This window comes from Lathyrus oleraceus, chromosome 7 (assembly GCF_024323335.1).
Source record: "Lathyrus oleraceus cultivar Zhongwan6 chromosome 7, CAAS_Psat_ZW6_1.0, whole genome shotgun sequence".
Lineage (NCBI taxonomy): Eukaryota > Viridiplantae > Streptophyta > Magnoliopsida > Fabales > Fabaceae > Lathyrus > Lathyrus oleraceus.
The window spans coordinates 541,445,422-541,505,972 of NC_066585.1; the positions used below are offsets into that span (position 1 = coordinate 541,445,422).

At 34.1% G+C, this 60,551-nt stretch overlaps 2 protein-coding genes and 1 non-coding gene across 3 annotated transcripts; 2 read left to right on the top strand and 1 right to left on the bottom strand.

Moving 5' to 3' along the window:
- Positions 1-10,940: 10,940 nt before the first annotated feature.
- LOC127107195 (protein MANNAN SYNTHESIS-RELATED 1) lies at positions 10,941-13,898 on the top strand. The gene is made up of 6 exons (XM_051044485.1): positions 10,941-11,165; positions 11,772-11,910; positions 12,029-12,099; positions 12,315-12,400; positions 12,507-13,089; positions 13,394-13,898. Exons 1-6 carry the CDS (start codon positions 11,064-11,066, stop codon positions 13,670-13,672), a joined length of 1,260 nt encoding a protein of 419 aa, XP_050900442.1. The 5' UTR covers positions 10,941-11,063; the 3' UTR covers positions 13,673-13,898.
- Positions 13,899-30,143: 16,245 nt separating this feature from the next.
- TRNAK-UUU (transfer RNA lysine (anticodon UUU)) lies at positions 30,144-30,216 on the top strand. Its single transcript has one exon. It is a non-coding gene; the product is annotated as a tRNA-Lys (tRNA).
- A 1,169-nt stretch (positions 30,217-31,385) lies between these two features.
- Positions 31,386-49,773, bottom strand: LOC127107196 (calcium-transporting ATPase 9, plasma membrane-type). The gene is made up of 35 exons (XM_051044486.1): positions 49,551-49,773; positions 49,350-49,441; positions 45,773-46,012; positions 44,461-44,577; positions 44,330-44,369; positions 43,011-43,132; positions 42,793-42,924; positions 42,615-42,704; positions 42,242-42,311; positions 41,950-42,020; positions 41,778-41,861; positions 41,618-41,695; positions 41,467-41,538; positions 40,966-41,049; positions 40,775-40,857; positions 40,573-40,681; positions 40,434-40,489; positions 40,280-40,322; positions 40,102-40,185; positions 39,389-39,526; positions 37,932-37,997; positions 37,742-37,840; positions 37,362-37,472; positions 36,861-37,028; positions 36,485-36,544; positions 36,117-36,281; positions 35,813-35,929; positions 34,766-34,864; positions 34,093-34,230; positions 33,388-33,488; positions 32,893-32,938; positions 32,657-32,788; positions 32,040-32,147; positions 31,861-31,952; positions 31,386-31,656 (listed from the first exon to the last, which is right to left on the bottom strand). The coding sequence occupies exons 3-35, from the start codon at positions 45,983-45,985 to the stop codon at positions 31,548-31,550; spliced, it is 3,297 nt and encodes a 1,098-aa protein (XP_050900443.1). The 5' UTR covers positions 45,986-46,012; positions 49,350-49,441; positions 49,551-49,773; the 3' UTR covers positions 31,386-31,547.
- Positions 49,774-60,551: the final 10,778 nt, after the last annotated feature.

A 60,551-nucleotide genomic window follows, 5' to 3' on the forward strand; every position in this document is an offset into this window, starting at 1 on the left:
AGATACATGAAACACATCATGCAGATTAGAAAGCGACGGCGGTAAAGCTATCCGATACGCCACTTCCCCAACCCTCTTCAAAATCTGATACGGACCCACAAACCTCGGAGTAAGCTTTTTAGACTTTAAAGCTCTACCAACACCCGTCGTCGGAGTAACTCTCAAGAACACATGATCTCCCTCTTGGAACTCAAGTGCCTTTCTCCTGTTATCATGATAACTCTTCTGACGACTCTGAGAAATCTTCATTTTCTCCTGAATCATCTTAACCCTTTCAGTCGTCTGCTGCACAATCTCAGGTCCGAGTACAACACTCTCACCTGATTCATACCAACACAATGAAGTTCTACACCTCCTACCATACAATGCTTCATATGGAGCCATACCGATACTAGCATGAAAACTATTATTATAAGTAAACTCCACCAACGGCAAATAACTATCCCAAGAACCACTCTGCTCCAACACACAAGCTCTCAACAAATCCTCCAAGGATTGGATAGTTCTTTCGGTCTGACCATCAGTCTGAGGATGATAAGCTGAACTCAACCTCAACTTAGTTCCCAACGCCTTCTGCAAACTTTCCCAAAATCTAGAAGTAAATCTGGGATCTCTATCAGACACAATACTGGATGGAATACCATGCAGCCTCACTATCTCCTCAATATACAACTCTGCCAACTTCTCTAAAGAGTGATTAATCTTCATCGGCAAGAAATGCGCCGACTTAGTCAATCGATCCACAATCACCCAAATAGAATCATTACCTTTCACCGTCCTCGGTAATCCCGTCACAAAATCCATGGAAATGCTATCCCACTTCCATTCAGGAATCTTCAAAGGTTGCATCATACCTGCCGGTTTCTGATGTTCAATCTTTGACTTCTGACAAGTCAAACAGGCATACACAAACTTAGCGACATCTCTTTTCATACCAGCCCACCAAAACAACTTCTTCAAATCTTGATACATTTTAGTTGCACCTGGATGGATGCTCAATCCACTCCTATGGCCCTCTTCAAGAATACTCTTTTTCAATTCAGACACCTCAGGAACACAAACTCTACCTTTAAATCGCAGGATGCCATTCTCATCAATCTCAAAATTACCACCATTACCCTGGTTAACCATAGTAATATGATCAACTAGAGCGACATCAACTTGCTGACCATTCCGAATATCTTCCAGAATTCCACTAGTCAACTTCAGCATACCCAACTTTACACTATCGGTGGAAACTTCACAACCCAAACTCATATCACGGAACTGTTCAATTAACTCAAGCTCCCGAACCATCATCATAGACATATGTAGAGACTTCCTACTCAGCGCATCTGCAACTACATTAGCCTTACCGGGGTGATAACTCAATTCAAAGTCAAAATCCTTCAGTAATTCTAACCACCTTCTCTGCCTCATATTTAACTCTTTCTGATCAAACAGATACTTCAGACTCTTGTGATCACTGAACACTTCGAATCTGGAACCATACAGATAATGCCTCCACAGTTTCAACACAAATGCAACAACTGCAAGTTCTAGATCATGCGTAGGATAATTCCTCTCATGAACTTTCAACTGTCTAGAAGCATAAGCTACAACTTTACCGTTCTGCATCAAAACACCACCAAGACCCATCAAAGAAGCATCACAATAAACAACGAAGGACTCACCAGGATTAGGCAAGATCAACACTGGAGCACTGGTCAACCGCCTCTTCAACTCCACAAAACTCGCTTCACAAGCTGCATCCCACACATACACTTGACCCTTCTTAGTCAACTGCGTCAACGGCAATGCCAACTTAGAGAAGCCCTCAATAAATCTGCGATAATAACCAGCTAACCCCAGAAAACTGCGTATCTTAGTAGCAGACTTCGGAGTCTCCCACTGTAATACAGCAACAACTTTAGCAGGATCAACAGAAATCCCACCACTCGAAATCACATGGCCAAGGAAACTCACTTCCTTCAACCAGAACTCACATTTAGATAACTTTGCATATAATTTCTTTTCTCTTAACACCTGCAAAACAATTCTCAGATGTCCTGCATGCTCTTCTTCCGTCTTAGAATATATCAATATATCATCTATGAACACCACAACAAAATTATCAAGGTACGGATGAAATATACGATTCATATATTCCATAAACACACCTGGAGCATTAGACACACCGAACGGCATCACAGTGTATTCATAATGACCATACCTCGTACGGAAAGCAGTCTTCGCAATATCCTCTGACTTCACTCGGATCTGATGATAACCCGACCGTAAATCAATCTTACTGAAAACATGAGCTCCAACCAACTGATCCATCAAATCATCAATCCTCGGCAATGGATACCGATTCTTGATAGTCACCTTATTCAACTGCCGATAATCGACACACAACCTCATCGTACCTTCCTTCTTCTTCACTAACAATACTGGTGCACCCCAAGGAGAAACACTTGGACGCACAAACTTCTTCTTAAGCAATTCTTCAAGTTGCTTCTTCAATTCAACTAATTCAGTTGCCGACATTCTATAAGGAGACATCGACACCGGACTCGTACCTGGTACTAAGCCAATGGCAAATTCGACTTCACGTTCTAGAGGTAATTCACTTACATCCTTCGGAAACACATCCTGAAATTCACAGACAACAGGCAAATCTACACTCACCACTTTCTTATCCGCTTGCAGAGACGCAAATAAAGCGAATATCTGAGCTTCATCTTTCACAAATTCCCCCACCTGCCTAGCAGATAGAAATCTTGCCTCATCATTCTCACCAACTTCAGAAAACCGCACCGTCTTCCTATAGCAGTTGATAAACACGCCATAGAATTCTAGCCAATTCATTCCCAGAATAATATCAATTTGGTGCAAGGGCAAGCACACCAAATCAACCACGAACTCTCTCTCAAAGATCGTCAAATGACAACCTCGACAGACAACAAAAGTTTTCACAGAACCATTAGCAGGAGTATCTATCACCATACTTCCGCCTAGGGACGACATAATCACACCAATCCTGGTCGCACACTCATACGAAATAAACGAATGAGTAGCACCAGTGTCAACAATGGCAAGCAATTCAACATTATTAATCAAGCAAGTACCTTTAATCAGATTATCTTCTTTAGGAGTTTCAGTCCCACTCAGAGCAAACACCCTACCAGTAGTATGAGCTGCAGTAGTCGCCTTCTTCGGTTTCGAGCACTGCGAACTGATATGGCCTTTCTCGCCACAATTAAAACATGTCGGACCAGCATCCTTACATTCCGTAACTCTATGACCAGCCTGACCGCATCGGAAACATCTCAGCACTTTCTTGGTACAGCTATTAGCACGGTGGCCTGGCTCGCCACACTTGAAACATTTACCAGCTATGGGAGATCCTCCCCCACTTGGCTTCTTCTCATCTACCACTTTCTGCTTACCTTTACCATTCGGAGATGCATAAGGACTACCACGATCCTTATTCTTCTTCTCACTAAGACTCTTGTAATGAGCAGTTCTAGCCTTGCTATCTTCATCAAATATCCTACACTTATTAACCAGTGTAGGAAATCTACGAATCTCCTGGTAACCAATGCCTTGTTTGATCTCGGGACGCAACCCGTTCTCAAACTTGACACACTTGGATTCCTCAGCATCAGCACCATTATAATGAGGACAATACTGCACCAGCTCCTCAAACTTCGAAGCGTAATCAGCAACAGACATGTTACCCTGCTTCAGTTCTAGAAATTCCATCTCCTTCTTACATCGCACATCAGCAGGAAAATATTTCTCCAGAAAGACCGTCTTGAACATTTCCCAAGTCATCTCAGCACCTGGTACTTCAATTCTCTGGCGAGTGTTATCCCACCAGTTTTCAGCCTCTTCAGATAACATATGCGTACCAAACTGCACCTTCTGTGCTTCAGTACACGTCATCACCCGGAAAATCTTCTCAATTTCCTTCAGCCAAATCTGAGCACCATCTGGATCATAGCGCCCTTTGAATGTAGGAGGGTTATTCTTCAGAAACCTTCCCAAATTCCTAAACTCGTCGACCAGCGGATTCTGCTGCGCCTGCATAGCCTGCGCCATAGCAGCCAAAGCCTCAGCAATCACACGGTCATTTTCTCCAGCCATACTCTGCACAACCCAACCACAACCGTTAAATATCGACAGTGTCATTTACACTAATCGACCAACAGGGAAAACATCACATTATGACTCGACTGGACTGAAAATGCTCTGATACCACTAATGTAACACCCTTCTACCCAAACGACATATTTAAATAGATTATCAGAGTACAACATGTAGAAGAGTTTACATTTCTTACAACATAATACTTATCGCATCACAACATAAAACATATTATTTATTTTATTAAAACTTCGCAGCGGACAACAGCACAATATTATCATTCATCACATAACAATTCATAAAAATGTTTCATCATTATCTCAACAAAGCATCTCAACATATTAGTCATCATAAACAACGTAAATAGTAACCAATTATCTATCGAATCCCATAACCCCGGTGTCACATGACCAGAGCATTTGACTCGACTCTGTAGAATAACTCTACACTTATTCTTCAAACCTCAACAATAGCTACTCCTCTTTATCTGCACATTGCTCATCATAGATGAACATAAACACATGCAGAAGGGGTGAGAATTACATTATTAAATAATAATATAACGACAGAAATATAAACATAAATATATTTCACATATACCAACACAGCTCATCATAATCATCATAATCAACATACTCATGAACATCAACAAAACAACCTATCAAATGCAATGCACACACCCATGCATGACTCAACATGACTCGGTATACCCATTTTGTGACCAACTACAGGATCACCACTCCCAGATTCATCACCATAGAATCCGAGTTCCCCGTAAGGAACCAAGCCTCTCAACAAGCCCGGAGTCAACAACATCATTAGAACTCAGTCCGTTCATCACTAGGCATCGGCCTTTCATGAATGCATGCACACCAAACATGCATCATAATCAACATATCAACAACATCATCATATAGTCATGTTATCATCATCATTAATACATTTTATCGCAAGAGCACATCACATCATGCCACATAATCAAACACAGTATTAGCACACTCTACTAATATCTATACCACTCAAAGCAGCGGGAAATGATCCCTCGTATACCATGCATCAGCTAAGTTACCTCGCTCAGCCTAAACAACCAAAAACTGCACAACAACAGTCCAGGAAAGACCACAAGTCTGCCCATACGCGTATTGCCTATGCTCATACGCGTATTGCCCACGCCTGACCAAATCCATACGCGTATTGCCCATGTCCATACGCGTATGCTACGCGTATCACATTCCCATACGCGTACCAACAGAGACCAAAACACGTTCAAAACATCATCTTCCTCATCCATACGCGTATTGCCTAGTGCCATACGCGTACCAGCAATCTCATACGCGTATTGCCTAGTGCCATACGCGTATGACCAGAAACCAGATTTCTAGATCTGCAATGGCTTTCTCTGCTACGAGATCTATCCAAATTCATCCTTCCACAGTCCAAATTTCGCACAAAATCACTCATATCATCTAATACAATTAGTCTCCTATTCGATTTCACAAATCCTAACATCATTGCATATAATTTCTACGAATTCCCTCGATTAAAATCCCAATTTCGTTCATCCAATATTTCACCATTTTCAGCATATTATTGTTTAATAAGGTTCAGACCCCTTACCTCTTTGGATTGAAGGAAGTTCTGAGCAGACTTTTGCCTTTTCCTCTTCCTTCTCTTTCTCTTCAGCGTTTCTCCCCTTTCTCTGACTCTGAGGCAACAACACGTGAAAACTCTGAGTTCTCCCTTTGGCCTCTTTTATCCAATTCCACTTTTACCCTTCCACTCTTCATATTCCATTTATTTTATTTATTTAATTATTATTAAAATAAATAACATCTCTAATAATGATAATAATTCCCAATATTATTTAATAATTCACTTTATCTTCAAATAATCATATTAAAATAATATTTAAATTATTCTAACGATAATCGGGGTGTTACAGTTTCGATAGAGACAATTGTCAAAATATATTTGTTTTGTAATCTAACGATCTAAGGCTCAGGTCGGAACATAAAGATTGCTTATTTATTGTTGAATTTTTTTATTTAGGGTTTCACATGAAACTACTTCCCATTTTCCATTTGAGGTTGTGTATGATTTTAACCCATCACCTCCACCGACTTACTGCCTATACATAATTATTTTGCAATAATACATATTGATGGTAACACTAAGAAGGATTTTATTAAAAGAAAAACTTATTTAAGGAGATTTGAAGATAGTCTAACTATTTTTGATTTAAAAAAATTTGATATCTTTTTTCATATTTTTTACACTTAAAATTGACAATATTATGTTTTAAATGGCTTATCATTTGTATAACGTAACAAATTATCATATATGAACTTTCATAGAACTTTAAAGATAAAAAGGAATATGTTATATGTCATTAAAAAATAAAAACATCAACAATTTTCAATACAAAAATGTGATAATTGATCAAAACGATTTGAATTTATAGTAATAGAACTAATTTCGTGAACGAGATCAAATAGATTATTACAAATGTATACATATTTTATTTTTTATTTAATTTATTTGAGTGTTAGAGAATTTATTCACAAATTTACTTTTTCTATATTTTTTTAACCTGAAAGAGAGCAATAACTCGATAAAATTAAAAGGAAGAATATGTACAAAAATGAGGGGGACATTTAGCGGAAACCTCAAACCTATCTAATTCTAAAATTAGAAATACCAAGTTTGTTTCTATTGAAATCAAGCATTACATTAATGTGTATATGATACCATCACGTAAAATCAAAAACTAAAAACTAAGTTATTTAACTTATTTGCACAATGATTTCATTCCTTATAAATGTGAGTTGCTAAAAAATTGAAATATCTAATCTTGATCATACATTTGTCCCATTTGTTCCTTAATTTCCAAGGTACAACATATGGTTTAGTGTAGGCAATGACGAGCAACATTAAATTCGTCTCCAACCACAAATTGGACAAGTTACGGCTAACCGGATATTCCATTTGCAAGAATGGCTCTCATGGTCCCAGCAAACATGCATTGTTTGAAGGCAAATTACAAGAAAAACTACCAAGATGCTCACCGAGGTGATTTCTAAACATCCACCACAAGTAGCTCTAACGTGATCTCTTATTGAGGAAGACACCACAAAACTCCCTTCAAACACTTAGGAATAGGAGGATGAATAGTTATAGAAAAATTCTTCATGATCACAAACTCAGACGTGGAAGCGGTAGCAGAAAGCTTGCACAAATTACCTGCCATAAGAATCATCGAAACGATGAAAGAGCAACAAGACTTCCAATGGATTGAGACATTTTGAAATCTGGCCTAGTTATGCGCGTGCCATATAGCCTGAATAGTACTAACAACTGAAGCAATATCAACCAACCTACATTTTGCATAAGAAGTTTTGTTAATGACCAAGAAGCAGTCATCCAAACAGGCAATCAACGAATTGTAACCAAGCATTTGTCGCAACCAATTCCAAACATCATAAGCATAAGCACAAGAGAAAAACAAATGATTAAGAGTCTCCTCTTCTTTGAGACAAAAGATGCACCTGGAAGGAAAATGAAGGCCCCTAACAGTCATCTTCCCATCAGTAGGAAGTTTAGCAAGGCTAAGCCTCCAAAAAACCAAAGAATGGGAAGGAGGTATCCAAAATTTTACTCAAGCAGGTTTTGACACTAGTCCAAATGGAAGAAAAAACATGATAACGGACCTATCGTCCTTGTTTGAAAATTCTGGCTTTCAGAATCGCATCTCAAGAGTCAAAATCATTGAGAATGGCCCAACACTGCACAAGATTGAAAGCCTCATTGATATTCCTCAAAGGTCCCAGGCCCAAACCCCCACTTTTATAGTCATTACAACAAATCTTCCAAACACAGTCAATAATTTCTTCCTTTCAATGTCAGCGTTCCAAATGAAATTCCTGCACTACTTTTGATCAAATGAATGAGACTAACAAACCAAGAATATATTCTAATATAATACATTAACATACTATGAATGACCGATTCCAGGAGTTAAAATCTCCCCGCGATAGACAAAAGACTAGCCTTCCAAGTTGTTAGCTTACATATAACTTTGTCTACAATTGGCAGAAAATGAACAACTTTAGACCTTCCTTTGAATATAGGAACCCCAAAATAGGTGAAAGGAAGCTGACCAACCAAAAAACTAATTTTATAGGGTAGCATAGAATGCCTAGAAGGAGACATAGACTCATCAAACATAATGGACTTAGTAGGATTACACACCTGCCAAGAACACTCTGCATGTGAATAACATGATATCATCACCGTATAAAACATGCAAAGGAACCAATACACCCCTGCAAGCTTGCATAAGCTTAATCTTTCCGTTAGAAACCAAAATTGCGATAAACCTCCGCTAAGCATGTCCTCAGCTATGCAAAACAGTAACGGAGACAACATGTCTCCTTGCCTAACTCCACTATGACAATTGAAGAAACCATGAAGCTCTCCATTGATAGAAATAGACACCATATCTGAATGTAAAATTCATGAAATTCAAAAATAAAATGTATTATTGAACCCAAACTTTACCAACACCTTCGAAAGAAAATTCCAATCAAGAGTATCAAATGCCTTAGAAAAATTAACATTGAATTTACATTTTTTTAATGTATTTTTAAAAATCAATTATGTAAAATATTGGACCCACTTTATGAATAACATAGATGGGGTAAGAGAAGGAATTTGTTGTATTCAACTTGTGATAATATAGTAAAGTACTGTATTTTTCTTCTGTGGCTATTGCTTTCGGATCTCGTGCTTACAGATCAACAACAACAATATAGAATTGACCCCATTTGGTGTCTTCTTCTCAACATGCTCTCCAAATATCTAATTCATTTCCTTTTGTCTTAACTAAAGCTCTTTAAAGCACATGAAATTTGGATCATTGGTTAAATTCTCAAGGAACTATATAATTGAATGAAAAAATAATTTTAGTAATCTATGGATTTAATTAATAAAAATAGTTTAGATGTGTTTAATCAATTTTATACAAAAGTTACTATTAAAAAAAACAGGGGAGTAAAAAAAATCCTGCCAATCAACTACTTTTTGGTACAGTGCTAATCAACATTTTAATATACTTTTTTTTAAGAAATGACAAAATTACTAAAAATAAATAAAAATAAAAGTAAACCTTTGATTATTTTTTCCATAAATAATTGATCAGAATAACCATTATTTTAAAGACATTTATTGAGAAAAGTGTCAAATAAACTTTTTTAGTACTATGGAGCAGTAACCTAAAACATTTAACACTGTTGTAATAGGAAGTTCAGACTTTTGAAAGAAAAAAAAAGTCAATTAGGAAAGCCCTTAAAATACCTCTTATTAACATTTTAGCAATCTTGGTAGAAATAAATTTTATGACGAGCTATTTTAATAAAAGATTATTTTTAGATTCAAATCCAACTCTAAATATTTAAAAATTTAAATTTTTTTACATTGCATTATGATGTTCTCAAATTAAGAGGTTATTCTTTATATCTATTTTAAAGTCATTTAATATCCATATTATTGTGTGAAAATGTTTAGTATCCAAATTACTTTTATAATATAAAAAAAACATATTTGAAAAGTTGCCTTTGACATATATATATATATATATATATATATATATATATATATATATATATATATATATATATATATAATGATAAAATTTGTTTGAGATAATTATTTAATTATAAATATTATCGCTGATATTTTTTAAAATTTAATTATTTTTATAAGATAAAAAAAGTAATTTAACTTAATTAAACTTCTTTTTTTTTGAATTTTTATAAGATCAAAAAAGTAATTTAACTTAATTTAACTTCCTTTTTTAAAATAATTTTTATAAGATCAAAAAAAGTAATTTAACTTTTTTTTTGAATTTTTATAAGAACAAAAAAGTAATTTAACTTCTTAAAATATAGATGCCTTGAACAATAGTTTATTTCAACATCAATATACATATAGCATTACCTATTCTTTTTGTTAATAATATATAAGGTGAAAGATAGTGCACTGTGTAAAAAAATATTACATTCATATCCAATTAAAATATTTTATATTATCAAATCATAATAGTATTTTAAAAATAAAAATATGATGTGGTAGGATACACGGATTTCTTAATTGACAGTATAAAAATATTGTACACTTGCATATTCCTTTTTCGTATAATATATTTTTAAAAAATATTCAAGTAAAAAATTAGTTTATATAATTTTTTTTCATAAAACGTAATTTTAGATATTTTATATTTCTTCATAATTTTTTTTTGTTAATATCATATCTAAAAAACACTTTAATTTAAAGTTAAGACCATCTTTGAAACATATATTTTTTTAATTATATATTTTTGATTATAATTTAATTTTATTAATTTATATTTATCTTAATAAATATAAAAATATATTTTTTAATTTATAAAAAATGAATTTAAAAATCATTATTATTTTTATTTTTTTTATAAAAATCATTAAAAAAATAAAAGAAGACAAACATATTCATAAGTAACCAAAAATCTCAGTTAAATTTTTTAAATGTCTGTCTCTAATAAAGTCAAGAAGTCTTGAATGTTTGACATCAAAATTTTGTTATTTGTAAATTAAAATAAAAATCATTCATCATATTTCAAGATTAAAATTCGGAATTAACTCAATTTTTTTTGTCCTTAAATTTGTTGTAGTAAAATGTAGAGTTGAAAAAAAAAGAAAAAAAAGTCCAGGTAGGATATTAGGAAGCGCATCATTGTCAGTGAAAGTGTCGGTGCTCCTCAACTGTCTCACTATAATACATTGCTTTGTCTCTCATCTTTCGTTTCATTCACATATAATCTTTCAAATCTCTTCCTTTTTCTTTTTTCTTTTTCACTTCTTTTCTGTTTAATTTCTTCTTTCTTCTCTTAGTTTCAAGATATGGGTTTTGATTTGAGACAAGTAGTTGCTGGTATCCTCACACTCACAATGTTTGTCATGCTTATTCATATGATTAAAAGGGATCATTTTGATTCTGTTCAAGTAAGACCCTTTTCTCATTCTAATCTTAAGTTTTCGTTTTTACTTTTTTTTTTTTTTTTGTGTTTTATCAATGATTTTGATGTTCTGTATGTGAATCTCTCAAAGGGTCTTTTTATTGTAGTTTTGTTTTTGTTATGAATAAAACTCACTCACTAATTGTTCATTTAAGGGATCTGAATTTCTATAGAAAAGAAAATAATTTCAATTTTCAAGGGTCAACAAAAAAACCCATTTTTTGTGTATGCATCTTGAAGCTTGTAGGGATGCTAGATCCTTAGGTTATAAGCTAGGAGACATTAATTGTTTGTGGTGGATGTTGAGTTTTCATCAAAATTTTAATTTGGATAGTGATTAGCTATGCTTTCTACACTCTATAGTTGTTGTGATATTATTGATTGATTTGTGTAAAAAGATGAACTAACTATTAAGCAACCAGGAATAATGCTTCTATGTCTGATTTGGTGACAAAATCTAATGTATTATGTGTTTAGCAGTCAATTGTTGTTGCTGTGTCCCCAAAGTGTTTTCTGATGCAAATTTGTTTTTATTAGTCTTTTTTTTATGTAAGTTTCAATTTATTAATTTCACTTGTTTTTGCTTTACAAGGATAAAACATTTCCAGGATCAACCGAGGATGCAACCTATGAAACTGTAAAGATGGATGCTACACATGTAAGAAAGAATATAGGACTTTGGAAGGGAGATACTGACGAGTTAAAACCCTGTTGGGTTAAGCCATCTGGAGGTAGAATTCAATTTTAAGTTTTGTAAATTGTCAAGAAACTTAAGTCGTGTACTCGACATAGGCGCGTAGATTCAATCTTCCTGTCAATGTTTATTCATATTTTGTCAATGGCTTGCAGATGAAGTGGAGCAGACGGAGGGATTTGTTACCTTTTCATTAACCAATGGCCCCGAGTATCATATATCTCAGGTAAACGATTCAACCGTTGTGATGTGCTTATTGATGATAGCTACGATAAGATTGATAATTTTCGCAGCTTTGATATTATATTTGTGTGTGGTGTGCTTCTTCAGAGAGTGTAGTAATGAAAAATTTGAAGTTATTTATTTCCACTATATGTTTGCATACTTTCCTTCATTTTCCCTCTCCCGAGGTCTTTGTTCGTAACCAATATGTTTGTCCAGATTGCAGATGCGGTGATTGTGGCTAGAAATCTTGGGGCAACACTTGTTGTCCCTGATATCAGAGGAAGCCAACCTGGTGACAAGAGGTTAGTTCTTCCGGCTATAAGAGATTTGTGATTGGTTCACATTGTAAAATTTTTTACGCGAATAGTGTATCAAAATTAATCGCTACTAATGTAATTGATATCTCAGGAATTTCGAGGACATTTACGATATTGGCGTGTTCACAAAAAGCATGGATGGAGTGGTCAAACTGACAAAGGAACTTCCTGCTCAAGTAACAACAAGTAAAATTGCTGCAGTGAAGGTCCCAAACCGGGTTACCGAAGATTACATAGCTAGACACGTGGAACCAATTTATAGATCAAAAGGAAACGTAAGGCTAGCGACTTACTTCCCTTCAATAAACATGAGAAAGTCAGGGAAAAAAGGTGACACTGATTCCATTGCATGCTTAGCAATGTATGGAAGTTTGGAGTTGCAGCCGGAAATGCACGACCTTGTTGACTCAATGGTTGAAAGACTCAGAACTTTAAGCCGAAAATCAGATGGTCAATTTATAGCTGTTGATTTGAGAGTTGAGATGTTGAACAAGAAGGGTTGCCAAGGAAACGATGATAGTGACGGTGAGAAGAGCTGCTTCAATGCACAGGAGATTGCTATGTTTTTGAGGAAGATTGGAATTGATAAGGATACAACAATTTATGTGACGCAATCAAGATGGGATGATAGCCTTGATTCTCTTAAGGAGTTTTTCCCTAAAACTTATACAAAGGTGAGATATTTGTTCTTATTTCTCGGTCTCTCACACGCACGCACTGCACTCACAATCCTGCATATTCACGCTGTTAGCAATTCAAATGCTCGATGGATCGAGATAAACTTCATTATGAAACGTACAATCTCATCCAACGACTACTGATGTGTTGTCTGCGTGAGTATGCGAGTTTGTGACTGCAAACAATCGAAATCCCGTGCACACATACTTTCTTTTCACATATAATAGTCTACAATCTGTCATGCCTTTTTTTATACTAAAAGTGTATTAATTCTGGCATTTCATCTTAAAATTGTTGCAGGAATCCATCATGCCGGCGGATAAGAAAGCGAAGTTCCTAGATTCTGGAGATTCTGAATTGGAGAATGTGATTGACTTTTATATTAGTACCGAAAGTGATGTTTTCGTACCGGCAATTTCAGGTCTATTGTACGCAAACGTAGCTGGTAAGAGAATTGGTTCTGGTAAAACACAAATATTAGTTCCGTCCGAAATTTCAGATTCATCGGCCTCAGCCTCGAGTTTCTTGTCCCCTTATATCTCAAAGAAAAATCACTTTGCATATTCTTGTTACTGTTAGTAGTTTGTTGCTTGCGAATGTAACAATGTATTCGGTTTTTTAAGGGCCTAAGGTCTTTTGTTTGCAGATTTTTATGAAATTTTCAGCAAAAAAAAAAAAGGAGTCAAGTGTTCACTAGATTGAGGTTTTGTTAGCATGTATGTACACAGGGCTTTCTTTTTTTACATATTTGGCTTGTAAAATTCTTGTTCTTTATGAGTGAAACAATCGATACTGCATTCATTGACTTTGGGTATTTATATCATGTTTTCAATTTTCATAGGTAGATATCCATTGAATCTGTGTACTTGATTGGATTCTTGTAAAATAAATATGAATCCTTTGAAGAGATGTTTTGTTTTAGTGTTGTTTCTCCGGGTTTGTTTCGCGCAGAAATTGCGAATTCTTGTCTGTTTCAAATAGAATTGAGTTTGATAAATAAAAAATACCAAAGGGAATGATGTTTATTTTTATGTCAAAAAAAGAAAGATGCTTGTTTATGTTGTATAGACTCTATTTCCATCAAACTAACATGCCAATTTCCAGGCTTAATTTCTGTATGGTGATCTTGTGCATTTTGGTGTGTTAAAAGATATTGGTTTAGGTGGTAAGTACAACCTGCACAATTTCAGATTGTATGCAAATAGATAGCAATAGAATCTTTATCATTTCAGGTAAGGACAGACTGTGGTTCTAAAGTACATGTCTTAAATATAACAAGGTCATCTATATTTATTACATTCAATACATTATTCTAAATATTACTATTTTTTTCTCACATTTCTGTATTTTTTTAACGATTTTTAAAGAAAAAAGTATGAAAACTTTAATCAATCTGGACATTCAATATCATTATTCTATATATACTATTTTTTCCTCACATTTTTATGTTTTCTTAACGATTTTTAAAGAAAAAAGAATGGGTAAAATTAAAAATAATGTAAAATTTTAATGAATTTAGACACTTTTCTTAAAGGATGATTTTTTTTTAAATTACTTTTATATATATATATATATATATATAATATATATATATATATATATATATATATATATATATATGAAATCAGAGGAGTAGATCACAACAAACTCAATAAAATTTCTTAATCATCGAGTGATTCTTAGAATTCTTCTTTGTTTCACACTCATAGCCTATAATTTAAAGATGCTTCTTAAATTCGAGCATTTAACTTGACACCCCTACTTAAATTCCACTTAGATTTGGCATTCCCTATCGCGTATAAAAAGACAACACTATTTTTATAAAATCATTTCAATTTTTTTTGAAATTGCTTGGGCGATACCAGAAATTTGGAGCAAGTACCGGAAATTTCAAAATCAGTTAATAATTATTTCGAATTAAAAAAAAATGGTATTTTGTATCGGAAATTTCAAAATCAGTGAGTAATTATTCCGAATTTTACAAAAAAATTGATATTTTGTATCGGTAATTTTTAAAGTTCTGGTGTTTTCATGAAATGTTTACCGAAAATTTCAAAATCAGTGAGTCATTATTCCAAATTTTACAAAAAAAAATGGTATTTTGTATTGGAAATTTCAAAAGTTCCGGTGTTTTCATGAAATGTTTACTGGAAATTTCAATATTTTCGATACAAAATCCCATTAAATATATCAGAGATTTCATAATTTTCGATAGTTATAAAAACTTGATTTTGTATCGGAAATTATGAAGTTTATGGTATATATACCATGAGAATTTATACCAAATTTTTTGAAATTTTCGATGTGTACCAAAATTTCGTTTTATATAGGAAATTTCAATATTTCCGATACAAAATCTCATTGGATATATCAGAAATTTCGTAATTTTCTATAGTTATAAAAATCTGATTTTGTACCGGAAATTCTGAAGTTTCTGGTATATATACCATGAGAATTTATACCAGAAATTTTGAAATTTTCGATATGTACAAAAACTTCGTTTTATACCGGAAATCATGAATTTCCAATAGTTGTTCATAATTTTTAAATTTTTTTCCTTCTTTTGTAGTGAAATACAAAGGCAGATGCGACACTATTGCAGAGAGAGTTGTTGATCGAGCAGTAGATCGGGTTAGGGCTGTCAGGGGTGCTAAGACTGAGTATTCACAGATACAGGTTGGATGAGTAGTCCAACCGATTCACACCAGAAGCGGTTGACTGAACACAGCTAGTTTTGGGCACCTCGTAGCACTCGACGCAGCTCAGTAGAACAACCTAGATATGATATGGTGCCAAATGTTGTTGTTGCTGATGGAATGGTTGATTCAATGGTTGATCTGGTGGTTGAGGAGGTTGCAGATCCGGTTGTTGTTGTTGAGGAGGTTGTTGAGGGGGCTAGTTTGGACGAGGTTGCTCGGATGGTCCAATCAGATGTTGATGTTGATGATTCGGTCCCATTTGTTACTACTGACACGGAGGTTACAACTCCTTTGATCGAGCCCTCTATGCACACCTATGGAGGATTCCCTGGAGGACCCGATGCTTACCGAGTATGTTGACCATGTGGCATTATGACTATGGTAGAGAGAGGTATATGTCTTTTATGTTTAACTCTAATTTGTTTATTATTATGACACGAAGGCTAACTGTTAATTTGTTTATATTTGTTTGTCACACGAGCGTCCCACACTGAAGGTGACATCACACAGGTCAAAGACGAAAGACTTCTCAAAGATTACGATGCCTGAGAAGGTCAGCTGAATTATACAGGACTTTCAGATGCTTGATTTTTCCCACTGCTCTCTCACCATGCTTGACGCTTCACCACTTAGTGCTTTTGTTGGGAGATGGCACAAGGAGACATCTTCATTTCATCTTCCGTTTGAGGAGATGACTATCACTCTGGATGACGTCTCCTCATGGTTCTATCTCCCAATCGGTGGCAGATTTAGGATGATTCACATACTTAGTATGTCCCTTGCATGTCAGACTGCTGCACGAGATTTAGGAGTGTCTAATGCGGTTGTGCAGGAGGAGTTTGGCATCAACAAGGTGCACATCTTCGTATGTCTTGGCTTCGAAAGACGTACGACGAGCTTGTAGCGATTGGGAATTATGAGGTTACCGCTAGGGCGTACATGCTACATATAGTAGCATGTACTCTCTTTGCATACAAGTCTGATGTTTATATTGATGCACGATATGTGTGCCTCTTTAGTAGACTCGAGGACACAAGTTGGACCTTAGGGTGTGCTGCATTGACACTTCTGTATACAACCCTTGAAGTGGCAAAGTTCGTTGAGATCAAACAACTTACTGACTAATTGAGTCTGTTACAAGCATACTTGAAATTATTAGTTGTTGTTGATTTCTTATTTAATTGTTACGGATAACATTTCTCATTTATTATGTGTTGTGTCTCTGTTTTAATATCAGTGTTGGATATACGAGCATTTCCCCAACATCTATGACAAGAGGGTGCAACATTGCCCAGTGAGGCCCCCAAGGGCGAAGAGATGGAAGGCCATGCAGTCGCATCCCAGTGGTGTTGATGAGTAGATGAGGAGGCTCAATGTGCTAACTATAAATGATGTCATCTGGATACCATACACTGGTTATAGAGTCCACCGTGAGTTCGAGGAGTCGTCATTATATTCAGGTTATATGCGGTGGGATACCATGGTTGCTAGACACTTTCCTGAGAGGTGTCTGCGACAATATGGTTATGTTCATAGTATCCCACGGCCAGTTCCAGATATACCACTTACGGGTATTGATTGGTGGTTTTAGAATAACTTCAGCAGCTCCGGTCATGCCATTAGAGATCAGGAAGTTAGGGTTCAACACCCATCGTAGTGTGAGGATGGTTACTTAGAGTGGTACCTCACTGTATCACACCCTCACATCATCCCACCTACTGCTGATGCAGGGCCTTCTAGTGTTGGGGTACTTGTTGATGATGTGTCGTCGTTGTCTCCTGCATCTGATGTCGATGCCCAACAGCGTCTTCGGATGATTGCAATTATTATGGATAATCTCATGGGTTTGGTAAACTCGGATATCGAGATTTATATTGGATTATCTCGGGCTTCAGACATAGCCCGTGGGGGGCCTATTTAGACATCTTTTGTATATCATGGATTTCGTATATTATGTATTATTTGTATACTATTCATATTTTTTCATCATAGCTTTTTATTGCATAATATTTTTTATGACATAACTTAAACATCAACATTAACTGAAATACAGATGCAACATCAACATTAACTTAAACATAACTTAAGAAAACAATAATAAATAAGGAAAACCTAAACACTGTCAGATGATTCTGGACGTTTCAACATCTCTATTATGTCGTCAATAGTTCTTGAAAGCCTATCATCTAACTCGACCAACTCCTTTGTTATCCTACAGTGAAATGATCTCCACATCTTCGTCGGTCTTCAACTCAATAAGGTTGTATTTCATCCTCCCGTCAGTATCAATTCAGTCTTCACGAAACTCGATCTTTCTCACATTCCTAGTTTTAGTATCAGGCAATAATTCATTCAACTTGGACGTTAGGCCGACGAGAGATATGGTGCCATCCGGAAGCCATAACTCTATGGGAGGTGAAACACCGTTAAAGTACACTTTTTCCTTAATAAAAAATTGAGTAAGAGGCATTTTTTGAAATATTTTTATCAAACATGTGACCCCCTATTTGTAAGACTTTGAATTTACTCTAGACCACACAAAATTTTCGGTGCAATCACAACCATCCAAAATTCTCGGCAAAATCCTGAACATCCAAAAAATCAATGTCAATGACCTTGGTAAAGAGAAGGGAAAGCGAATACACAATGTTCGGAGGGACTTTGTATAAGAGAGGATTATATACTCCCCTACGGAAATGCTTAGGGATAGAAGAAGCTAACTACGCCCTTCTAGAGGTCCGTGAAGGAATAGTTGGGCAACATCTAGAAGCTACAGTGTTAACCAAGAATACTTTGAGAGCATGCTATTTCTAGACGAACATGGTCCAAGATGCCTATGAATACATGAAAAAGTGAAACCAATGTCAATGGCACAATGATGTTTTCAACACCCCGTCCATAGAGCTGCATATTATGACCTCACCATGGTCATTCTTGCAGTGGGGACAAGGCATCCTCGACCCGTTCGCCCTAGCATCCAAACAAATCATATATTTAATCATAGATGTGGATTGTTTTACCAAGTGGATAGAAGCATAGGCGCTGGTGAACATTACAATGGAAAATGTCCTGATGATTTTTAGAAAAACATAATATCCAGGTTTGGGGTTTCCCAAGCCATTGTAATGGATAATGGAACACATTTCATAGATAAAATTTTGAAGAGCCTGTTGGATGAGTTGAATATCAAACAACACTTTGTATTAGTGGAACACCTTTGAAAGAACGACCAAGCTAAAGTATTCAAACAGGTGTTAATCAGAGGCTTGAAACAAAGACTAGAGGAAGCCGAAGGCAACCGGGCCAATGAACTACTACATGTATTATGGTCCAACCACACTACACCCCAACTAACTGCATGAGAAACCCATTTTTGGCTCACGTACAGTGTAGAAGCAGTCATTCTAGTGGAAATTGAGGACCTGAGCTAGAGGACAGCTAACCCTTTAATAAAAGAAAGTAATGGCAGTGACATCCGGAAAGAGATTGACCTTTTATAAGAGAAGAGGGTGATGTCTGCCTTCACTAGTTCCTTTGTCAAGTAAACCACTACCTCAATGTATAATTGTCGCACTCACCCAAGAGAGTTCCATATATGGGACTTGGTGTTATGGAGGGCCGACATAGGAGGAAACAACACTCGGGGTGGCAAGCTGGCAACAAACTGGGAAGGACCCTATTGGGTGCGTACCAATGCTAGAAAGGGAGCATACATATTATAATCCCTCAAAGGAGAACAAGTACCAAGGAATTAGAATGTTGCTAAGTTAAAGAGGCATTACAATTGAATGATTTACTTGTCAGTTTACTCCATTTTTCAATGTAATAAATTGACTACATTATAAATGTAAACACGCATTTATCATTCTTCCTTTGTTGCACGTTTGTTATATCTATCTATCTTTTAGGATGATAAAGGTGGGGGAATATAAAGATTACAATTATTTTTACGTAGATGGCGCACCCCCCCCCCCCCTTCAGATTTAGTCAATCCAACGATGTTAGTGTTGGTGTAAGCCCTAGAGGCCAATACTTTTTGGTACTTGTGTCGAATTATTTATTAATAATAAAAGGCATTTTCTTTATTATGGTTGATTAATAAAGTCCCTGGAATAGATAGTCCGTTTAATGTATTAAGTGTGACTTAATCATGAGAACACATTAAACATAAGGACACTATTCTTAAAGTATCCGTAGTCGAGCTTTAGTGTGAAGTGGGATAACATTAAAGCATTAAGACCATTATGTTTGTAGACTGATGATCACATCTCATGGATCATGGATAAAGAGTTATCAAGTCTTAAACATAGGTATGAATATTAGGAGTAATATTTATACCGGATTGACCCGCTATGAGAATACTATATAGAAAGTTATGCAAAGTGTCATAAGTTATTCTCATGGTGATAATGGTGTATACCACTCTTCGACCTGAAACCACTATGGACCCTAGATGTAAAGTCGAGTGCTTTATTGCTGATCCAACGTTGTCTGTAACTGGATAACCATAAAGACGGTTGATGGGTACTCCACGAAGCATGCTAAGGGACATGAGTGACCTAGATGGAATTTGCCCATCCTGCTGTCGCATTACGCGAAAAACCGGCGGTAAAAAGAAACAACAGAGCCGCCACCGTGCGTTATTTATCCCAAAAGAGGGAAAGGAAACGCTCGAAGTAAACCTGGAAAAGACATGGTCTCACGACCAGAGAAAGATGGGATCGGGAGTCGGTTATGCAAAGGGAAGGTATTAGCACCCCTACGCATCCGTCGTACTCGACGGGATCCACGCAAAAAAGAAAGGATAAGGTTGCTAAAAACTGATCAAACACCGCACAAGGCTGGAAGGAAACACCGAAAGACAAAAGAAACAGGACTCGGCAGGATATCGCATCCTGGGCCTACGTAGTCTGTCAGACACAAACATCAGAGTCGACGTAGTTCAGGACAGGGGAAACGTGCTCGCTAGGATGTCGCATCCTATGCATACGTATCTTCTCTGTCCGGAGAAGAATCAGAGCACTCGTCGCTCGGCTAACACACGCCAAACAAAACCCACACAGGAAACCGACTGCCAATCGCTGGACTTACGTCAGACTCCACACAAACAGGCAAACATGGAAACCGAATGCCAATCGCTAGACTTACATCAGACTCCGAACCAACAAACACACACAGGAAACCGACTGCCAATCGCTGGACTTACGTCAGACTCCAAACACATACAAAGGGGGTTGAAAAAGAAAAAGGGTGCCCGGAGAGATCATCTCATCTCCTGCCTACGTACCTCATCTGGTATGAGGATCAGGGCGACGTAGTTCCCCTACACAGGGAAAGAACTCCTAACCTAACCAGAGATTGGGAAATGACAAACTAGAAGGGAGCCTGACTCGAGCCTAATAGTTATCATGTAAATCCACAATGGTCCTAGGTTGAGGTTTCTATCTAACTTGCACAGGGAGCAAGCTATCCTAGACAGCACAGTCGAACAACACAAGCACAATAGACAATCACACACACTATATGCAATCAATTGGGCTCATACAAGGTTAGGCAGCAAAAGCCAGCCAACTGGAATGGGGTGTGGTTAGCTCTTAACCCTAACATTGAGAGTTAGGGTGAAGCAGATGAAATGGGAAGTGAGGGTAAGACCTCACAGCTCTTATCCCTGGCCTGGGAGAGCTTGACTCAAAATAGAATGTGTGGGAGTTCAGAATGTAGGAACTCTTCTCCACAAGTGACTGACACAACATGATCTTGGGTTATTATCCACAATGCATCAACACAAGGTGTGTGAGCAAAGTGAATGACACACTGAGTAGCAGGAGATGGATTACACATCTCTTTTATCTACTAATTACCTCTTAAGAGGTCTTTACCTGCTTGGCACAAAAATAAACATTCACAAGCATTGCCTCTTAAGGAGGGCTTCAGACAGGTGCCTGCCCACATAACAGGACAGGTCTTCCAGACTACATGAAGTCAGAGAAATTATACCTCAGTGGTTAAGCAACCAAGAAAAGCAAAAGCAAGTTCAAAAGAACTCAGAGCAACTTAAGCACCTGTGAAAAATCTAAACCAATCAGTTCAACTGTACAGACAAACAATCAACAGGCAAATACAAACAGACAAAGCATCAGGCAATAATGTGCAAGCCACAAGTCAAACTCAAATGAATTGACCTCAACCTACAAAACAACACAATGTTAGCCAACATCAACCAATTAATCAACTCAAATGAATGAGCCACTCCAATCATGGCAATGTACCTTTGAACCTGAAATCCACAATCTAAACAGTGAGTCCAAACCACTAGGTCAAAGCCTAGGGTCAAAAGTAGGTCAAACATTCAAAACAGAACTTGAAATTTAACATGAATCAACTTCAATCACATCTTGAAACATTCCAAAAGGTCTCATATCAATATCATTAACCAAAAGCATTTCATGATCAAATGAAGTTCAAGGCAATTTTAAAGCTCAAATGTGATCAACCAGAATGAAAAATCTCAATTAAATCAGAAATGATTCAAATAATTCCAAGAAAATTCATGATCAATCAAGACATTCATAACATGCATCACACAAAAAATCAGAAGCGTTGGACATCATTTGGCATGGCAAACTCATCATATAAGTTGAACAAGCAAAGGTGTGACACAAATTGTCACACCAACTTAGCACAAGCATAAAACAGAGATGACAATTGATAAAAATACCAAATCAACACCAAAATGTCAAGCAATGTGTCTAGTTTCATCATGCAAAATTTCACATTCATTGGACCAAAGACCAGCATTTCACAAAGGTATAAGCATGGCAAGGTCAAATAAGCATACATGTTCAAACATTCTAGCACAAAAATTTATCCAGCCAAGCACAACTTGTAAAATCATGATGATAAAAAACTAGAGAAACCAAGGATCACAATGCAAAAAACCTGGTAATTTTTGGATTAATTTTCAATTTGATATGATTTTTTAAAGATTGGAAACAAAATGAAATAAAATGTGACATTTAAATGAATTAAAATGAAATATTTAATTTGAATTTGAAATAGTGGCGCCAGGCTGCAAAACGCAGCGTTTCATTTAAACGCTGGCAGGTCAACATGCATGGTCAACAAAATGGACCAATGAGAACGCAGCATGGCCATTTGAATCAACCAATCACAAGCGTGCCCTAGCAAACACATAGGCAACGCTTTTTCGTGGCAAATGAGATCAGAAACCGTGGCCTTAGGTGAAACTTCATCTTCTTCCTCGTGAAGAAGATGAACAGTGACTGTTCATCAATGTCAAGAACAAATATTCCAGAATTCCAAATTAAGCACATCAACATGTAGGTATTTCATCCTAAATCATGAATCCAGGCGTGGCTAAGCTTAAATCAACACACATAAAGAGAATCGAGCAATGGAAGCATCATGCATAAAACTTTAAATCAACCTAACTCATTCAATTTTGCACCAAAATTCATGGTTCAAAGCTCAGGATAATCAGCATAACAAGATCTACAACATCATAATAATAATTTTGAGAAATAAAGAGATCGAGTCATGACCTCTTGAAGAGCAAATCTGGAATTGGATGGGTTCAAGGCTTGTGATAACTTCAATATTCCTCTATGATGCTTGTATAAGTGATTGGAGAAGAAAATGGAGCTTAATTGTGCACGAATCCACCAAAATTCTGAATCACCATGGATGCTTCACTCTTCAAGAATGCTTCAATGTGGATCTGTTTTCTTCAATTCCACGTGCAAATCTTCTTAATAATACCTCAGGAACAAGAATCAAGCAAGAGAAATGGCTTGGATGTGAAGAATTTGCAAGAAAATTTTGAGAGAAAATTTGATGATTTTAGATCTAGATCTGAAAAATGAGTTGTTCCCCCTGAAAAACAGTTAGGGTTTATGCTTATATAGGTCATGCTAATCACTCTTTAATCATGTTTAAGCCAATTGGTAAGTGAGTTTAGCAAAAATGAGGTGTATGTGCAAATTGACTTTTTCACCTTATGCATGGAGTGCATGCATGAATAGTGCACGAAATTCCTTTTAATTCCACTTAAAATCTGATTTTGGAGCCAATGGCAATGGTAAAATGTTTAAACAATGCACCAAATTTGAATTTTAAGTTTTCCCTCCAAAAAGCCAATGAATTATCAAATGCTCATATGAATATAATTTGTGCAATGCAATGCATGGTTTGGAAACTAGAGGTCAAAAGGAGAAGAATGCAAAAAGAGCCATCCATTTTGGAGTTTTGGTTGAGAAGTTATGCCCATTTGAAGTTCCATGCATATTTTGCCATGTTTTGATCATATCTCCTTAACCACATATGAGAAATTGATGATCTTGGACTTTTTGGAAATGGGAGAGAGATATCAACAACTTTCATGTTCAACAAAATTTCATTTGAAGCTTTCTTGATGATGTAATTTGAAGTTGAAGTTAGGCTAAAACCTTTCCATTTTTGGCAAGTTTGAATTATAGGTCGCTTTCTATTTTTGGAAAGTTTTGACCTGACTTTAAATTCTTCAATGTTGACGTTTGAAATGTCAAATGAGACTTGTTTGAACATGAATGAAGTATTTCTAATCACTTCCCACCTCCAAATCCACAATTGACTTGGCAGTTGACTTTTGTGGACCTCAAATGATTTGCACATGGACTGATGAGCCTTGAGCCTTCAATACTTGGCCATATCACTTCAAAATGATCCTTGGGTCACATGAACTCATTGTACCAACCCTAGGGCTTTGATCTCATGGAGAATGCTCTTGTTGCCTTGCACAGTTGAATCTCCTAACCAGTCTAACTGATGACATGTAATGGACTATGCAATGACAATGCAATGTTAATGACCTAAAATGAAAATGTATATACAAATGGGGGGTGCAAATTTGAGGTGCTACACCTGCATAACAGGATAAATGTCTATGGGCCCAATATTGAACTGGACAAGGATGACACGGTCTATGCCTTGTGTTCAATATAGACATAAGGGCAAAAGGGTAATTATACACATAAGTATTATCACAGAAGGAATTGTCAGATCACATGACATTTTCCTGTCTTGGGTAGCAGTGATGTGTTGCTAGATACCGCTCACTGTTTATTATGTTAAATGCGTGATTTAATATAATTGCCAACGTCACGAAAACCTACAGGGTCACACACAAAGGAGGGATTGATGAGAGATAGAGTAACTAAGGAATACCGTAAGGTACGGTGCCCTTAAGTGAATTATAGAACATCGTAAGGTACGGTGTACTTGAGTAGAATACGAAATATGGTAAGGTACCATGGGCTTAAGTGATTTTGGGCATATTATAAGATATGGGCCAAAATACACTTAAATGGGCTTTTAGCTTGAAGCCCACACAAGTGGTTCTATAAATAGAACCCTTGTGCAGAAGCATTCATTGCGGTTGCATTATTTTCGTTTTCTCTCTCTCTCTCTCTCTCTCTCTCTCTCTCTCTCACTCAAAGCCTTCATTCGTACCAGCTAGCACTGAGATTGAAGGAATCCGTTCATGTGGACTGAGTAGAGACGTTGTCATCGTTCAATGTTCGTGATCGCTCCGTGGATCTGCACCAAAGGTTTCAATCGTCACAAGAGGTAAATATTCTATCACTGATCATGACCATTCGTAAGGATCTCTAAAGGAGAAAATTTTAATTTCCGCTGTGTTTTGGACCGCAATTCTCCTTCAGTTAGGTGGTGGATCCTGGAGACGTCCACCTCGATATGAGTCATACCTCTGGGAAGACACGTGGATCATATCCTTGGATGGGGAACATTCCTCTGTGACACGGAGCACACTAAAAAGTTATGACCACGTATCGTCGGTTTCGAGCCCTGCCTTGGGAAACACATCCAAGCACATGTTAAAATAGGGAATGCTAAATACAACACACACAAAAACACTAAAACAACAAATGCTAAATACACCATAGAAACTTTAAAATAATGAACGTAAAATACAATGAGAAAACACAACAAATAAACATTGGAGTAAATATCATTTAATTTTTAAATAGTAAATTACAACAAATAGCATATTACAGAAAGTTATGATCAAACAAATTTGAAGGAGTCTAGGAAATCCCATAGGTCAAGAACAAGGGACTCAAGCTGGGCCAAGATGTTATAGAAGGTGGCCTCTTTCCGAACATCGTCAGAGATATTCAGTAGCTAGTTGTTCATGGTGGTGTGCTCCTCTTGATGAGCCTTCAGCTCTTTAGAGTGGGCGACCCCTTCTCCTTAAGCTCCGCCTTGACATTCAGGGCACTAGTAGGCAAAGTCTCCATTGCCAGTTCTATCTTATGAGAACCATATTTCTCCTCTTTTAGCAGCCTTAAAGTTCAGCTATGTGACCGACCAAAGCCATGGGAGATTTGTACTATTTCACCTCCTTCAGAAATGAGGACACTTGATCTAGACCACCGTGCAACCTGGAGAAATACCTTTCAAAGTTGGCTACTTTCTCTTGAGTAAGATTATATTTAGACTTCGAACCCTCGCTCCTTGGGATGAAGCACCGTGGACAAGAAGTTCTTTGTGGCCAACCACTAGGTGGGACAATAGCAAGGTCACACACAACATTTGGTATGCTGACTCTACCAAAAATCAAGATATATCGGTCTTGGGAAGTTGGCAGACGTAAGCATAATCCTCGGAGGACACACAATCTTTCATCTCCATTATGGTCTGAGGCAATTGATCGACCAACACAAGGGGAAATGTAAGAGAAGTGTTCTTCAAATGGATAGCATGAGTAGACCTAAGCTGCTTCGACTTTTTTTACAGGATACTCATGGGTTACCGCCTTACTCGAGTCCTTCTTAGCTCCAACCAGAGCATGCCGATCATGGTTATTCTTGCTCCGACCCTCTGAAGGTGTTGGAGGAAATAAAGTGGCCCTGGAATATTTCAATGACACGACGCGGGCAGTCGAGGAATCCTTCCTTTTAAGGGCATCTAAAAAGAAGAAGAAAATCATCAGGTAAGAGGCATTACAAGATCGCATGCTAAAAATAAAATAGGAGTAGAGCAAATACCGAATATTTTCTTCCTCTCCTCATCAAAAGTATCCTTAGAGATGCCCTAATATTGTATATCGACATCATAGAAGGAAAGAAATGTCACTTTCATGGCCTTTTCTCCATCGGAATAGGATTTGTACAAAACATAATATTGTTTAGCATTCTTTGAGAAATGGTATGGAGACCAAAATATTTTCCTTTGATCGACACATAGGGACAACTCTGAGAGTGGCCAATAAATAATCTTTTTTGAAATTGTTCCAGCTCTCTGTATAAAAATGGAAGATTTTATTTTTGGCACGACGAAGAGAAACAAACCCATAACTGCCGCCCCTCTCTGAGATAGGGTTAACCTCAAAGAGATGGAATAAGAGGTTTGTGATGGCTGAACTCATATCTCCCTTATAGTCATACCATTATTGGAAAACCCTCATAAAGCTCCAAGCACACCGGTGAAACTATGAAGGTGGGATGCAAAGATGGTCCAATACGTCTTTTTCAAATGTAATATACGGGAGTCGGACGCCCAACTTTTGGAAAATGAAGTTGTGGAAGGGAATATAACACCCTTTGAACACACTAAACACCCACTTGTCACTAGTGATTACATAAATTTCCCAATCAAAGGGATATCCTACCGCGAAGGAGGCAACCACCACCTTAGCCTCTTGAGTGTAAAAGGAGGGTGTTTTCAAATATTATGGGTCTACCCAGGAGTAATCTTCCATGTTCACCGCCGCCATCGGATCTTCTGAGCGATCAAATATTATGTCTTCAATACAAAAAAAAGATAGATTAGAAACGATAGGTCTCCATTGGGGAGATCGAAAGCATCGATCAATAGGGATCATGTATAAAACAACAACAATGACGTACCTATAAAAAGAAAAGAGGGAGAAATTGAAGGTCTAAAGGCTAAACCAATATATTGGATGGCCAAGATCATAAAGAAGAGGTAAGTGGAGAACAACAGGAAGGAAAAAAGAAACTTTGGGGGGAAAATCCACCTTCTACAAAGAAGTCAGTCGAAAATAAGAGGTCCAGATCAAATACAAAGGAAAGATCTAAGCAAAGCTAGTTCACCATCCCATCAAGCAGAGCGAAGAACCAAAAAGGCTTGAGCATCCTAAGTAGGGGAAATCATTCCTTGGCCTGCCTACATAGGGTGATATGTTGGGATCAGAGAGTAAAACACTTCAGTGACAATAGATCATGCACTTGTCCCCCACTACTTTTTCAACTGACTTCAAGCGTTTTGCTTCTAATTCAAATCAGACAACATTACTAAAGGTTGGTCTCAGCTGCTAAAGGTTTCCTCGGATCCTTAAGTGTCCGGTAAGCCTTAGGGGAAACTGTTATGGGATGGCCAAAGGTCCAATTAGTTAAGGCTCATTTCAACTCAAATCCACTCCACTAGATCCAATGTACAAAAGTGATTTTACACGGAATGCAAAGTATATTTTTTCTGATCTCCATTTTTTATTGCATCAATCTTGAATTTTTAATTAATTTATGCATTGTAGTGTTAATCTTGCAAGTCCACCATGCACCGTTGTGTTAGAAACTAACACCTTTAATTTAGGATTCTTCATAACCTATGTCAATTATTTCTTATTCCAGCACGAAACAAGTACGAGCTGAGGAGAAAAACCAACAGAAAAGACGGGAGAACAGAAAGTAGGTAGTTTGTTCTTTTTTGCTCATGATCTAAGAAATGAAAACTAGATTACTATTTGTAGGGTTTTAAAGTATTGTACTAAAGTTCATAATATAGTCCTGGATATTTTAATGAACGCTAAGAATGTGATACAGTAGAAGAGATTTAGTAGGAAATGAAGTACTTCACATTGATACATTCGAGGATGTATTTTGTTTAGAATTTATTAGTATTATATATTTTTGTTTAGAATTTATTAGTATTATATATTTTTACACTATATTATCTATTATGTATTTGAATTATAATATTATTATTTTTGTTATAATATTACTTTTATTTCATATAATAGTTATTGTTTATTTTTGTGCAATTTAAAGGATCAAATACCAATAAAAAATGAATTTTGTTATAAAAATATTTAAATTTTAGAATATAAACCTGTGATGAGATGTGTCATTTTAATTTGATTTCTATAATCTATATTCACATTGATGAGTGTTTTGTATATTTTAGATTCTATAATACCAAATCCATTGATTTCTATTGTCTGAACTAAATTTTATTGACACTTTATGTTAACTAAAATGCAAAGGAATTTGTATAAAATGACGTGTTAATTCATTTTCAATTCAAATCAAAAAATGGATGAATTCCATTTAGCCATACTCAATTCGAATGAACTCTAACTTAATTAGAGTTTATTACAAAAATAGAGGACACCTCATCGTTTGATTATGATCTATAATTGTGTTATACTGTATGATCTAAAGAATCAAATCGATCAAATGATTTGTTATCTCAACCACGACATTGGAAAGACTGTGGATAATATTAAGTATCATCGTTGTCAGTCAACGATAATGTGCGTGTTCATTTCATCAACATGCAAACTTTAAAATAACGATGATGTGATAATTATGTTTTTGATAAATATTACCTTAGAATAAATTTTTTCTTGTTATCTTTTCAAAATTGATTGATCCAATAGATATGTTGAAATAAGTTTATGTTAAGTTGATGTTAATTCATCTTGTTTGTGTTTAATTGATGTATTATTGGCATTGTTAAATTATTATCCTGGTAAATTTATTTTAATTTAATAAATTGTTTGTGTTTTGGAGATTACTTTATATTCTTCATATTCTTCATGTTTCAAATTCTATAAGCGGAATGTTTAAAATTATGTAGTTGAATTCTAGAATTCAAAATATATTTTGATTTTCAAAAGACAAAATTAAAAATGATAAGAAAAAAAATTCTCTACATATATTACCTTCACATTTGACATGAGCTACAATACCATGAAACAAAGGTTAAAAGGGCCTTAACTAGTAAATCCAAAAGTAACCATGTGTACTTGGCATTAAATTAAACGAATCCAATTCAAAAATAATTGGTAAGCTCAAATTTTTAGCAAGCTTTCACATCTTATAATAACATTCAAACTCAAATAACATTTGACATTATTTAAAAGTGGTGTGAAAATACAAATATTTTAGGATCTCAATATTTATTTATTATAAAATACAGATGGTAAACTTATATATTTTATTAGATAGATTCCAACCATAAAAAAATATGTATAACTAAGACAATTATCTTAACAGATAAGTAATACATATGATACATACTCTCAACAAGCCGTCTTAGCTCAGCTGGTAGAGCGCGTGGCTTTTAACCACGTGGTCGTGGGTTCGATTCCCACAGACGGCGGTTTTCAATATTTTTTTCATTTTATTCCACCCAATCAATTTAACTGTGTTCCACTTATACATTTTTTGAGTAAAACATAATGTCGTTGAATTTAAAAGCAAGGGGAGGATGTATGTGTTTCTTTTTCTTCTTTTTTATCTTACAATTATATTTGTTTTTTATTTTATATTATGGTAAAAATAGACTTTTAATTGTATATAGTTTTTTTCATAATGGATAAAAGGAGGTCATATACAATATGTTTAACTCTATTACATATTAGATATAATTTTATTTATTTGTTTTAGCTACTAGATCAAAAAGATAAATTAAAATAACCATAATGCTTACTTGTGCTCCAAAGGCACAAGTTAAGAGATAATATAGAAATAAATTCTTGGAAATTGTGTATTGAATTTATTAAAATTTTATAATTAATAATTTTATTTATTTTTTTAATATAAATTTTTTATTTGTGGAGTTTTTATCATGTATCCTTGGGACACAGAAGTTAACATTACCCTTAAAATAAAATGAGGTTATAGGATTAAAAGATATTCATTGGGGGCATATTATTTATTGATAAACATCACTCTTATTAAAAAAGAATGTGACCTAAAGAATTTAATATTGTTTGATTAGTTATAGAAGTGGTTTGTAATTTTTTCCGATATCTTGTTCTTCGAGAACATGATTGTAGTTTTAATTAGTGGTGCACTTATGAAGTCCACGGCAAACACCAAACTAATAGCGTTGGTTCCAAGGTGAATTTTCAGTTTGAATAAAACCATTAAATTGCTGGATTTGAATTAACAGACATACTAGTACATATCTTTTCTTTTTTCTTATAAAAAATTAGGGGTGGACAAGAGAACCTAAACCCACCCGAAACCGTTAAAACCGAATCAAATATTATGTATGCGTGCGGTCCGGATCAGGTCATCGAGTGATGGGTAAGTATTTTTCGGTTACCTATGACTCCATTCAGTCAAAATCGGATCTCTGAATTGACTCCACAGGAAACCGAAACCGACCGGTTTTCATTCCTATAGTTAGAGATGTGGTAACTTGTAGGGAAAGTAGTTTGATAGCATTTACAAACAAGTAATTCTAACAATATCTTGAAATATTACAATGTACAGTTAACCCAAAATATTGATAAAAGGGGGAAAGAGGTAAAGGCTAAGGCATCACGTAACAATTGCTTTATGATTAAATCCCTTTGGGAATGTGTAATCAATATACATTGTATTCGAATTGTAGAAGGAAAACTTCAACAATTGGGGCTCGTAGTAATATGCATTGTCACTTGTTAGGCGTTAGCTTGAAATGAATTGGATGCGATCGACTCCCTATTGTACTGAACGAGACCTCCTCAATCGCCTGAGTGGCTTGGTGAAGTAACGCGACAATGGTGTTTTGGGAACTGGAATCAATTTTCCAGCTATAGCAAGAGGCCAACTGCCAAATAGCAAGAGTAAAAATTAGTTTGTTTGACAGCTAAAATATGTTGGCGGCAAGAATCTAGTAAAAATGGTAATATTGTAAAATGGAGCATAGATGTCTTGAATTCTAGACAATACCAAAAGCATGAATGTGTGATTTATTGTTAGTACCAAAACTGTTGTAAATTTAACAAATGCTAATGAAGTTCTGCAAACTAACCTGACAAGACCGATTAAAATAGAAGCAAGCCACAGCGACCAATGAAGCCTGACTGTTGAGGCGAACTTTCCAAGGAACTCGATGATGATTATCTAACAATTTGGAGTAGAGTGATAAAGCATATGCAAATGTTAAAAATTAAGGTTTATGAACAAAAAAACAAAAGATTTCCTATTCACCTGAAGTATAAAGGTTACTCCAATAATTCCCATGAAGAGACGGTTCTTAGTCACTCCTCGGAAGACATTCATTTCATCTGGTTTTCGAGCATTGAACTCGTTGAATACCTGTAAGTTGAATTGTTATGCAAGAGTAGGTTGGAAAGGAAAACTAAGAACCTCTGGCAAATGAATTTGTATAATTGCCCCAAGAAGTTTCTGTCATTAGTCTCTCAAAATGAAAGGAAGAAAAGAAAAATGATGGTTGGAAATAGCAATCCACTATTTCCGCACACTCAATAATTGAACATTTCAGTTCTTGCAAATCAAACTCAAAATTCTATGCTTATTTTCTTAAACCATAATCGCCAAAGTGTACCAAACAAACTCCTGTATTATATATCATAATCATTTCATTAAAACTATTCAAAGTAATAGTATAAGGGAGAATTATATTCTACAATTTAGTGACTAATTAATTAGGAGTCCCCAAGTGGCAGTAACTGATGTGAACATAAAAAGGGTCCATTAAACCCACACAAAAAATACAAAACAAAGGAGAGTAAAAACATGCAAGGACACACAAAAAATTGTTCCACTGACACAAGGAACAGCCAAATATCTAAATATCCACTTACTTGGCACATGACAAATGCATTGAATATCAGAGTATTCTTCACTTGAAAGCCATGGGCTCTAGTATCTTGCTTAGGTAGAATACTTTCACCGGCGAAGTTCAGAACGAGAAGAACTGTGATTTGATAAAGAGCCTGCATTGACAAATAATATCACTAGACAATACTAGGACCTAAAGAGCCCCATATTCTGATTCCATTTGTATCTTAGAGTATCTACATTAAATAAACTATTTTACCTGTACGATCAAGTTTCTCCACATGATATTTGTTATAAGAGGTTCCCTGAAAGCCCAAGAAAATACCATAGTTAAAACGTGCATTTTAACTCAATCCAAATCATATTTGAGGAAACGCAGCTATCAAAAATCTCGGGAAAATTAGTGTAAACTTTATAGACTTTGATTGATAATGTGAAAGAAAAAACAACAAAACTTTCTCATTTACTTAATAAACAAGATACAATGGCACAAGGCTACATGATGCACACTTAGGTATAGCATGTATGATATTTGGAAACTGGAGCTCTTTTTCAAGTATTTTCAATGCCATAAGTTTTTGTTGATAAAAAACACACCCACGATGGATCAACATTGAAAACACCCACCAAGTATCAGCCATGTGTACATGAGTGTGCATATTTGTGCCAGCCCAGGACAGCTTTAAGGATTAAGAGTGTTATTATACTTTAATAACTATTAAAGTGCTAAATGAGAAAGCCAGTCAATCCAAACCTTCGACCAACCGGTGATCTGTGCATTAGGTGATCTGTTGGTGGTTCAGTAGCCAGTGCAAGGGCCCCAAGTGTGTCCATGATAAGGTTGACCCACAAAAGCTGTACCCAAGAGCAGGTGCATTAACAACAAATATAAAACTATTCTTTCATTGTTGATGAATGCAATCAGCCCTTCCCAACTTAATTTAAAAGCCTTAGTTCCCAATAACGATTAACATTTGGAAATTATAAGCCCGAATTATATTAATGGATACAGTCGTAGAGCAATTCAACATCTTTTTTACTGAACAGCATGAGAAATATAGTCAACAAAGAACAATCAGAGCTATAATCTAAATGCAATTCTGTGTGACGAGTTCTGTCCCAAACTGAAGACTTTTGAGAGCTACTTCTAGACATTGTGGCACCTATTATTATAACATGGATGCCTTTAAATCAAACCCAACCCGCACGAGTTGCACACCTTACATTTGTACATTTTGTGTCCGTCAAAGCACCAGAGTCAAGTTGTCTTACCACTTATCAGCAAGCAAAGGCAACCTTAGGGTTAAAATCAATAGTAGTGAAGTTTTTCTGTTTTGAACAATGCCACAATTTTGTGACATTGAAAGCTTGGTCATGTTACATATTTTCCATCTTCTGTTCAGGTTTTGGAGCATCAATGTAGGCATGACTAAAAAATAATCACAAGAAAGAAAAGTACCTGTACTGCATTTAAAGGAACATCACCAGAACTTATTGCAGCCACAACATTAATCACAAGAGCAGCAACATTGACAGTTAGCTGGAACTGGATAAATTTCTGAATATTTGCATATACAGAACGGCCCCAGCGAACAACCTACGTGAACAATGAAACAAATATCTTACTAGACAGGCAAAATAAATTTATCCTTAAGCCAAATTGAAGCTAAAACTTATCATGCCCACTTAGGGCAGTGAACTGGTAGATTGGGAGGTTTCTCGGCCATGGGAAGCTCATGACCAAATACTTTAAGCCGAAAGGGCCAAATGAGGTAAATGTTAATAAAAAACGGAGAAATTAAAACAATGCTGTTAAGAGTCCCACATCGGACAATATATGGCGTGAACATGTGTTTATAAGTGGGGACCACCTACTATGATTTTCGTTATCGGACCACCCACCATTTGTTTCCACGCTCCAGATGTTCAGTCCTGGACGTGAGGGGGGGTGTTAAGAGTCCCACATCGGACAATGTATGGCGTGAACATGTGTTTATAAGTGGGGACAGTCTTCACTCTACCAACCGGTTGATAGAGTTGAGTTAGGCCCAACCACATTTCTTAACAAATGTCAAACAAAAAAAGGTCATCATCTTGACCTTGAGAGTTGAGCCAATAAATAAAATGCTAACCTTTACAACGGATGCAAAGTTATCATCCAAGATTATAATATCTGAGCTTTCTTTAGCAACTTCAGTTCCTTGTATGCCCATAGAAAGACCAATATCTGCCTAAAAACAAAATAGAAAAGCAGAAAATCAACTAGGGTGTACACAGGAATTTATTTTTATAATGGAGAATGAAATATCACAACTCAATCAAACATATGGAGGTGCAAGAGGTAGGAGAGGAAATTTCAAAACACCAAGCAGGGGCACACCTATGTACTATGTTTTTTGCAAATATATGTGCTAGAAATGCCACACAAAAAAAAAGAGACAATGATTTACTACTTTCGTATGGAAGAAAAAACATTTTGCCGAAAAATGTCCTAAAAAGTGAATAGCAGTAGCACACAATGAAATGGCTTATTTGCACTCTCCTTTTCTCTTCTCCTCTCTCCCTTCGTCATCTTTTCAGCAAGTTGGCCAAACATCTTTTCAGCAAGTTGGCCAAACACAATACGCTGAATAAATCTAGGAACAATATATTATTAAATCCAACGGCTATTGGTATGGTAGTGATTTTGGAAGAAAATAGTTAGTTTACTGAAAATCTGAAACAATATCTCAGCTTCCGGCTTCCTTCACTTGTATTCCCAATATTAGATCATCAGTTGTAGTTATTTATCCATTCAGAATGTTTGTCGATGCTGATAACTGTAAACTTGAATTCATATATGCTGGTGTTTTACATTCAAGAATTAAAAGTGCCACTAGAATCACGTGTACATGAGTATTTTAAAGCAACTGACAACCCAAAGGACAAATCAAACAGAAATACATGTCTGCATGTAGAACAACTTTAAGACAAAAAATTTAGGGTGGAGCACGTCAAACAATTATAGATGCTCTACTGTATATTTCAAAATTGTGCTATATGCATCAGCGATAGTGGGGATCTACGCTTACTTAGCAGGTTCAAATGTTCGATTGTAAGCAAGAATTCAGGAAAAAAAAGTTTGAAGTTATTTTAGTCCTCAAAAGTCAAAAATTGTGCATCCAAGGAATATGACAAACCTCATGTAGTGCAGGGGCATCATTAGTGCCATCTCCTGTGACAGCAACCACGTCACCTCCTTTACGTAGTGCTTGCACAAGCAAAAGCTTGTCATTAGGAGAAGACCTGCCCATCACCTATATATTATGCAAATCACTATTAGAAAATTGCATAGGATGTAATGCAATTGGAGTTATTACACATTACCACTAACACCATTCCTTTGAATAAGGGTATGAATGGAGGAATAAACATCCTCTATCGAATAATAGCAATTAATGCAGATAACAAAGAAATCAAAATGGGAGAAAGGAAGAAGCATACCGTGATTTTCTTGGCAATCTGTTCCCTTTCTTGTTCAGATAGCTCCCTAAATACCTTTCCTTCAATTATATTTGGCTCAACAGCATCTTCATTTGAAGCTAGTATCCCACACTCCAGAGCTATTGCCTTTGCGGTTTGAAGGTTGTCTCCGGTAACCATACGTACCTGTGAGTTCATCAACATACTATGTGTTGGGTTCCCTAGATTAATTTTTGAGTAGCACTCTTGTGCCATTATAAATTCAGAAACCACGTTACAAATTGTTGCTTACTGGTTTCCCATGGAATTTGGATATAAATATTAAGATATCTAACTGATCAAACAATAGGAAAGCTATAGTCATCAAACATATTACACGTATATATTACCTTAACACCAGCTTCAGTACATATTCTCACAGCATCTTTGACACTAGGGCGACAAGGATCCTGAAGACACGGATTAGTTTTAATTCAGATGAAGGAATTTAGGTTTAGCTTGAAAGCATGAGGACCAAGCAAGTTCACTCCACAGTACACAATTCCGAAGCTCATAATTTGTAATATCAGCTCCATACATGTATTACATATACATATATGTGTGAGTGTGTGAATATATAAATACAGAGACACACATAAGGGTTTATGACTAGGAATATTTTGACCAGAACCCACGACTTATTTGTCGATAATATGGATGTAATGACTAATGAGATACCCATCAAGTTAACGCAATATAACAGGAAACCCTACACTTTCATTTTACCTTGATTCCAACAATAGCAAGCAAAACAAGCTCATCTTCTGGTAAGGACCATTGGTTTAAATCCTCCTCATTAGATGGAATTTGGTCTAATTCATATGATCTGTATGCAATGGCAACGCAACGCAAGCTGCGAGCAGCCATGTCATCAATAGCCTCCTTGAAAAAAGCCTGCAAGAGTTTTAAACAAAAAAGTCTGATTAATTAGGCATTGCCAAAAAGACTGCTGACTGCTTTCAGTTGTTATATTTTTGGAAGAATTATCAGTTGCTACATTACCCAATATATAATTGCATAATTTGGCATCAGTAACTTGAAATAACACATAATCATATTGATGAGAATAAAGTGATTTGGATGTAAGGTTATTACACGCGCTTTTCTTATTTCTAGTGGCTATTGATCAATAGAAAAATAAAATTCCATCTTCAATTTTTAGTTTACTGAATGTCATTCCAAAAGCAAACTTCCTCAGACTTGAAAGTTGAAACTACTGTTACTAACCTTCTGTTCTTCGATGGATTGCAAATGACCATTTGAATCAAGATATTGGTTACATGCTCCTAGAACTATTTCTGCAGCTCCTTTCCAGTGTATATGCACTCCAGAGTCCGCCTGCCATGAATGTTGGAATTTGTATCTTATTATCATAGAAAATTTGTTGGAAAATTAAAATAATTAATTAATCAATGAAATGCATATGTAACCTATCCACATGATATGTATCCGTTATAGCAAAGTAAACAACATTCACTCTTTTTACTTAATTTAGCTCACAAGTGAAAGTTAATAATAGAAAGCATAGGGGGTGAATATGTCCAATACTAGTATAAGCTACAATGAATGAAAGGATGAATTGGTAAATATTTTGATCAACTGATTACCAGCTTCAGAGCAACACCGCCTCGTTTTTTCTCGGAATTGAATGGAAAGACGTGAAGAACTGTCGAACTAGATCTGGTAAGATCAAAATTCATACCCAACTGCCATATATAAATGAGTTCAGCTCCAAATCAACAGACTATTAAGAGGGGAGATTGACCGGAAAACAATACAGGAAAAAAATCAGGGTACCTTGACTGCCCATGAAAGAATCGCCTTCTCTGTTGGTGATCCTGAAACCTCTACCGCTCCACCATCCTATCAAATCAAATCAAAGATTAAAAACTAGATATCAAAGCTCTAGTTCAAAATATTCATAAAACCAAAACCACATCGGTGACAGTTAAAAAGGGAAAGAATGGGTTAATAAAGAAATTTTCTTTCAGCTTTTATGCAACTAACATTCCCAAGATGACCAGTGCAGACTCAACCAAAAACCAATAAAGTCAATTTGTAACCCTCAGAGGTTGGCCTAGTGGTAAAGGCTTGGGTCCTGATAGTGTGTTCCTCTCAAGGTCTCAGATTCGATTCCCGCTAGGTGTAAACAATTCATGTGTTGGGCCAAGTCCAAACAGAGCTTAGCTCTGACTTAAACGGGGCCCTCGCAAGTGGACGGTTGGATTAGTCCCCTTAGATTAGTCGGTCGCAAGGCCGGATACCAAGATTTCAAAAAAATAAATCAATTTGTTGTCTGATGAGTGTGTGTATATCAGGTATTGTATTGGTCTCATATCTAACATGTATCATCACATAAAAGCCTTTTAGACTTGTAGTATGGACAATGCACATAACCATTTCACCTTGTGTGCTAACAGCTGAAATCCAACATAATTATGATGACTTGGGGTGGCAAGGATTGAAATATTAACCACTTAGTCATGACTGACGGATGCTCTAATGTCATATCATGGACCAACTTTCCTAAAAGCTGAAGCTATTAAGTGAAGGCTTATGAATGGTTTCGTATATCTGGGGCATACAAATTCTTAACAGTACTACTGAATTTGTTTCAGATCATCTAGAAGATAAATGAAGACACCACATGCGACTTTATTCAGTTGTCTATTGGAAGAGTACAAAATAACGTTTCCCTTCAAACAAAACTTTAATCAAGACCGCAAAGAATTCTGTTAGGGACTTGGTATTATAGGGTGGTATTATAGGGTGCCCAAGTCCAACATTGATTATTATGGGATGCTTGGTCGATTATTTAATTAGTTTGGTTCTTCCCCCATGATAGCTAGCCTTTAACGGAGGGTTCCCCAAGTATTTTGATACTTATCAATTGGTATGAGAGATGGTTGCTGGTGATTTGGAAAGAGCTCCCTCTGGAATGGATGATGGGAAAAGTCGAATAAAGCGTAGTAGAGTGCAGCTGCCAGGACATTGGCTCTCAGGTGGGAGTGCTTTGATAGGAACTTGGGTATTATGGAGTCTCCAAGTCCCATATCAAGTAGTATGGGATGCTATCTGGAGTATTTAAGTGACTTGGTTTTTTTTCCTGTGATCACTAAGCTTTTAAGGGAGGGCAGCGCGAGTGCTTAGATACTTATCAAAATCATTGAGTTAATTTAGCACCATATATCACAACATAAAAGGGAATCCTAGTTAGTTAGTTACTGTAATTAAAATAGCATATAAAGACGAACCTTAGACACAAAAACATTTCCAGTGGAATTCTGTGCAATGCTTTCATTTATTAGGGATAATGCTTCTGGATGAAACTTTGAAGAGTCATCTGGTGGATTTAGATTGTTCCTCCCAACATATGCCTCAACAACAGTCATCTGAAGTGCCATAAAATAAATTACAACAATATCTCCATAATTCAAAGATTTTAAAAAATAAATAAATAAAATAAATAAAAGAAACAGATACTTGGGAGTTCAACAGAATGGGCTACTAGCTTTTGGATAAATTGTATAAACTGTCAGATACAGTATGCCTAATACAAGCACAATGGGTCTATCAAACAAATGAAGCCGTTTATTGAACAACTGATTTGTTATATGAGTTCCCTCTCCCTATTTATCCATATTAGCTTTAACAATAAATAAGGTATCCTTCTCGCATCCATACAGCAGCCTAGAATTTTTTAAGGGAGATGGAAATTATATCACTTTGCTTCATTAACCCGAAGAGAAAAAACAGGGACTTATCTCTGAAGTTATACTCTTAAGAATTCTGGAAATATCAGAATTTTTATACATGCATTGCGACCAATGTATTATAAACCCAAAACCGCCTACACTTAGATTATAGCCACGACTCTTGAAGCTTTTACTAATTTGTATAAATGTAAATTATAGTTGGGATTTATCACTCCTTTTAGACGATACAAGTCTTGGACTAGGAAACTCACCTGATTTAAGGTTAATGTTCCTGTCTTATCACTACAGATTGTAGTAGCAGAGCCCATAGTTTCGCAGGCTGACAGTCTTCGTACCTGCAAATCTATGTTTGTTAGGTTTTAAAACTAGAACTAGCATAAAAACTACAAAACTATGGACTTATGTATTGGAGAAATGAATTGTGCTTACCAAGGCTTTATCTGCCATCATTTTCCGCATTGAATATGCCAAGCTATCATGATACCAACAGAGGAAAAAAATTACACAGATTAGAAGCAATATAATGGTTTAGTTTTGCCACATTTAAATTGTATAATGAAGTAACTTAGCCACTTGTACTTACGTTAAAGTAACAGCCAAAGGTAGACCTTCAGGCACTGCAACAACTACAATTGTGACCTGTATGGCTCTACATTTAGTGAAAAACTGCTAAACAGAGAAGAACAAATAAATGTATAAAACAGTTCAAAACTTGCACTTACTGCAATGGTAAAAATTTTGATGACATCATCAACTGCATGACTAATGGCAGTCCTTCCAGCAACAAATTCGGGATTTCCATCTAAATCATTTGTGTGGCCAGAAAAGTATCTACCATTCCATAGTCATAACACAGCATGTCAATGATGATGCAATACATGTTTAATGAGTTATAACTGACGAAAAAGAACAACTTGAGATTACCTGCCCAAGAGGACTGCGAGCACTAAAACAGCTACACTAAGCCCAACTATACCGATAAAAGTTGCCACTCCATTTAAACGTACCTATTACGCGTCACCAAAAATAAGCGCGGTTTTAACACGTGGGTTTCATCAGCATACTGCTAAAGCAACAATCTTTATTTTCTTTTATTAGGATGGAGCAGGAGGAACCTGTAACGGAGTCTCTTCTCCAGTGTCCTCTGAGATACTTGCCATCAACAATCCCCACTCAGTATTAATACCAACACCAGTTACCTACAGATGGAAGTATAAAGTATGACTTATGATGGGGGCAATTTTGTTACATGGGCTTTGAAGACCACTAGAAGCATAATCAAAATAGTATCAAAACCCCTAAAATCAAAATATTCCAGAAACAGTTGGCACCGGAAAAATTCCAAAACCCCTAAAATCAATTATTTTATATCAGTAATTTTTTTTATTTTAGGAAATCTCTTTGAATGAAAGCATTTAAAAGTACCTAATATAATGATGCTTAGAAAAAGAAAGAACAATAAGGAAATTAAATGGGCAAGTGAGAAATACAGCATACTTTGTTCATTGTGAGTTGTTTCGCAAAAATACATTCATTATCATTTAGCACTTTTCATTCTTTTTATATCAACAAAAGGCATTGCTCATAAAAAATAGTATAATATTATCAAATTATACCAGCATAACACCAACTCCATCTGCTACTTTGCAACCAGACATAAAAAAAGGTGCTTTGTGATCCTTATGAACCTGCACAACACTATTTACTTTAAAGTCATAAGAATTAAAAACCATTAATTTTGTAAATACATGGTATTCAAATTCGTACAATTTTGCTTTCACCAGTCATACTAGATTCATCAATTGCAAGTGAGTGACCTATGATTAATACTCCGTCGGCAGGAACCTGAGTATACAGATAGAGTAATTGATGAAAAATGAACACACACTTACTTTCCGAACAAAATCAAAATATCGTGGAAACTTACCTGATCTCCTATTTTAAGGGGTATAACATCACCAACAACAATATCAAATATTGATATTTTAATTGTTCTTCCACTTCTAATGATCTGTAACAAGTTCAGAGTATAGGATAGTTATGTTAGCTTAGGTTCCCAATGATTAGCAAGTTATGTTCTAATAAGATGTGTTACACACCTCTAATTGTATATTTTGTTTCTCTGCATTCAGATTCTGAAATTGCAGAGATTGTCGATAATCACTGACAGCTGGACAATAACAATATAAACAGTAAGAGAATGCAGTCAGTCTTACGAATAAATTGATATGGTTTGTATTATGGTCATTAATAAAGAAAATTCAAAGAAAAACATGAATAGGTTTAAAGGAAAATAGAAGTTCTTCCAAATCTTAACATGCCATCCTCTACACACTTATGAATATTTTGATAGGAGTAAATTTATCATTAAAAAAATGTTATATGCAGTACCTGTTACTACAATAACAAGTAAAACTGCAAAAGCAATGCTTCCCCCATCATACCATCCTTCCTCCAAACCCTATGAATTACAAATGAAAGAAACGATAAACCTTCGGGAATAATATTATAACTGTCAGTAGAATGTAAACAACAAACTTATCCAATCCCAAATGAAATGAAAAGAATAATCTGAAGATTCAGAGCCAAGCACCATGCAGAAACAGGCATATATAGAGAAGAGAGGGGTTTGTGAATAAAATGCATAAAGTAGACGATTAAATTTAGTAATGTCAGAAGCCCAAAGAAATTGTAGAGAGAACATTTAGTGTAAATGGAATGTAGAATTAATAATACGGTTAGAAAATCTGAGTGATGATCACACCTCTGTTTTTATTCCAAGTACCAATGACACTGCAGCTGCTATAATCAATATTATGAGAGTCAGATCTTGCCAAGCTTCCCATAAAAACCTCTGCAAACAATCACAGAGAATTAATACCAACATTCCTAATGAATCCATTGGGAACAAAAATACAATGATATAAACATCAAGAACATACCCAAAAACTTCTCCCTTTTTTCCGAGGATATGTATTAGTTCCAAATGCATTTTTCCTTTTCAGTAGATCATCATCATCTCCACTAATTCCTTTATCTGGATTTGACTTTAGTAAATTTGAAAGGCCTTTAACCTGAGCATGATATCATTAAATTGTATTAGCAAAGTAACTTATTGCAACATCTGTGTGAGCAACAAAAGAGTATGTTGTAGGCATACCCCTCCTAATTGCTGTAAAGCAGAAATATTCTGATCTTTAGACATCGAAGCAAGTTCTTCTAGACCAACTCCATAGTCACCAAGTGAAGTTTGATGTGGGGGTGTAGCTTCTGGACTTATCACTGAATAATTCAAAATATAAATTGAAAGATCGTAATAAGTAACTTCACATGCAGATAACAATTCAGCTGCATAAGCTCTAACCGCGTGTAGTTTGATTTATAAATTTGTATAAACCAATAATGGAATAATTAATTGAAAGCGACAGCCAAATTTCTTTCTGCCACATAACACAAACTAAAAAGCAATCAACATTTTCCTGTTCATGTTAGTTGGAATTTCGGCCTTAATTGCGATTTGCCCCTAGTCGCCTTAATTGCGGCATTTGACTTGCCTTAATTGCAGGCCCCAACACTTTCATTGTGTTGGGTTTGAAGGAATGGATTTAGTCTCACATTGCTTTGTGACATGGCATGTGTTGTGTTTATAAGTGGGGGTAATCCTCACCTTATAAACCGGTTTTGTAGGGATGAGTTAGGCCAAACCCAAATTCTTAAATGGTATCAGAGAGCATATCCTAGATCCATTGTTGGACTTCCCGCATCGTCCACGCTTTGGGCTCATTGAGGCCCAAGTGTAAGGGGGGGTGTTGAAATTTTCGCCTTAATTGCGGTCTTCCCCTAGTCGCCTTAATTGCGGCATTTGGTTTACCTTAATTGTAGCCCCCAAACACTTTCATTTTGATGGGTTTGAAGGGGTGAATTTAATCTCACATTACTTAGAGATGTGGCATGTGGTGTCTTTATAAGTGGGTGCAATCCTCACCTTATAAGTCGGTTTTGTAGGGATGAGTTAGGCCCAATCCAAATTCTGAGAATGTTTCTAAATTGCATATCCGCCTAAGGATGTTACAAACAGTATAACTTCCTATTCCACATAGAGTAAATCAGATCATGTATTTGCTGTTTAATTTTAATCATTACTGGTAATCTGGCCCTATCTTCGCTTGTGAATGCCTTCAATGAAAACTAAAAGAATCAATACTGTACTTCCTTTTGTTCCCTTCTCTTTTTGAATTATGTGGCAACAATTGACCATTCTGGCTCACGTCTCTTAATCTTGCAGATGTTTATAACTTTATGCTACAAATTTATAATTGCGACAAATACAAGATTTGTTAATTATGTGTTACCAGGGTGGCAGGCAAAGGTTTAATAGTGATGATTCATTCTAGTTTCTACATTCTCAGTAAGCAAAGATGACAGTCATCATAATCAATAAAAGATGGGGAGAAAAAGTATGACAAGAAAATAAGTTACCTAGTTCACGTTCACCAGCCAATCTAAAAAGCAGTGCAGCCTGATAGAACAATTAATTGCTGATTAGAACAGTAAAAGGTGGTTAAAAACATTTAAAAGGTAATAACATGTTTGGCATTCCGAAACATTACTCTTATGACTTGTGCATGGGCTCTAATTAAGCTCTTCTTTTGCTGTTTTTCTTCTTCCCCTTTGAAGTCCAGTGTATATCTAAAACGCCTGGAAGCATTGAGCACCAGTGCTGCTTGCTGTACATGAGTGAAACTTCAGTTTAGATGCCTTGGAAAAGAACGCTACCAAGCTAACATTCCTCACCAAAATTAAACAAGTTAACCACAACTCAGGTTCGAAATAATGCTAAAAACCGACACATTGATGATTTGGCCATGACAAACTCTACTGCATTTGAGTATTAAATGCAATGCTCGGGAACCAGAAATGCAATTTTCTACATACTATTAAATATGATAATGGCAGAGTTCATAACTAGTTCCAAAAAAAAAAACATGAATCGGTAGTATTGATCCAATATGAATCCCACGCCAAAGAGGCATCTCAGAACTCTCATTCTTTCTATTTGAGTTTGATGCTCATCGTCGAGATTGCACTCGTATCCAAATTAACTCAAGTTTCAAATCAAACTAGTTACATTTTTCTGTAAGTCTTCTATTTTTTAAGCCTAGCTGATGGATGCATTTGCAGGTTGTTCAATGGTCGCAACTTGCACATTCATTTCTTTTGTTCTCGCTCATTTTTAATTTAATTAAAAACAAAAACACTCATCACATAATGGCAAGTTTCTGATTAGTCACAACAAACTGATCATTACACTAAGAAATGTCACTAACCTATCCTCCTAAGATATGTTCAACCTATCCTCCTCCATTACATTCATCGAACATATACTAAAAATAAAATAAGAGTGAGTGTTTGTTTGTTTAAATTCTCCAACATCTCTCTATTTTGTACAAGATATTGACCAGATATGAGAGGTAGAATGTGCAAATTCTCAAACAAATAAAAGTGATCAAAAATAGAAACTGTGTGTATAATTTGAGTATAAACCTATTTGGAATGGCTTATTTGAGTAATTATGAAAACAGAAAAGTTAGATTTCATCTTAACTTGTCTTATAGAAATAGCTTATTCATAAGCATGAGCTTATGCTATAAGCTGCAAAATAAATTGTTTATCCACTAAACAGGCATATGAATTCAATTTCCTCTTACATTAACGGATGCATCTCAATATAGAAACTGAAGATAATTAGCATTTAGCAATGCACATTGATTGATGCATAATAAATAGAAAATGCAGTTAAAGAAAAAGCATAAATTAAAGCCAGATTGAGTAATGCATCAAAATTAATAATAATCATAATTGACAGAATCACAATAATTAAATCAGGTATTGAGAATAAGATAGAAAAAGAAAGGTTATTACTCTCCAACGGCGAAGACTCTCGTGAGAAGCATTCTTAGTTTGAGTAATATCGAAAGGATCATCAGGATCGATGAGTTCTTCGTCGTCATCGTCATTAACATGCTGGTCGTTATTGTTGTTATCGGGAGGAGGTGGAGCATTGTTGGTGTCGTCGTTGTCATGGTGACCGGCGGCGATGTTAACGGTGAGATGGCCGTTGGAGGAGGTAGTCATGGTTGGCGAAATTTGAAAAAACGGTCACTGCGTGGTGGGAAATGAAAATGGTAAGGCCAGTGCCACACAGAGATGGTAGGGCACAGGCGCAACCACAAAAGAATCAGAACTAATTAATTTTTTTTTTCTCAATCACAAAAAAAAAAAAGCTAAATCAATGAATGAATGGCTCCGTACATTGGGGCCCACTAGTTCCGTTAATAATAATAATAAATGGTTTAAAAAGTAACCAACGGAGGGAGAATATTATTATTAGAAATTAGTTAATTAATTATTGATTATTAAGAAATTAAGTAAAAACAGAGGCAGAAAGAATAAAAAAAAAAAGGTGCGCCTTGTTGTGCTAATATATTGTGTGGCGATGCAAAACTAGCGCTCCGTTTCCGCTAAGTTTTGGTGGATTAGAGAATCTCACATACACCGCCATTCATAACATTCTCGCTTTCATTTTCAGTTACAGATATGAGTATATTTATATTTGTTACAAAATTGTAAATAATTATTTTTAATCGTAAAAGTTCTTTAAGAAAATAATTTCTCGAAACTTTCTATATTTATATGAAAAAAAACTAATAATAAATTGTTATCATATATCTACCACCTTCTTCTCCTATACTTGAATTATGGACTTTCAAGGATACAATATTCATTTATTTCGATAAAACTAATATGGACATATCAATAGATGAAAGGGTGCGAGTTATATAAAAACTTGCAAAGTGAATTCTCATAAAATTTATATAGTTTTATAAAAATAAATTAAAACTACAATTTAAAAAATATTAAGAAAATATTAAATATTTTTTTAATAAAAACACTTTTGAATAAATATCTCATCTTTATTTTTCTAGGTAAATAGTTCTTTGAGAATAAATTAAATCTTTGAAACAACTATTTTTTCTCTGTAAATGCATTAAATATCAAGAAGTTGAATTTGATTAACTGAATTCGCAATTCTACTTATCAAATATATTTATATAGTTTTTTAACATTTAAATTATATTTAATGAATATATTGTTATCAACAAAATAAAATATAGTATGTTATTTTTTATTTTATTTTTAATGTAATATTATTTATTTATGATTTTCAAAGATTGTGTGTGTAATTATTAGATGGATTTAAATTATGATATAAAATTTTATCTATGTTTAATGATGGTTATATTGCAGTTTAAAAATATGATCAAAGTATTTATTTATTTATTTTATTGGTACAAAAGTATTTATTAATTTTTAAAGTGTTGAAATATTGAACAACATTGATTATGTTTTAAAATGTACTATCATTTAGGAGTTTGATTAATGTGATGCCTCTTATATTGAAACTTTTTTGAGTAATGAAACTTATTAAGTTTGTCTCCATAAAAAAAAGAACAACATGCAATGCCACAATGTAGATTTTGGCTAAACTCTTCATTTTTTTAAATAAAAAAAAAACATATCATCTTTAAAAAAACATCATTAAATATTCTTTCACTTAGTGCATTTCTTCCAAACTTTTATAGATTATGTTGTTGTAATTTATATTAACATAACTACAAGCTTATTTACAAATTTATTGTCCAATCATTTAAAATAACTCTTACTCATACTAAATTTTTTTCATCTATAATAATTTAGAAAATAATTTTTATTTTTTTAAAGAACGGTTGATTTATAGGATTTTTTACATTGATATATAAATATAAATATTTATGTTATAAATTAAATCATAAACTTATAGTTTTCTCAAATAACATATATCGAACATATGAGTTAATTTATCTCACTCCCTCTCATTTATTTTTAAATTTTAATTTCATTATAATATATGTTTAATGTATAACTTAAATAATAATAATAATAATAATAATAATAATAATAATAAATTTTTATAATATGTGAATATGTTTTTATGTATCATATACAAAAATATATTCATGTCAAATGTTTTTTTATGAGATCATGTCAAATGTTGATTCATGTGTTATTTTTTATTGAAGATCCATGTGTGTTAAGTGTTATCTTAACTTTAAACAAATTTACTCTTATACCTTTATCTTGATATTAATCGGAATAACTTCATGTAAAATGATATAAAATTCGAATTCGTATATATCTCTTTTTAATATAGTTTTAACTTTTGTCTTTTTCTTTTCTAGGTTAAATTTATGTCCAAAATTTATTTATTTTTCTTTTTTGTAAGTGTAATAAAAAGTAATATAATATATTTTATTGGATCAAAAATATATTAAGAATTAATTACAATTTTATCTCTATTTTATCTTATTTATGAAATTATTTTCTCTATTTTAAATTTAAATCATTTACTCTCTTATTTCAAGAAATCATTGAAAACTAATAAATATGTTGTTTTTTAATTTTAATAACATGTCTATTTTTATAATAATGTGTATATTATATATTTGATCTTTATTTTACATTTTTGTATTTAAAATTGATTACACATTCATTTTTAAATAATAGGTGCTTTATGAAACGTGATCAATTTTGTATACAATTTTTTAGTAAAATTTAAAATAATATATATATATATATATATATATATATATATATATATATATATATATATATATATATATATATATATATATATATATATGTGTGTGTGTTATATAATGTGTCATTATATCAATTAAAAGTATGGTGATATTTGCTATTTAATCATTTGAATAATAAATTTCTAATATTAATTTGATAAAAACATATTTATGTTTTTGAAGATAAAATATCTTATCATTATTGTATGTAGGGACTCAATAAAATCATATTCATTGTACATAATTCGCTGTTTTGCTTGTTTCTAAAAAAATGCTGTTTGGATGAATACTTATCAGGAAAAAAAAATTTACCTCTCAAATTTTGAGTGTAATCTATTAAAATCAATGAAAAGATTTTTGCTTGACACAAAACTCAACGAAAATATGGAAATCTAATTAAAAAAATGAAAAATGGGAATACATACCTAGTAATACATTATGTATATAATCAATATTATACCTAGTTAAAACATTTAATTTTTTAATCATAATGATATTTTCTTTAAAAATATTAAAGTTCCATTAATAAATAAGGATTACACAGATTTTGTTATTTTACTATATTAACAAATATCTTTCATTTCTAATTAATTATTTATTATTGATTTATTCAATATTTTAAATTATAAAATAAAATTTAAAAATATGTGTTTTTTAGACTGTTTATACTACCAGGATATTCCAACAATTATGAATACAGATAAACCAAGTTCTAACTGCTACCATAAAATGCTCCTCAAATGTATGGGTGTGTATATGGCTAAATGTTACTCTTTAGTAATTAATTTTAAAAACGTAAATTAACAATGCAAGCGATTTACCTAAAATAATCTGGTTGAAAGAACCTCAGTTGCAGCTGCTACCCAAAACATGTCTCCAACTTCTTTCAACCAGCAAATATAGCTGTAATGCGCTGCCAAAGAAAAAAGCATCGAAAAAGATTAAAAAACAGTACTGCGAGAAAATGATTCTACTGTCAGTATCAGAACTATAAATGATGAATAAATAAATAAAATAAGTACCTTGAGAAAAATAATTTGGAGTGAATGATTCTATCTGAGATCTCTGCAAGTTAGAGAGATTTCTATTGGATCGCATCACTAGTGATGAGATAAAGAGGAAGAAGAAGAAAGAAAGAAAAAAGAGAGATTATTATTATGCGTTGGATGATGATGATGAGAGAAGAAGAAGATCTTGAGTCAATCTTGTATCGTAAAAGATGTGAAGGCAATTTCGTGGAAACTTCCTATACTATCGTGCGCACACACCAAGTGTGTACTAATAGCAATTAGTAAACCAACTATTGTTATTTAGTGAGTATGTTTTTGGCATGCATGCAGATGTAATGCGCCACATGTTTTTTTTTTGTTGTTATTTGACTTTGTGTAGTACTTGTGGTTTATAAATAAAAACAAAATGAAATGAGAATAAACAAATTCAAGAAGTGCAAAACAAAAAATATTACAAGAGATATAAATTTGAATTAAATTCACTTTTGATATTTCTGTTTTATCAAAATAAAATTTTAAAAACCAGTTTTTAGTGTCTTCTTATAGTTTTAGAGTGTTTATGGTCTTGGTCAATTTTGATAAGGTTGCAAAATATTAAGTAAATATAATAAATTAGAGAGAAGCTTAGCTCTTTCTCCAACTTTTGCTTGCTTTTTAGTTAGTTTTTAAGCATCATCTTAAAAATTATGAAATGTAGAGTCGGTAGAGTCAACGAAAGAAGGTGGGAGCATGTTCAAAATTGTAAGAGAAGATACCAATCAAAGCATAATCAAAGTGTACGTGTTAGGATAGTGTGGAAAGCCCAAAACGTAAGAGTGAGGAGGAAAAGAGGATTCAATCAACACTCTTCTTCACGTCATTTCTAGATGAATGTGGGGCGAAAGGGATGTATGGGGGATTCATGGAGTTTGGTGATATATATGAAGTGGTAATTCCATCTATGAGAGATATTAGTGGTAAGAGATATGAGTTTGTATGATAAGCTTGAGCAGGTTGTTGATTAAAAGTAGGAGCCACAACGGTTATGAACGGTTGCTAGACGTACTGAGAAGGATATACAGGTTGTTGATAAGTAATAGGTTGTTGAACATACTGCTGTTGTGAATACTGTGGTTGTTGTTTTCTTCTTGAATGGCCTCTTCCTTAGCAACTAGACATTGTGTTTATCTCACCTTCCTTCTTTGGGAAACCCTCCAAAGAACTTCTTTGGATTAGCATTTGAAGCTCCAATAATAGCTACAAGCTTAACATTCCTCAAGCCATATTCAATATGGGCTCATATGGCAACAAGCTCAAAGAACCCCAAGGAAGCACTTTCAACCATCTTCTCATAGAATTGGGGAGTATCAATGAACAATTCAGCGAGTTCCTTTTAGCAAGAGGTGGTTCCACTTAAGAAGTCAATTTCCTCCATCTTTTAGCATATTCTTTGAAGGATTCTTTATCTTTTTGGAACATATTTTGCAGATGTCTTCTATCATGCGTCATGTCCATATTGTACTTGTAGTGTTTAATGAACGCGTCTGATAGGTCTTGGAAACATTTGATCCTACTCTGATCCAGACTTAAATACCATTTGGAGGGAGCCCCACTCAAGCTATCTTGAAAACAATGGATCATTAGTTTGTCATCCTCCACGTGTGCATCCATTTTACGGTAGTACATAATGAGATGGTTATTCGAGAAAGTATGGCCCTTGTACTTATCAAAATCCGGAGTTTTGAACTTGGTCGGAATTACCAATCCAGGTACAAGGCATATCTCTTTGGCATCATAGCCAAATATGTGGTCTCCTTCTATTGCTCGGAATTTTTTCTCAAGGAATTGCATGTTTTCCTTCACTTCTCTGAAGTCTTCAAATCTCACTTCATCATCACTAACAGTTGATTCAGCAGTTTGATACAGGTGGTGTTCATCATCAAAGTATGGAACAGGTCTAGCATAGGCAGTTGGTGGAGCACTAGTGTGGATAATCGGGCACACATCGGTATAGACTAACAACTGCATAACTTGTTGGACAGATTGCCCCAAATCAGGCAGGATCTCTGCTCGATGGATAAAGTCATATGGAAAATCATATGGAGGTAAGGTTGAAGGTAAGGACCTCTGAAGTTGGACTTCAACTGTTGGGCCCATGATCTCTGAAATCACGATCGTTTTGGGAGCTTCAAATCTGGCAGTCAGGGCTTGAAGCATTTCCCACATCTAGGACATGCCTCCCTTAATGTCGTCTAGTTTTGCTCTAACTCGGGCACTTTCTTGTTCTTGTTCAGCCATTTTTTGTCGAGCTTAGGCACGAGTATTGTATGGATGTTGAAGATTCAGTGCAAAACTGAAGGAAAAAAGGACGGAGTGAGATTTTATTTTGAAAATACATGTATGGATGCATTTTTTGTTTGCAAAACTCTTGGTTAATTTCAGTGATTCAGTTCAAAAATGTCACAACATTTGTTCGCAAGCATTCAAAGCAATAAAGCAATAAAATACCATAAAATGAATCCCAAAACCAATTTTTTTTCATTAATTCAAAATAAGGTTCAAATACAAACAAAAGCCTACGACATGTGGGCCCTCCGAACCGTAGCAAGGTCGGTGGTCAACCCTTCCAACATCATTTTACAAAACTTAATGAAATTAAAAACTTGATGCGGAGTGTTCTCTGGACACATACACCAATCAGCTTCTTGCAATTTTTCGGGTAACTCTTGCATGATGTAATTTGCAAATCTGGACAGCCTTACAAATCTGCCCTTCCACTCAACATAAAGTCCTTAGAGGTATTGAATGATGTGCAGGTCTTCAGTCTTGGTCACCTATATGTCTCTATAGAGATTTCTCTAGTATCTGCATTTTTTCTGAATCGGAGTGATCAGAGGGAACTTCTTCTTTGAAATTCAATGTAGCGTTTCTACGTCTCTGGTGAAGGGTCCTCTCGATTTTTGCGTTAAAAAGAAATTCTACCGAGGACTCTCATCGCATACACAGATTAGTGAATGAAAATATATAAATGACAAAAAAATAATTTTATTGTAGAGCAACAAAATTTTAATTAAACTAAAAGTAACTTTATATTTTGACAGTCCCCGACAACGGCGCCAAAAACTTGATCGAAAAAATAGCAAGTGTACTATTTTGCCTGTTATAGTAATAAAGGGGAAATTCCCCAAATGTCGATCTCAAGGACTGCAAGTTAATATTAAGTTCAATTCATCGTTCAATTAAACAAAAATTATAATTGGGGTTTTTAAATTCAAAATTATAAAAATAAAGGCAAAGAAAAATAATATTGTAAAAATAAGGGTTTAAAAGGTATGAGGAATAATGCCATGGAAGGTGTATGATTTGTCCATGTAACAACTCCGAGTCACTATTGCATCAACAAATATCAATTACTATCAGTTCTCAAGGGTATTTTCTCCCAAGTCCTTGGTGAGAAAATATTTATTATACCTTACTTTCTATGTCCATAGGCAATTAGGGTGAAGTCAAGCTTTAATATCAAGAATGCTCTGATTCATACCCTATTCCTATGTGATATCTACTGTAGAGTAATCTTATGAAAACCTTACCAATGGCGGTCCAGCCTAATTGATAACCATACAACAATCTTGATTGGTCCGAAAGAGAAAGCATTAAACATATCAAAAGATTACCATAAAAATAATATTATAAATGCAATCATAAACTCATAGTCATTACAACGCTAAATCAGGGACACCCCTCTAGCATTGAGGGGTTTAGTTACTCATATTGTTCAAAACAAATTCAAGATAAAAAATACACATTACAAGTAATTGGATGACTTGGATCTTCAATCGCTTCCACTCATGAAAACCTTCCACTCTTCGAATTCCTTGATCTCTGTAATCGTTGATCGTCTGACAACTTTGTGTTCGCCTCGTTCCAAGATGATATTTTCTCTTGTAGAAACTCTCCTAATATAGTGACAATCCCTTGGCAGAAGGTGGAAATCTTCAAAACGTCCATGCAACTTAAGCCCGGTGAAAAAGCCCAAAAACTGGAAAATTAGCGCTTACACGGGTCGTGTCAGACCACTATCTTGGGCATTACTTATTCTTTCTTGGCCTTCCTCCTAACATGGCCCGTATCAGGTGACACGGGTGGCCGTGTCAGGCCTCCTGAACTGGGAAATCTTCTTTTTTCGATCGTCGAAACTTTCCACTTTCTCGCATTGAGTATGTTGGATCTTCTTTGTGGACCTGGAGGGCACAAACACGACAACCAAAGCGTAAAATCACGAAAACACAAAATAAAACTGACAATTAATAAAATTTCTTAAATAACTTACGGGAATGAAAAATAACTTTAAAGGTACCATAATGCGTACACAGTGTCTCAAAATCCTTGGTTTCTTGTCGGATAAGCAACAAAAACATAGTGAAAATGGTGAGCGATCAGGTGTTAGTACCTTCCCCTTGCATAATTGACTTCCTTACCCTATTTCTATCAATATTTTCCCTTTCTTTTGGAATAAATAAAGTTCGGTGGCGACTCTGTCGAATCTTTGAGTGTGTGATGCACTCGGCTATTTTTCGCAGCGCGACAGGTTCCATTCGTTACTGCTCTTTCCCCTTCATAGATACTCTTATTCTCGTGCCTATTATTATTCTCATAACCCATCCCCTGCTTGTTCTTAATCTTCCTAGGATTAACACTATTTAGATAATTGGCAATTCATGTATTTATCCTAATGATAGTTTCAAACACCAATATCTCACTTTTCTCAAATAACACATTGTTTCAGGTATACCAAATGCAGTTCACAATGTTACATATGTTTGTAATTATATACTTGTCTCTGTTAAGAAAAGTTTCCATAATCCGCTCCGGAAAAGCAAGATTAATATTCTGAATCTTTTGGTTTAGCGGAGATCCAAACCAAACCTGAGTGACCCAAATGGATTCCTTGAAACAATGGTTGACTACTTGAACATTAACATTGCATATAGGACACAAAATATTACATCTTATGGCTCCATTTGTCATATTTTCCTTTAATGGAACAATATTAATGACAATTCTCCATATCAACATTTGTTTCTAGGAGTGGCCTCGCACTTCCACACGTTTTCCACACCTTTTTTACCTTATCATTCCCTGATCCTCCAAGGTTAGTGGTTCCCTTCCAATTTCTAATGGTGTGGTACCCTGTTCTAACACTATAATGTCTATCCTTAGATGCATGTCAACAAATAATATCATCTTCTTTTGTATTGTATATAGATATATCACAAATAACCCTATGTCAAAGAAGATCTTATGCATCAATTTTTTTTTACATTATGAGGTGTTTTAAAGTGTTTCATATTCAGATGTTGTTGTAGGTATATACTTAACACTTTTTTTTAATTGAAGTGTTGACTTAATTGCATATTAGATAACACTTTCCGTTAAAAGCACTAGCATAAGTCCTCTTTAGGCAACACTTTCTTATTAAAGTGTTGGCGTAGAGAATCCTTAAGCAACGCTTTCTGCTAAAAGCGCTAGCGTAAGTTCACTTTAGACATCATTTTTTTGATAAAAGTAAGGCATCATTAGACAACACTTTTTGCTAAAAGTGTTGGCATAAGGCATCATTATGCAACATTTTCTCCTAATAAGTGTTGTCTTATATAGTTTACAGAATGATGTTGCAAAAAGCTAAAAACATAAATTAAAAATAAGTTAAACTCAAAAGTTAAGTAATTAAAACTTTAAAACAACTAATAATTAGTAGTTCTTTCAAGTGTAAATAGTAATCAGTAGTTGTTCTAAGTCTAAATAATGATAAAAGATGAAGGAAGAATAACAAAGTGAAGGAGAAAATTAACGAATATTAAATGACGGTGATGAAAGCTCTTTATTTTCCTAAATATCGGGTTTATGTAATATATGTGTTATGCACCGCTAAGGCTCTTCCGATAACGACTTATCTCTGCTCCGCTCCACTATAGTGGAATAACGTTGTTATTGGCTACTTTGATATAGATTACACATATCGACTCATCAACGCTCCACCTATTCACATTCTACTTTTTAAATATTTTTTATATGAGTTAATCACTAATTATAAATAATAATAATAAAATAATAATGAAATAATAATAATAATAATAATAATAATAATAATAATAATAATAATAAGTAACCGTTGATACCAAATGTAAGTCTAAAAGTCTTACACCAAATCTCAATCGTTAATATGAATAAATCAAATAGTTATATAAGCAACCTTTTTTTGAAAATATAAATAACCATTTTTTTTTTAATTTAATTTAATATGATCGTTTGATTGAATCCTATTAATAATTGAGATTTGGTCTAAGTCTTTTACACTTACACCTAGTATCAATAGATCATGCCTATAATAAGAGTCATAATTCGTTGACACTAGGTGTAAGTCTAAAAGTCTTACACGAAATCTCAACCGTTAATATGAATAAATCAAACGATTATTTAAGTGACCTCTTTTTTATGAAATATAAATGGACATGTATTTTTTTTTTATTTCATTTAATATGATCATTTGATTCAATCTTATTAACAATTGATATTTGGTGTAACTTTTCTAGACTTACACCTAATGTCAACGGATCTTGCCTTTAATAAAAGTCAGAATTCGTTGACACCGGATGTAAATCTAAAAGTCATACACCAAATCTCAACCGTTAATATGAATAATATAATAATAATAATAATAATAATAATAATAATAATAATCTATAACTATATATAAAGGGGATGAGAGAATTTGGGTTGACCTATTTTTCTTTTAAAATTGCCTCTTATATAACTTCTTAAATTTTTCTACCAAAATTATCTCATAAATGAATAACTTTTCAACATTTCAAATAAAAATTGAGATAATGATAACTTCTCGACATAATTTCTCACAATTTGTATAATATTTTTTATTTCTTCATTTATAAAGTTTATTCGTCAAATTATTACACAAATAATTTAAATTAAAATTAAAACTAATAAAAAATATTCATTTATATTTTTGACGCACATGTTCATCAAAATAAAGTGGATAAACTCATGCCCATTTGAACGCTAATAATAATAATAATATTCGTTTCTCATTAAAAAAAGTCTCAAACATTAACTAATTTTGATATCAATATATAATTGCTATACCGTTGTACTGAATGCGTTGCTATTTTGAGCACAACAATGTTGAAATGCACTATCGACTTTTGTATCGAATAGCCAAAATTTGATAAGCAATACCAAATTTTGATGCTATACCGAATATTTAACAACACTCGTTAGAATCATGGTACATAATATGTGTTACACATATTAGGTGGTAAAGAAATTTGGAAACTAGTGATTATCATATTTATCAACGAAAATCTGAAAACTAGTGAATATCATATTTATCAGTACATATTGAAAAAATAGATTCACAAAAATGGACGTTCTGATAGTTGCAATTGGGCAACTTTAACTCGCATGTTGGAGAAATGAATCATCTCTATTGGTTTGGATTAAAGAAGTAGCAGGGTAAGCCACACTAATGCAAAAAGAAGAATATAATTTTAAAATTTATACCTGATATGCTAAAAAGTAGGTTCTTTCTCAATCAAAGAAAATCCTAAAATGAAATTTAAAAAAATCACTATGTAAGTCTTGCATTGTCCTCACCATTATTCATTATTCACATTGTTCATCATCCAACCATAGATTCCGAATCACACACCACACTTCAAATTCACAACTACGAAAAAGCTCAAAATCACAATAGTTAGTTTCAGAAACTTTGGTTAGTTCCTCACCAAAACCTTTGCACATCAAGGTCCCATTGTCTTAGCTTATTCCCGCTCCAATTACTACACCGTTTCTTGCCGACGATCTCTTTGAAGAACACATCAAAGTTATTCCTAAAGCAAAACATATATATATATATATATATATATATATATATTAATTTTATAAAAATATTAGTGAGCAAAATTTTGGTCACTATAAAAAATATTAATACTAATTATTTTAATAAAAAAATTCATCGATTAAAATTTTAACCTTTGTAAAAATGAATATTTTTATCATTCACTTTATCTTTAAAAAATTATTAAATTTTTACTTTCCTCCATATTTATCACTTGTCTTTGCTGAATTTCCTAATTTTTAGTTTTTTTATGATAAATTTCTTTTCTTTCTTTTAAGTTTCTCTCGTTTATTTAATTTTCAAACAAATAAAAATACACGTATATTTATAAATATTTGTTGGCAACATATATTAATTAATTATACGTAAAACGTCAATAGTTTAGTTATTAGATTTATAATTTTAAATAATTTTTTTGAAAAAATATTTTTATTTTAAAAAAAAAGTTGTTTAAAAAGAAAAAAAATATTTTTTATGTCGCTTATGTTTTCATATTAGTTAAGGGTCATATTTAAAAGAAAAATTGAAAAACCTATATAAAACAAAAAAGCAAAAAAAATTTACTCATCTTTTTCTTCCATAATACATTGATGGGTCATTATTAAAAAAACATAGTAATTCATTTATTCTCCATCACACGCATGACATGTCCAACCTATCTCTTTGAAATTGAAACACTTTCCCCAAATTTACCTAGTGACGCTATTGTATAGCTTCCATCCAAATCAAATCTCTAATTTCCTGCTTATCATCTGAAGATATTTTTGTTAAGTCAAGTTAATTTCAAACAAGTAATCTTCATGTTTGAATCCTTCACAACATCTGCTCCTTCACCTAAACACAAACTCACCACCATCTCTTGCATTGTTTCACACAAACTCATCACCGTCTCTTGCTTTACTTCATCGTCCATTTCTTTTACTAACCAATTTCCAACCATTTCGTTTACTAACCATTTGCCTTCTATTCCTTATGTTATTTTGTTAATTTAAGTGCTATTTTGTTCTCCTTTAAGCATATGTTATGGGGGGTTGCATATGTATGTGTGCCTATTTAATATTTTGAAATTATCATCTTGACATAAATGTAGTTTGCAAACTAGTAACTACTAGTGTCAACAAAGTGAAAAAATTGAACAATTTTTTTTACCATGTTTGGGTTATATCTGTGCAAGAAATCATTCTGAATTTTATTTTTTTAATATTTTAGGAGAAATTATTATTTTTCTAGTTACATACTCACTTGCAATTTCTTTTTAATTTGGTGCTACCTGATTTTTATTAGTTGGAAATCTAGAAATTGTTGTTAGTCTATTTCTACCTCTTAAGAGTTCAGACTTCTATGTAAATATGTGTTGCACAATAGTTCTCACTTCGACTATTTTAAAATCACTTCATGATCTTTCAATGAAGGTGAGTGAATGAGATTGCAGTGTTGTATGAATGAGGTTGCAAGGAAGAGGCCTTCGGGAGTGAGTCATCATAATTCCTTGTAATTAATTTAAGGAAAACTTCTAAAAGTAATTTTCATTTTGTAAAATTGAGTTTTTTCCCACAAAAACATAACGATCAAGCTCATAATTCAATGTAAAATTTTCTTTACATATTTATCTGTAATTCATTGTTAATGTTAAGTAGTTGACACTTCTTATGCAAAGCATAATTGGAAAAAAAATTGGTTGATACAACATTTCTTTGAAATTTTTAGGAAATAAAATGTTATTATGATAAGGCTTGTGAATATAGTTATCATAAGAAGGATATAATGGTGGAATGTGAGATTCTATTCCATGAGTTACGTATTGAAGTGATAATACATATAATAATAATAATAATAATTACTATTATTATTATTATTATTATTATTATTATTATTATTATAAAGCTAGACAATAGTGACCAAATTAGCAATCGATCTATTTTTAGAATAAATGACATGACTCTCAATCTCGGTCACTAATTTGGCCATTCTTATCCATGACTATTTTGGTATGTAAACTTCACTAAAGTCAATTATTTAGTAGTGAAAATAGGGTGTAATATACTGTATTTTTATACCCTATTTAAAGAAAATAGGGTGTAAATTTGTTGACATTCATAATAAATATTATTCATTTTACATCCAATTTTTATCAAATGAGGTATAAATTCGTTTGATTTAAATATATAAATGTAATCTTTTACATCTGTTCTTTTAAAAAGGGTGTAATATATTCTCTATTTACATCCGTTTTAAAATGGGTGTAAATTTGTCGGACATTTATCACCCTTTGAATTTACACTCTCTAATAACATATGTAAAATGTATAAAAAATAGAAGTAAATTTCTCTTTTTATACTAGTGTCATGTCCAACGAGAAACCATAGAACAACTACATGAGAACATTGATCTTATTGATGGTTTTGATATAAAGCATTCCATGTGTTTCACAAAATAAAAATCATTGATTAATAGTCATCTACAAAATACTAATCAAAGGAGTGAAAATATCAAATTTGATGATAATCACAATTTGTCCATGTACCCCAATTGTCAGCAACATTTATGAAAGAAACCCTCATTTCTTGAAATTTTCCCCAATTGTTTCATGTGTCAGATCATATACTGATAACAAAAAAATTGAATATTATTATAAAACAAAGAGTTACTCTTATAACACAAATTGCTCTAATAATAAAAATTGTAATTAATGACAAAAATCATATCCCTAAAATTAAAAGTGGAAGTTTCTATAACATATACATAAAAAGCATGTTGCATTTCATAAGGACCCGAAGGTAAAGATAATCCATCTCTAAAATTAAAACTCTTACCCTAAGGATAATCCACCACACATTACTTTGCAACAATAATAAAAACTAAATAAACTAACTTAAATATGCCAAAATTCCCAAACTAAATAAACTAACTTAAACACACAGTGTAATGTCCAATAAAAATTGTTATGGATCGGGCAAAAGACCCAATTAACCAAGGCTAAATCCATTTCGAGCCCATTATACTTGGCCTAATATATAAAACAATTCACATACTATGAGAAGGTGCACAATCTATGATCTTCAATTTAAATATACTCGTCTTGGATCTTGAACTGACTTAGACATTGAAGTGCTTACCAT

Coding starts and splice junctions, on each gene's coding strand:
- LOC127107195 (XM_051044485.1), top strand. CDS start 11,064: ATGGGTTTTGATTTGAGACAAGTAGTTGCTGGTATCCTCACACTCACA. Junction 12,100..12,314: donor CCGAGTATCATATATCTCAG/GTAAACGATTCA, acceptor ATGTTTGTCCAG/ATTGCAGATGCGGTGATTGT. Junction 13,090..13,393: donor TCCCTAAAACTTATACAAAG/GTGAGATATTTG, acceptor AAATTGTTGCAG/GAATCCATCATGCCGGCGGA.
- LOC127107196 (XM_051044486.1), bottom strand. CDS start 45,985: ATGACTACCTCCTCCAACGGCCATCTCACCGTTAACATCGCCGCCGGT. Junction 42,312..42,614: donor TACTTGGAATAAAAACAGAG/GTGTGATCATCA, acceptor TGTAATTCATAG/GGTTTGGAGGAAGGATGGTA. Junction 37,473..37,741: donor GCGGTGTTGCTCTGAAGCTG/GTAATCAGTTGA, acceptor CATTCATGGCAG/GCGGACTCTGGAGTGCATAT.